We start from the raw sequence: 60541 nt of genomic DNA, 5'->3' as shown, positions 1-60541 counted from the left end.
GAGGGTAAGTAATTAATGACAGAATTTTCATTTTTGGGTGAACTAACCCTTTAATAAGACCGACATGGTATCGTTTTTATTAATTTGTTTGCATATTAATATCAGCTGTCATGTTAAGAAATGTAGCAGTTTTATTGAAGTATTATAATAGTCAGAAGACAATACAACAGTATTATTCACTTACCTCCACAGATAACACCAGCATCTTTTTCATGGCCGCAGTTCTGTTGAACTCTTCCACTTAATACACAGTTCTTCAGTGTAGACTCTGTTCCATTACAGCTCACGTTATTCATCCATATTCTCTCTGATCCTTGTCCAAAATAAGCGCCTCTCTTTGCCTCTATCACATCCCCACAGCCCATCTCTCTACACACCACTGCAGCATCTGTCAGATCCCAGCCATCATCACACACTGTTCCCCACATTCCATTGTGGCGAACCTCCACTCTTCCAGAGCACGAATTACTGCCATTACTCAATAAGACAGGAGCTGAAGCCACAGAAAAAGAAAATAAGTGTATTTTTTTATGTCTGTAAAGATGTTGAATAGACAAAGTCATATTAAAATCATTGTTTAAGGTTTTATGACTCACATTGACAAATTACTCCAGCACCTTTACAATTACTGGAGGCAATTTCATTTGATCTGCAGCTTTTAAAAGTAGATTCACTCCCAGTACATTGTACATTATTCATCCACATTGGTCCTGATCCCTGGCCAAAATAAGCGTAACTTGCATCTACAACACTCCCACAGCCCATCTCTCTACACACCACTGCAGCATCTGACAGATCCCAGCCATCATCACACACTGTTCCCCATGTTCCACTATAGAGAACCTCCACTCGTCCAGAACAAGAGTTGTCTCCGTTCACCAACCTGACAGATACTATCCACACAAATAATATAAAGACACAAGTTAGATTTTTGTGTTTGAAAAAGAACAATGACACCTTTTTTTTGGAAGAAGAAGCTCTCTTGAGTGATTCCTTGAAAAGGAAAACGTACAATATTAACACTACACTTGAGTTCAGTGATTTATTTTTGACTCACCGGTGCAGATGACTCCAGCATCCTTGGAATGTTTGCAGTTGTTTACTCCCCATCCATTTGACTGACAGCTCAGTAGAGTAGACTCAGTCCCATTACACTTTACATCATCCATCCATATCTGTCCTGATCCTTGTCCAAAATAAGCAGCACTCTTTGCCTCTATCACACTCCCACAGCCCATCTCTCTACACACCACTGCAGCATCTGACAGATCCCAGCCATCATCACACACTGTTCCCCATGTTCCACTATAGAGAACCTCCACTCGTCCAGAACAAGAGTCAATGCCATTTACCAGTCGGATTCCATATTCACTAGTGGCAGTTGTATAACCTATACATGCTATAGAGTCAAAGACCCAAATAATTTTTTGAATAGGCTGTTAAATATTTAAAACAACTAATAGTTATGAAAAACAATAGAATAATAGAATTAATAGTTATTTAAGCTTTCACTGTGCTGAAAATGTGACAAAGATTAGTTTCCGTGTGCATCATGAGTTCTCTTACCCAGAAGTAGAAAGATTTGCATGAACCCCATCATAGCGGCTAGAAATATAAGATTTGATATATTATTCATGTTGAATCCTCACACAAAATGTTAATTGTCTTGTCTTATTTTCTACACTGCTTTCTTAATTAATAAGAATATCATTCTACACTGTATTTAGTCTATGGCATTTTAATACAGATTTTACACTGTGTAGACAAGCAACTGAATGCAAATTATGAGCATAATGTGTGTGGTTTATTCAAACAGTCATATACATATGTGACATGATGATTTTAGGTTATACTTTATTTTGTCAATTTTAGACATTCTAATAACTATAAGTAACTTTGCCACTACATGTCAACTAGCAGTCATTAGATTATTAGTAGACTGTCTGCTTAATCTTGTTTTAATGGTCCGTCAACAGACATTCTACTGACAACAAGTAACTTTGCAAGTACATGTCAACTTATTCTACTAACCTGAACCCAACAGTCTTTTACAGTCTACTAATACTCTAATGAGAGTTAGTTGGCATGTAGTTGCAAAGTTACTTTATAGTTAGAATGTTTAAAGTGGACCATCGAAATAAAGTGTAACCTGATTTTATCCTGTATAAATAATGACACTTGATAATGTTAAATATCAGAAAACATAACATATAACAAATGAAAATGTTATAGTAGTGAAATCTATGGCTTACACTCTTAAAAATAAAGGTTCTTTATTGGCATCTATGGTTTCATTAAGAACCTTTAACAAATGTATGTGATAAGCAGTGAATGTACAGACAAAAATTATGTTGTAACATTTCAAATTATTGCTGTTTATTCTAAATATTAATTATGAGACAGTAATTGTAAAATTGTTTCTAATTGTATTGTCATATTGTATTTGAAGTACAGTACAGTTAACTGTATATATTGTCCAAGTAGACAAATTGTATCCCCTCTAATTTATCTATATGAACATAGCTAGCAATATAAAATACCACACAATCAAAAAACAAGTAATTCAATTTACAAACATATAAAATATGATGTTATTAATACCTGCTAAACGGTTGTCTTCTTCATCTTGAATTGAGAAGTGCTGTAGACATGTGGATATATGGTTCATCAACTGCTTTTAAAAAAAATTGTTTAACTAATTTGAATGTGTGTGTGGTTTACCACATAATACCAAGTTAGAGCAGTTGCATGACCTATTTTGTTTAGAAGATAAGATCAAAAAATGAGCCTTTGTCATGGAAGTCTTTTACGTAGCAAAAGTCATTATCATAGCATTATAGGGGAAATTATTCACTTCTAAATTAAACAAACAAAACAAACTGCATTATAATGATACATTTTGTGACCAAAATCAACAAGTAAAAACTTTTGTTTCTATTTGTTGTTTCTATTTTATAAATGAAGTGGTATTGCTGTTTACTTACTTACAGGTTTTTATCATTTATGCCAGTTTTATTTCATCACACAATGAAGTAGGGGAGAGCAGGATCAATGTAAGACTTCTTGGTGTTTATTCAGAAAATGTTTTGTAGAAAGCTTTGAAACGTCAGTTGTATATAAAACACATAGCAAACAGGACAACAAGTTGATTTTGAACATTTATCTTTAAATTAATTATTACAAAAGGGACTAAATTTTAAATGCATACCACTATACAGATTAAATGTAAATGTAATGTTGTCACTACCTGAACTTTTTCAGAATTTAATTTGATTGTCGAATGCCGTGCACTCAAAAAACACTTGGGTTATTTTTAACCCAGCACTTTTTAGAGTGTGTGTACAAAAGAGTAGTTACAACTAAACTGCAATGTGTATGTTGTCAAGGGGAGAATTAGTTGCTTTATAATATATAGATGCTTGTTAATAGTCTTGTTTAAAATACAATGTAGCCTATATATCGTTGTGTATCAATAATGCATTATGAAATGAGCACTGAATTAAATATCCACTCCGTAAATCAAATAAACCGGTTATTTTATTAGATGACGTGTACTCACTTAAACAAATAACAAAAATATAATACAATTCATAAATCAAACATAGGAGCAGAGATGTCAATGAAAACATTAGACAAAAAAATCATTGAGACACATTCTTATTTCAGAATAAATCAATCACTTTAGGCTATACAAATAATGGTGGGGTCAGATTTACTTTTAGTCAAGTAATAGTATTTCACAAGCTAGGATGTACCCTATGTATCAATGTATATAAAATCACATATTAATCCACTTTCAAACAGATAGCAGTAAACAGTATGAGTGTGCTGTACGCACCTATAGCCCAATTTTACTAACCGCTAATACTCTGTACACATGAATTGAACATGCACATTTTGGGCACTATTTTAACGATATAAAGAAGTGCACTTAGGGTGTGTCCGAATCCACTTTTGCTAGTTTAACGACCGGAAAAATGATCGGCGCGCCCGGTGCATGGTCTAAAAGGGTTGTCCCTATTCTCTTAATGAGTAATGGGTGTGTTTTGGGCATAATGTGCAATAAACCAATCAGAGTGTCCTCTCCCATTCCCTTTAAAAGCCAGTTGGGATCACGCCATGGCGGATTTGGTATTTACATGGCGGAATATATGAAGTCCGTTTCAAGTCAGTTTAAAAACGTGTGTATTGCTGCCAAGATTGGTCAAATAATTAGCCAATTTCATTCATCATTATTGAAAATAAGTAATTTTGATACATGCAATGGCTATCCATTATGACATGTAGGCATTTTTATGTTTATGTAAACAATAATAATCTTTTAAATTTAAAAATGTTTGTGTGCTGCTGCGCGTCCCTGTGTGTGTAATAATCAAAGTGTATGCGTGTTGTGGACCCGCCTATAGGAGCATATTACTAACATGCTCTTTAAATAACCAAAAAATATATTGCGCTGTTGACTTTAGACCAGGTTTCAGTTGGTCAATGGCAGTCTGTTGCAACCCATTGCCTCAAAACAACAACACACCTGAACACACCTCGTTTTCAGACCAGCACGCCCGTGGGCGCACAAATGGCCGCAAATGCATTTGCTATTTTAACAACGTGGCGCAGGGCGTGAAACTGATAACTGTGTCAGGCTGAAACTAGCAGAAAACACTTGCGTTGTGCCTGGCGTGATTGGGCCCTTACATTTTTTGCACTAATTAGCTTGTCCACAATGATTCACAATGTAGTCAAAACCATAGATACTGTATGTATATGGTCTGAACTGCATGCTTTATTTAAAGAGACTGATGAGAATCATTATTAGCAGGAAGGCAGTACATAAGCTGATATACAGTGATCCTCAGCCGGCACGACTGACTGCTACTATCTGTCTATCATCATTATAAAGAAGCCTCCTCAAATTCAAATTTATACATATTAATTTCAGGAATGTCTATATCCATATATAGTAACTTCTTAATCTATAAGGTTTTTCTTTAGCTCATGGCTGATCAAAATTGCCTCCTGAAGTCTCATCATCATCCTCAAACCTTGATACTGCATTGATTGATTGGTGATAAAAAGCAATTCAAATTATGAAGCAACAATAGACTTGCTGTCATCCCACATTAAATTATATTATAGGCTACACTCTAAAAAAAAAAAAGGTTCTATATTGCACCAAAAATGGTTCTTGGCTCGTAATCATAGGGGAACCTTTTTTAGTGCTATATAGCACCAATTTTGGTGCTTCAGTGGCTCTTCAGCGGTTCTTCAGAGGTTCTTCAGCGGTTCTTCAGAGGTTCTTCACCGGTTCTTTGACTAAGGTGCTATATAGCACCTCTGAAGAACCGCTGAAGAACCACCGAAGCACCAAAATTGGTGCTATATAGCACTAAAAAAGGTTCCCCTATGATTACGAGCCTTTTTTTTTTTTAGAGTGTATTATTGCTATATATTTATTGATTTATATATTTGCATTTGACTTGTTTATTTTGCGGAATCTGTAAAAATATGCATTTTATTTCCTGATCATGATGCTGTAGTCCTCAGTGTTGTCCACAGCAAAGACATCTGAAGCACTTTCTGTACTGCTGCCTGACCTGGGCAAAGAATGAGAGAAGAGGATCTGAGCGAATTCAATTTAACCAGTTAACCATGTTTAACTGAAAAGTAGAAAAATAATAATGAATCACCTACTTCACTTTAATATATATTAAAATCATGAGAAATAAGAAATGTGCTGACTGCTAGTATGACGTGAATGAACTCATAAACTAAATTGGAATTTGTTTATAATAAGATACTTTTTACTTTTTTTAAAGGGGTCATATGATGCCATTTTAAAAGTTAATTATTATTATCAGACAGACAACAGATAAAAGGTCTATGTTTGTTTCAATTTGAATTTGGAGTTTGAAGACTCTTGGCTCATTTGAACATTCCCGTCAATGTTTTAAATGCCATAGTCCTGCAGAGAAAGAAAAGAGTTAATGTCTCTATTGACTATATATTTATATTTTTTATGGAGTGTTCAAAACTGAACGTTTGATTCTTGGTTTGTTTCATCTGTGAAATGTCAGCGTTCATATTTTTAAGAGTTGAGCTCAGACTGATGATGATCCTCATGAAGAGAATCATGTTCAACTGAAAAGTAGAAGAAAAAAAATGAATCACCTTGTTTTCTCTTTAATATAATATAAAATCATGTAATAAAACATGTGCTTACTGCTAGTATGACACTAACAGGACCCAGAAAACTCCAGATAAAACCTTCATCCCTTTTAATCCAGCAGCTGTTTAGAGGAGAAAACAACATAACTGAATGAATTCAGCTGTTGACTATTGAAATATTAAATATTTGAATTCCACCTGTGATGTTGATACAGCGCATTTAAAAAACATCTTAAAAAATCCTTTTATCAGATAGCAGAAATGTCACAAAAGCACTGAGCTGCTTTATTTCCTTTTAGAAATTACCTTAAAGAAAACAACAACAACTCACTGTTCGCTGCCGTAGCCTTCAGGAACCAGCCCGACAGACACGCTCACTACAACCAGAGCAACCATATATCCAATCACACACAGGAATCCGTTGCTAAGCACCTCCCTCTTTTTGGAGCTTCAGTAGATTCTCCATTTTGTTGTAGCTCAAGAACGCCACAGAAGCTGATCCTGTGTGATAGAAACAGAAGTTCACATGCAATCCTATGCTAAAAAATGTGGTTTAGTAGTGATGGTATGACGTCTCATTCGACTTAAAGGTAGGGTAGGTAAGATTTGGTTAAAAAACTTTTTTTCCAAATTTGTTTCAACTTTCTTTATATATCAATACATAATTAAAATGTAAGTACTCTGAAAAAGAAAGTATAAAAATTTAGTGTTTTTAGACCTCTCATGACTGTTTTAAAGACAGCTCATTATTTCCATTCACTCCACCTTTTCCCTTCTGGGCTCTCTCCAAAGCCACGCCCCCCAAAACACATGAACGCGCTACGCCGAGTCGCCGACCGCTCAGTCTATTTACCTGAGATTAGCGGAGAAGAAGTGCATGTAGTGACATCATGTCAGAATCACATGTAATAAAAAATCTAACTTTATCATTATGAATATAAACAAATAAGATGTCTTTTAGTACTTACTACACTCTAAAAAAAAGGCTCGTAATCATAGGGGAACCTTTTTTAGTGCTATATAGCACCAATTTTGGTGCTTCAGTGGTTCTTCAGCGGTTCTTCAGAGGTGCTATATAGCACCTTAGTCAAAGAACCGGTGAAGAACCTCTGAAGAACCGCTGAAGAACCTCTGAAGAACCGCTGAAGAACCACTGAAGCACCAAAATTGGTGCTATATAGCACTAAAAAAGGTTCCCCTATGATTACGAGCCAAGAACCATTTTTGGTGCAATATAGAACCTTTTTTTTTTTAGAGTGTATCAAGCTAGAATAACGATACTGGTAAAGTTTAAAATATACACACAACACAGTGTCTACGACACACAGATACAAGATAAAAACATCAGTAAACATTGGTAGAGAATATAAAAACAAACCAAGGGCCGAAATAAACGTGCAGGTAAAGTTCCCGGTGAACATGGTAAAAGAGTTTAGACAGAGGGTAGTATATCTAAAGCTAACTTAGTTCTAAAATAAGTTCCTGGATGCGGTGTACTAGCTTTTACACATGCATTTTGTTATCTAAAGTTACATTTTGCGAAATTCAACACGACAGCGATCAACTTGAGCTAAGCATATTGAGTATTTATCATCTCTACTAATGGTTAGCTAAGTGTATAACATTGTAACTTTATGCTAAGTAATGTTATGTTAGCTGTATTAGGCAGCTACGTGTGCTAGTGATACATACTTCATGAAAACATAAACCAAAAAAATGTATAATCAAAATGAAAGATTACCTGTCCAGCAGAAATACAGCCTCTTGAACTCCTCAAATCAAACGGGTGCGCCAGGGTTGCCAGGTTTTCACAACAAAATCCGCCCAATTGCTACTCAAATCTAGCCCAAAACAAGTCTAATCATGTTTCTCTGGTAAAAATCGCATTTGGGGGGTAAAATATGTGTCTTTTTGGTAGGGCTGCCTGCTAAAATTCGCAAATCCCGGGGCAAAATATCACATAATTGGGGTCGCTTCAACCCGGACATGAAAAACAGCCCGCGGCAACAGTGTTTGAAGTAGCCCGACTTGGCAACACTGGGGCGCGCGCATGTGGGCAGATCCTGTAGCAAAAGTGGTGGTAGCCATGGTAGCGAGAGAGAGTGACAGTCGCCCAAGCCAATCACTTGTTTCGTCCCGAACGAAAATAATGAGCGGTGTTTATTGCAGATTAAAAAGTCTAGAGTCACTCGATTTTTATACTCTCTTTTTAAGAGTACTTTTAATTATGTATTGACATATAAAGAAAGTTTAAACAAATTTGGACAAAAGTGTTTTAGATCATTCTTACCTACCCTACCTTTAAAAACATTTTTTATTTAATCAAATCCAAACATTCCACATACTTTCATTGTTGTTCTTGGCGATCCCAATGAGATCGATGTCCACAGAAGATTTTGTGTCAAGTCGAGGGATTTTATCTAAAATTACATTTGGTCCAACCATGAAGACTTGTCCCTCTGATTAAAAACAAACAAGCAGTTATGTGCTATATTAATTTATTTGCAATATTTATCTTTTTTTAATGAAAGACCAATTTAATCACAAATTGACAAATAAATAAAATAAATATTCCATATTGTTGGGTCTTCATCTCTGATGTAGTGTGAACCAAAATGTCCTTAAAATCTACACTATTATTGATTATCATAAACTGCACTGACATAACGTGGTAAATTGGTAAATGTTTTGTGAATTATGATTGTTCTATGCTCAAATCAGCAAATATTTACAAAACACATTTTGGTCACCACAACCCATGAACTTTACTGTAAATGTTGTAATTTCTTTGTTCAAGTTTTTTCATGATTTTACCAAATGATGCATCTACCAAATGATGGATGCATTTGCACCAAAATACTGACCTTTTAAATGGGGTAAAAAAGATACAGCCAGTGTTTTCTGCTCTCAGTTAAAACATTTGTAACTCGTACTACTGTAGCTGCATTTATGAATGTTGCTGTCTGCCACCTGTGATCCACCACTGCTCTCTGCTATTTATACTGTGAAGTCCTTGACATCATATTTAATCTCATTTTCACTATGAAATGCTGGGGTGAAATGCTGTTTCATGCATACTGAGCTTTTTACACTGTTAAAGACTTGGATTCCCATTCTAAACATGGACAAAGTAAAAAAAAAAAAAAGTTGGACGTTTGACGGAGAATTTCTGTGCCAAAAATACTACTTCCGGTTTCAGACAGGTCAGGAATGTCCTTGTACGGGCCATACAGGCTCTTTTCCCGGAAGGGCGCTCGTGCGACTAGAGTGAGAGGGCAAGCGCTTTAGGGAAGCCGGCTGCGCTGCAGTCACAGAACTTCACGAAATCAACTATGTCACTGTAATGATCGGTTTTGGTGCTAAGACAAAAGCTGAGATACACACCCCAGCAATTGAACAATAAAAGTCACTAATCTTGAGAGAAGATCTCACAGAAACTGTGTGACAACCAGTGTTGCCAACTTAGCAATTTTGTTGCTAGATTTAGCAACTTTTCAGACTACCTTAGCAACTTTTTTTTCTAAAAGCACCTAGCAACAATTTTTTTAATTTATTTGGCAACTTTTAGCAACTTCTGGAAAGTGACTAATCCAAACAACACACGTACAAGCTAGCTCAATAGGCCAAGCGGTTCATTCATAATTCCTTAAGATCGCTGTAAAAACTAGAAGATAATTTAGGTAGCATATTTACAGAGCCCTGCATAAGATATGCAGGAAAAAAACTAGTAGTGCACACGATTTATAAATCGAGGGAACAAATGAGTAAATCGTGTGGACGGTTTAGCAAATCGAGGGAACAAATTTGTAAATTTTGCACACAATTAACTTTTTTTATTCTTGCATGTCATGTGTGGGTTCGATCCGTACATATTAACTAACACATTGCTTTAATTTATTTTACAAACAAATCTAAATTAGCATTTCAAATAATATCTACGTGTTACATAATGGCATAGTTTTGCCTTGCGATTACGTAATGACGTCATAGCGCAATGACGTCACAACGTCATTTAGCAACTTTTAGCAACAACTCAATCTGCCTTTAGCAACTTCCCCTAAAAATTTGTTGGCAACAGTGGTGACAACACCCTGACAAACATTTCTCCCCCCTCCCCATTTTGCCCTCTCCTTGCCCTGGTTTCAAGTCACCTAATGCAGATATACCAGTGATGATGTATCTTGTAAATCTATTGTTTTATCCCTTTCATGTTTGATGTCTTTTTAAAGGTCTCGGTGCGAATGGTAAAATGGTCTCAGTTTCACTGCAGTCACTAATAGTATTAGAAAGATTGAAAACTAATGAGAATTCAGTCCTCCTTTTGAGGAATTTCTTCAAAGATATCTGATCCACTCCCCCAAAACCAGGTGGGGGTGTTGCAAATATTTACAACCCTTTTGTTCTAGTTGAAGTATTTAAGGCTGGATAATCTAACTCTCAGGGGGAACATTCTGTAGTCAGAACCCCCCGTGTGGTGCAAACTGCATGTATTGTGCCAGACATGATGACTCTTTTAAATTATTTTCATATTGCTTTGCAATTGTGTTTTATGTTTTTACGCTGATCAGTTGTGTACCATGGATTCTTGTTTACTTATTTACTTTTCCTGTCTGGCTAAAATAAATGTTAATCTTGATTTATCTTGTATGATTTATCTTGCAGAAATCGATATGACTATCACTGGATTGGCAAGTTGTAGTCTGTGAATATTACTAAAATTACACTTTTTGTTGAGTGAGCATGTGCAACCACTTAAAGGTAAAATATTCACTCTGCATCCTCTGACTAATTACAGAAGTATTCATTTTGTGCCCGTGAGCGCGCGTCCGGAAGCGTCTGTCTCTCTGCGATATTGGGTCTCTCGATGAACGAATATGAAAACGAGGAAGATACAAAGAAAATCAACAATCTAAATTAAATCGCAACTAATCATAAAATCAGCTGATAAACTCTAAATGTAGCACACTTTATGGAGTCACTTAGAATTGGAGTCAGATAAAATTATTAATGGAGTCAGATTTAAAATGAGATATCAATAAATTAAGAGAACTTCACCGAAAGGCTGAAAAGGCTTACACGCAGAATTCCTTTTGACCAAGCCATTAGTATCCCGGTTTTTGGGCTAAATGGATGGAAATTTACATCACCAAAGATACATCCCGCTCGTTTTTTTCCGGAAAGACTCGGTACAGCCTATCTTTCTTTTATAAATATAATAAAACTAAAGGCTTTTCGGAGATATGAAGGATGCAATACTACTCTATAGGTACTCAAGATTGACATGAGATTGACTGAAACTGAGTGTTTCACCAAGCCCCCCCCCCCCATATGCAAGATATGCATCCCTTTGTTTTAAACAAAGTTATTTACACTAAATTACTCTGGTACTATTTTCCTACTTCCTATACCCACATACAGTGGTCATTTTACAGGAAACCCTTTGAAGTTACATAAACCACTGCTAAAAGTGATAAAGTATATGTTGTCTAAGCTGTAATAACCCCCCCAAAAAGGAGACGCTTTTTATTTTTTAGGTTATAAATGCATTTTTGAAAGTGTTTAACTCAGGCCCTGTGGGCTCTAGCACCCTGTAGACAGTTTTGGCTGTTTCCACTAGATTCCAGAAAATACTGGAAAAAACATTTTTGTCTGGATCATGTATGCAAGATTTTTTTTAATTAATCTAAATGGAGGAATATGACCTGTTTTATGTAATTTCCGTCTGTCTGGAATTTAGTGGAAACAGCCCAAACTGTCTGCAGGGTGCTAGAGCACTCAGGGCCTGAGTTACACACTTTCAAAACTGACTTTATAAACAAAAAAATCAAAAAGCATCTTTTTTTTTTGGTCGGGGTATTACAGCTTAGACAACATATACTTACATGTTTATCACTTTTAGCAGTGGTTTATGAAACTTCAAAGGGTTTCCTTTAAAATGACACCAAAATTGTGTATTTAGACCACTGTATGTGGGTATGGGAAGCTTTTCAATTTGGGTAGGCCAAATCCAGGTGGAAATCCCAAAAATGGTCCCAGTGTAGGGCTGTAACGATTTGACCAAAAATAAAAACCTCGATTAATTGAACATTTTACCTCGAATTACGATTAATGAAAGATTATTTTAATTAATTATTATTATTTTTTTGCCCTCTTAAGGTTTTTTATTAAGTTCCTGATAAGGTTTGTGTGAGTGTTTTCTACTGTTAAAGGTGGAATTTTTTTTCTAATGAAAATCTTTGTGATTTTAAAACACTTGAAGGAAACGGTTCTCTTTCAGCAGTTATTGCCTTTGGGGCAGATTTCTGTTTGTTGTACATCAGATACAGATAAATTAGCACAGTAGGCCTACATTACTTTCATTTGAATGCATTAATGAGAGCGTGATTGTGTGTGAATTACTCATACCGTCTCTATTCATTATGAAGCTGTGGTTTGTACTTACTTCAAAGGTATTCAAATATATGCTATAATGGTGGCGTTTCTAAGCTACTTTAGGGACTTTACTTTAGTCACAGGACAGCGTTGACACTGCGTTTCTGCGCTGCTTTCTGCGCACGATCTTCACGTGATGTGCGAGCTTCTGTCTGAGTGTTCGTTTGTCACAATATATCAGGCATTAGTTCAACATAATACACATATGATGGTCTAACGCGCGCGTTGTCAGAGGCGCGACACGGCTCGGCTCTCTGTGTCACAGAAAGAAGCTGAGCACTGAACGTTGTTTTTTAATAGTGCACAATCGCTTTAAATGTTGAAACTGGCAAGCCTTTAAACGCATTTACTTGACAAACTTTAAGAGCACGATTAAGTGAAAGCGATCTGGCTTCGGGGCTTGCGCGCGCCATCTGCAATTACTATAGTGATTCTGGGAATCTATAAACACAGATAACCGCTCCTGCATCTCTCTGTGTGCCTGCAAACTGCACTTGATGTGACTGACGGGGCGGAGTCACGTGAAAACCGAAATAACCGACATGGGAAAAATACGTTGGTTAGAGGTTCTGAATGTCGGTTTCGGTTATTTTTCGATTAATCGTACAGCCCTATCCCAGAGCTTAAGAGGTTAAAGATTGTCATGATGCAATTTTGCATTTAAAAGACGTCCAAACACAGCCCTGACTTCTAGGCTAAAACAAGTCAAAATTTGTGCTGTCAGTGAAAATTTAATAGACGTCTAAAACCATTCTCATGAATAGACATCTAGAACATGAACATGGAACATGAACAAAGATAAAATCAAAAACCTTGTAATAACGGTTGACTTTGGTTACATGATGGAAAGTCATACATCTCGCAAGTTATTTTGGCAAAAACGACATGGAACCAAATTCAAGGTTATTTTGGCTAGAAGTGGGATACTCATAGTCATAGACAATAAAATGAAGGCTATTGCTTGCTGGGTTCATTAGGAAGCGGCCCATATAGCAACTACATGTCAGCAAGAATTCAGTGTCTTAAAGGGGCTATATGTAGAATTCAGAAACCTTTGTAATTAGCGACTCCCCTGGCTGTTAAGCGAACTGCAGCCAGCAACTTATTGCTCATGCTTACACTCGTGCACGTGTAACGTACAAGAGACTGAACGTGATTCAAGGCCCCGATATACTCACGAGTCATGACTAAGTTATTTTTTGTTCTTTGCTTAAAACTAAAATGAAGTTGGAAATATCTTTGCAGCGATATTCTTATAACAAACATCCCAAAGCCGTCCACGCTGCGGAGAGCGACGTTAAGATGAATGTAAATATGCGCTGTGCGCTTTCTTCTCAATAACAAAATGAAAACCACAACAGAAATGATAGCTGTGAGAATACAGCAGTTAAGTAAGCATCTAATCATAGCGATGTGGATATGTCTGCACCAGCTCTGTAATTCACTGGCATCATGATAGTTTGATTATAAAGTATATTTGAGACTATATAGATCTGACAATTTCTTTGCATGACACATTGACATTACACTTACAGTTGGCCCAGGGCCGGCTCTGTAAATCTGGGGGCCCTAAGCAGGATAATTTTGGGGCCCAGCCTTGCAGTGAATAATGGAGTATTGCACTGCAAACCAGCAACTGTATACAATCTAACACTTACACATTTCATCTGTATATCTTTTAACATGATTGCCTACAATTATTTTACTGCTTATTAAAGTACACTCACTGAAACAGTAAAAGTAAAGATTACAGATTTGCAAATTTCTTTCATACATAAGGTCAATTTGTTGTAAACAAATAAATAGTAATAATTTAGCATTAACAATATATAGCTAACTTACAACATTAGCCATAGTGGTATGCGGCTCGCTATGCTCTTCTGAAGCAGCAGTAGAGTCACCTCCTCCAGCTGTTGAGATTACAATATAATTAATAATAAATACAGTATGCAGAGTAGATAAAACACATTAATTTTAAATTAATATTAAAGTACAATTAGACAACATAGTGAATTATGATTATAAAACTAAATTTTTTATTGGTAAGAGGAAAATTAGCTATGTTGAAGTTGCGCACAAAACTATTCAAAAGAAAGGCAGTGGGAAATATTTACTTGAGTCATCTCTCAATAAGCGTCTATTGAGACAAAGATTTTTCGTTTTTTTCTTTCCCAGAACTAGTATAGGTCATGTAACGTTAACTGTTAAAAAGAAAATACATTCATAGGAGGTGGGTCTGTCTCTACGCGGTCTGTAGCCCAGAGCTGGGGCCGACGGCTGGACCATAGCGCAAGCAATGTTGATTCAGCATAATCGACGGACAGCTAACGTTATGCTGCGTTCACACCAAACGCAAATAGAGTGTCTGGCGCGAGTGATTTGATTTCAATGTTAAGTCAATGGAAAGGCGCGTTGACGAGCGTCTGGAGGTCCCGCGGCGCGGAAGGTGCTTTTCGCGCTGTGCGAATGACGCAAATTGAGCGTCTTGCGTGATAAACTGCGGCGAAGCTGGCAAGTGCAATCTGTAGTTAGGGGGCCCCCTAGTGGCGGCGGGGCTCTAAGCAGCCGCTTAGTTCGCTTATAGGGAGAGCCGGCTCTGAGTAGGCCACAAATGGCATTATAATGAACATTGCATAAGCATTCGTTTCATGTCATAGAAGGGAAAAGAGGCTCTCGAGAAGTGATCGACCGATATTGATTTTTTTTATTACCGATGCCGATTATTTGCATGTTTATGTGCCCGATAACCAATATAAATAAATATCGGTTCTATATTGTTATTTCTGTTTTTCAGAATTATAGCAACAGCACTGAACTGAACAAACTTTTTTATTTAACACTTTTTAAACACTGTAATATTTGCAATTTCACTTCTTACATATAAAACAAAACACACTTCTACATCAATAAATAGAGTCTGAAAGAAAAAAATACAGTGCACTGTCACTGAAGTGTCTTTTTAACATTAATGCTGTTGCATCTTTTTATTTAAACAACAGCACTCATATATATATATAGTTAGGCCAAGAAGATTTGTCCTGACTCTCCATTTATATATATATATATATATATATATATATATATATATATATATATATATATATATATATATATAGTATAACCCCTATCTGGAGTGGAAGAAAATGGAGAGTCAGGTTTACTTTAAAAATATTTGTCAGGTAACTGTGCATTTAAACATTACCCTTACAGACAAATCTTCCTGGGGCCTATACCATGAAGCCGGTTTAGCTGGTTGGCCAGATATGTTTAAGCTTAGTTTGTGCCAATCCTGGGTTTAAGGTACCATTAAAGTGGTTTGGCTTTTAGCTGTGTTCATCTCCATAGTAACTTACCCTCCACAGCTAACCTGCTCCAGGGCAGGTTATGTTCTGGATAAGAGTTCTCAAACTGAAATTGGACCAATCAGCTGTGAGCAAAGTGACACATATCTGATGCATTAAAGTCACTCCCCCTTTTTCTTCTGCAAATTAAAGGTCACTACATAGCAAATGGCTATTAAAGACTTAAGCCTCTGGCTTTTAACAATGCTTATTTATAATAATAATAATTTTGAATTATTTAAAAATAATTTATGTAATTATTATACCCTTAATCAATTACACATGTATAATTTTAGTAAATCAATCATTAATATGCATTTTGTTAATATTAAAATAAATAGCCTATATAAAGGTCATACAAATAAGCTTTAAATTCAATAACTAAATCTATAAAAAATTACATGTGAGCATAAATGTTCAATTCTCTCTATATATCAACTAAACTAACTTCATAACTTTTACTTGCATTGACGTATAAGATTTTTCTTAAAGTTGTCCTCGACAGCTCTTTTCTTCTGTGTAAATTTGTTTAAATTCTTAATATTTTTCAATCATGTATATTCTGCAGAAGAGTGAAGTGAATCACACTGCTTCTCTCGTGAGAAGTGAATCTCAGTTTTACTGATCCACAGCATGTGATTGGCTGTTCACTGCTGATGTCACAGCTAAACTCCTAAACTCAGTATCAAAGCCTGAGTTGACAGAGAAAGTTGATGATCAGCATCATGGGACCAACAAAGCCTGAATAGATTTGGTTTTGTCAACTCGAAACTAATCCTGTAAACCTGAGTTTGTTAAACTACCATCATGGTACAGGCCCCTGGACTGAACCACCAGGGCTATCTCTATTTTGTTTGACCGTCAGAGCGGATCTACACGGTCCTTCCTCTCACCACCAGGCTATACAGATCTATCCGTCAGAGCAGATCTAAATGGATCGTCCTCTTTAATTTAAAAAAATAGTTATGCTTATTTACATACAAAAAAAAAACTGTTCAAGATTTATTTTGAAATAAAGATTTATTATTCATCTCAATATAAACTCACAAAGATTGAAAAACACCATTTCAATCGAAATTATTCATAATGCAGATTTATTAAAACAGCAAATGCAGACATTTTGTCAAGCAAATAATTTGTTGATAGAGCCAGTCAAAAATCTTTAGAGAACTTTTAAATGGTTATGAATTATGCATGACACTAAAATCTGACTGCAATTAAATACATTTATTTTGGCAATAAAGGGGAAAAACGTGAATAAAAAACTTTTTAAATCGGTTTATTAAACTTTTACAATAACAACAGGATACAGGTACAAGAAAACCGTGAAAAATATTATTCCCACTCCACCCCTAACCCCAAACACAAAGAAAGAAAAAAGGCATAATAAATTTCATGTTAAGCATTTACAAATATTAAGCATACACACAGACAGGTGTTTGAATAAAAATCTTAAAAAAGCACAAGAACCTTAAATAAACCTCAAACTAAAAGCACACAGAACTAACATTTACTTTGATAAGCTTCATTACCCATCATCTCAGTATAAACTATGACAAAACAAAGAAAAAAGATTCACATTGTCATGTGGATTCTAAAATATATTTAATATATAGGCAGCTTTCCATCAGCTGTGCAGAAAGGCTGGTTTTAAAATCATTGCATGCATTATTAAAGATTAAATTAAGAGCTAATACAAACAGAGAAATGTATTATTTTGTGAATGCAAGTACACGCCGCCAAACAGGGCTGCATACTAAACATCTGTTTATCAAAGCATCATGACTCAATTTCTCTGATCATCAGCAACTGACTCCAAACTAGGAAACAGCTCCGCCTAGTGTTTCATCCCTGATAAGACGTGATAAAAAGAGTTATTTTAGGTTACTAATTATTGAGCAATCTGTTAAAGACGGACAAAACAATGAATATGAATACTGTACACACAGCTATTTATGATCAAAAATACAGCAATGCATGGATGCAGTGAATAAAGCCGATAACATACTAACCTGACAAATGAAAGGAAGGCACTCGTGGCAGCAAGCATCCACCCATCTAAACATGTTCTGTTCATCCTTAAGAAGTTTTCCACAAAACTTGCTCCCTGGGTCCGCTGGGAATGTTTGATGCCATGATGCATAGTCCACATATGGCCCACCGGTCCACAGCCAGGGCGAACAAGTGAAGAGCATACTCCGCTCAAGCCCGATCCACACTCCATTGGGGATTTCTTGACCCTGCAGCATCTGTGTGATGAACTGTTGTGCCGTGGCATTTAAAATGTGCACCAAAGTCTGGTGGTGAGCTTTGCAGTATCCTAGTGCGTCAATCCAGCTTTTTGACTCTTTGATAAAGGTAAAGTGATCTGGAATAGACATGAAACTGAATCTCTGTCATTTTGTTATGATATTAAGGAGATATTAATATTTTGTTCTTTGCTAATTATTTAATATATTTGTTTGTTTCTAAAGTAACTGCTTAGTTTAACACACGTCTTAAATATGGTAAAACATGTTATAAGATGTTTAAAAAAGTGTTCAAAAGAGGAACATTTTCTAAAGAGTTGTTTTTTAGAGCAGCAGCAGTTGTAGACTTCACTTTTGTTGTTGGGCTTGTTATTGCAGTTGTTGAAGATGCATTGTCATCTTTCAAAGATAATAATGATTAATGTTACATTAGTTCGATGTTTAAACCAGGTCTAGTAATGTTCCGGATGGTACAGTATAATACTGGGTTCAGACTACACAATATGTTTGTCTGTTACGATAGTCACTTTGTCGGATTATGCGATTTTGACTCGTAAATTCTTGTTGTGTCGTAGACAAATAGCATGTCAGACTACACGTTGCCTCCCGACCAATCATCGTTTGCCGTCTTTAACGATGTGTGTGATGTCATCGAGAAGGCGGAAATAGACTTGACGGAAGCAAACAATGGCCAACGAATGGCCATTTTTTGTAGCCTGCTTTTACCAGGCTCTCGTACATTTCATTTGTACAGAGAGTCTGGCCACTCTCCATTGACAAGCGTTTACTTGCTTGAAGGCGGGTACTCTGTTGAAGATTAAAACTATTGGATCTGCCGTAACCAATCGCTAACGTTTGGTCGTGACGTATGTCATGCCCGTTCGCTCTGTTTCTCACATGGAAATCTGTAAAAATAAATGTGCAGCCACCTCAGTGATAAAACCATGTGCATTCGGATGGTGATTTATTCACAGTGGAGGGGAGGGTTTTGTGATCGGGAACGCGCTGCTCACGTGGTCCGTAACATGATTGTATGCTGTAAATAAAATATCATATGCTTGGTATGATAAGAATAAATGCTGCCGTAAATAACGTCCCAATGCAAATGTTTATGTGCTTTTCTTCTTTTTATTTTTTGAGCGGTGATTAAATATATTGCTCTTGTAAATACTTGCCAGCATTTAAAGAAATACAAGTCTATAAATGCATCCAAATTACAGCGAAGCGCAACCGCACGGTGCTCTGCAGTGGTCAAAAAGGATATAAACAGTGAATTTTGAAGTGATATATTCTTGAAAACTCAGAGATGTGGATTCGGACAGTTAAATTACCACACAACCTTGGTGTTTGTCAAGAACAGTAGGTAATTCGGCTTGGGATTTTTACGCGGGTGGTGGGAGACGGACGGCAATAAAATCACTGACTAGCCCCTGTAAATGATTACAATGCCTTCTGACCGCACGAGAAACAATTACCAGGGCTTCAGCCAACTCCTTCACCACTAACGGAGCAAGCTGGAAAATCTAACTTTTCCTGGGAACAACATCATAGCCACCAACAAAACTCAGCAAAGATTGTTCTTGCTCCGGCTTTAACTTCTGGATATTCGGCAGTGGTGCCACAATGGAATGAATAGCTTCGCTCGCATCTTTCTCCGCCGCCATTACTGAACTACAACTCAAACTGGCGCATGACATCAGCGTCATAGTTCTCAGCCACTCCCTCTGTTTGCTGATTGGACCGGTAAAAAATTGTTAAGAGAAAACCTAAGAATATACCGCAGTACCAGACGGAGTACTGAAGGAAAAGGAAAATTGAGCTGAAGTATGTAGGAAGGCGGAGCCAGGCTACATTTTTGGTAGTCCCTCGAGGAAACATCATAAAGGCTGGAGTATTGTTGCCATAGCTCCATAAACCTTTCCTCCTAGCAGCACCAATACCTCTCTTTCATTTCACCATGTTTGCAAGCTGTGTACGGAAGAGCTTCTGTGGTCTTATTGATCAATGTCACAGATGTGATGGAATCTGTCATGGAGGAGTGAAAAAAATTAAACATGCTAGTCTTTCTGTCGGGACATTGATGCGGTGTCGGCTGTCGCGCACTATATGAAGAAAAAATTATCGCTTCTTGAGTCCTGTTGGCCATTGTTGTTTACGAATCACCCACAACCAAAATCGGGCTGTTATCGTGTAGTCTGATCCCGGCATAAGTGGTCTCATTTATATTCATGTTTTTGACTCACATTGGCAGATGACACCAGCATCTTTATAGTGACTACAGTTCTGTACGTCCCATCCACGTGATTTACATCTCTTTAGAGTAACCTCATTCCCATTACAATTTACATTATTCATCCATATTGGTCCTGATCCGTTCCCAAAATAAGCAGCACGCTTTGGCTCTATCAAACACTGTTCCCCACTTACCATCATGAAGAACCTCCACTCTTCTGGAAAAGGAGTGACTGCCATTCACCAACCTTACAGCTGTTATCCACACAAATAATATAAAGACACAAGTTAGCTGTTTCCCCCGCCGACATATTTGTTTGTCTTCTTTTATTTGAAAAAGAGCAATGACACATGGCATTTGAAAGAACAAGACCTTCTTTAATTCAGGATTTATTCTCTTTAGCTCTTTGGGTCATTCCTTAAAAAGAAATGTAATATTAAATTATTCAGTTATGAATGTTTTTTGACTCACAGTTGCAGATGACTCCAGCATCTTCATAATGTCCACAGTTATGTATTCCCCATCCACGTGTCCTACAGTTCTTTAGTGAAGACTCTGTGCCAGCACAATTTACATCATCCATCCATATCTGTCCTGATCCTTGTCCAAAATAAGCATAACTCTTTGCTTCTATCACACTACCACAGCCCATCTCTCTACACACCACTGCAGCATCTGACAGACCCCAGTAATCATCACACACTGTTCCCCATGTTCCATTATAGAGAACCTCCACTCGTCCAGAACAAGAGTCAATGCCATTCACCAACCTGACAGATACTATCAACACAAATAATATAAAGACACAAGTTGTTATTTTTCTCCAATATATTTGTTTGCCTTCTTCTATTTGAAAAAGAGCAATGACATATGACATTTGAACGAACAAGACCTTCTTTAATTAATGATTTCATATATCTATCTCTCTATGACCATTCCTTACAAAAGAAAATTTACAAAATTATTTTTTTAATTTTAAATTATAAATGTTCTTGACTCACAGTTGCAGATGACTCCAGCATCTTTAGAATGTCCACAGTTATGTGTTCCCCATCCACGTGTCCTACAGTTCTTTAGTGAAGACTCTGTGCCAGTGCAATTTACATCATCCATCCATATCTGTCCTGATCCTTGTCCAAAATAAGCAGCACTCTTTGCCTCTATCACACTCCCACAGCCCATCTCTCTACACACCACTGCAGCATCTGACAGATCCCAGCCATCATCACACACTGTTCCCCATGTTCCATTATAGAGAACCTCCACTCGTCCAGAACAAGAGTTGCTGCCATTAACCAACCTTACAGCTGTTATCCACACAAATAATATAAAGACACAAGTTAGCTGTTTTTTCCACCCGACATATTTGTTTGTCTTCTTTTATTTGGAAAAGAGCAATGACACATGGCATTTGAAAGAACAAGACCTTCTTTAATTCAGGATTTCTTCTATGTAGCTGTCTTGGGTCATTCCTTAAAAATAATTGTTCAATATTAAATGATTCAGTTATGAATGTTTTTTGACTCACAGCTGCAGATGACTCCAGCATCTTCATAATGTCCACAGTTATGTGTTCCCCATCCACTTGTCCTACAGTTCTTTAGTGAAGACTCAGTGCCAGCACAATTTACATCATCCATCCATATCTGTCCTGTTCCTTGTCCAAAATAAGCATAACTCTTTGCCTCTATCACACTCCCACAGCCCATCTCTCTACACACCACTGCAGCATCTGACAGACCCCAGTAATCATCACACACTGTTCCCCATGTTCCATTATAGAGAACCTCCACTCGTCCAGAACAAGAGTCAATGCCATTCACCAACCTGACAGATACTATCCACACAAATAATATAAAGACACAAGTTGTTATTTTTCTCCAATATATTTGTTTGCCTTCTTCTATTTGAAAAAGAGCAATGACATATGACATTTGAACGAACAAGACCTTCTTTAATTCAGGATTTCATATATCTATCTCTCTATGACCATTCCTTACAAAAGAAAATGTACAAAATTATTTATTACATTTTAAATTATAAATGTTCTTGACTCACAGTTGCAGATGACTCCAACATCTTTAGAATGTCCACAGTTATGTGTTCCCCATCCACTTGTACTACAGTTCTTTAGTGAAGACTCGGTGCCAGTGCACTTTACATCATCCATCCATATCTGTCCTGATCCTTGTCCAAAATAAGCAGCACTCTTTGCCTCTATCACACTCCCACAGCCCATCTCTCTACACACCACTGCAGCATCTGACAGATCCCAGCCATCATCACACACTGTTCCCCATGTTCCATTATAGAGAACCTCCACTCGTCCAGAACAAGAGTAAATACCATTTACCAGTCGGATTCCATATTCACTAGTGGCAGTTGTATAACCTTTAAATGCTAAAGAGTCAAAGACCCAAATCATTTTGTTCAAAAGGCTGTTAAATATTTAAAACAACTAATAGTTATTAACAGTTATGAAAAACAATATAATAATAGAATTAATAGTTTTAATTAAGCTTTCACTGTGCTGAAAATGTGACAAAGATTTGTTTCCGTGTGTATCATGAGTTCTCTTACCCAGAAGCAGAAAGATTTGCATGAACTCCATCATAGCAGCTAAAAATATAAGATTTGATATATTATTCATGTTGAATCCTCACACAAAATGTTAATTGTCTTGTCTTATTTTCTACACTGCTTTCTTAATTAATAAGAATATCATTCTACACTGTATTTAGTCTATGGCATTTTAATACAGATTTTACACTGTGTAGACAAGCAACTGAATGCAAATTATGAGCATAATGTGTGTGGTTTATTCAAACAGTCATATACATATGTGACATGATGATTTTAGGTTATACTTTATTTGAATTATCTACTTTAGACAGTCTAATAACTATGAGTAACTTTGCCACTACATGTCAACTAGCAGTCATTAGATTATTAGTAGACTGTCTGCTTAATCTTGTTTTAATGGTCCCCCAACAGACATTCTACTGACAACAAGTAACTTTGCAAGTACATGTCAACTTATTCTACTAACCTGAACCCAACAGTCTTTTACAGTCTACTACAGTACAGTACTACAGTCTACTAATACTCTGAGAGTTAGTTGGCATGTGGTTGCAAAGTTACTTTATAGTTAGAATGTTTAAAGTGGACCATCGGAATAAAGTGTAACCTGATTTTATCCTGTATCAATAATGGAACTTGATAATGTTAAATATCAGAAAACATAACGTATAACAAATTAAAATGTTATAGCAGTGAAATCTATGGCTTACACTCTATGGTTTCATTAAGAACATTTAACAAATGTATGTGATAAGCAGTGAATGTTACAGACAAAAATTATGCTGTAACATTTCAAATTATTGCTGTTTATTCTATATATTTATTATGAGACAGTTGTCTAATTGTATAATTGAGTGTTTTAAATTGTATTGTCATATAAGTACAGTACAGTAAACTCTGTATATTTTCCAAGTAGACAAATTGTATCCCCTCTAATTTATATATGAACATAGCTAGAAATATAAAATACCACACAATCAAAAAACACGTAATTACATTTACAAACATATAAAATATGATGTTATTAATACCTGCTAAATGGTTCTCTTCTTCATCTTGGATTGAGAAGTACTGTAGACATGTGGATATATGGTTCATCAACTGCTTAAAAAAAAATTTGTTAAACAAAATTTTACCTTTGAATGTGTGCGTGGTTTACCTCATAATACCAAGTTAGAGCAGTTGCATGACCTATTTTGTTTAGAAGATAAGATCAAAAAATGAGCCTTTGTCATGGAAGTCTTTTACGTAGCAAAAGTCATTATCATAGCATTATAGGGGAAATTATTCACTTCTAAATTAAACAAACAAAACAAACTGCATTATAATGATGCATTTTGTGACAAAAATCAACAAGTTAAAACTTTTGTTTCTGTTTGTTGTTTCTATTTTACAAATGAAGTGGTATTGCTGTTTACTTACTTACGGGTTTTTATCATTTATTTCATCACACAATGAATTAGGGGAGAGCAGGATCAATGTAAGACTTCTTGGTGTTTATTCAGAAAATATCAGAAAGCTTTGAAACGTCAGTTGTACATAGCAAACAGGACAATAAGTTGATGTTGAACATTTATCTTTAAATGAATTATTAAGAAAGGGACTCAATTTTAAATGCATACCACTATACAGATTAAATGTAAATGTAATGTTGTCACCACCTGGACTTTTTCAGAATTTAATTTGATTGTTGAATGCAGTGTGTAAAAAAGAGGAGTTACAGCTGTTAAAACTGCAATGTGTAAGTTGTCAAGTGAAAAATGAGTTGCTTTATAAAATATAGATGCTTGTTAATGGTCTTGTTTAAACTACAATGTAGCCTATATATGGTTGTGTATCAATAATGCATTTTGAATTGAGCACTGAATTAAATATCCACTCCGTAAATCAAATAAACCGGTTATTTTATTAGATGACGTGTACTCATTTAAACAAAAAACAAAAATATAATACAATGCACAAATCAAACATATAAGCAGAGATGTCAATGAAAACATTAGACAAAAAAATCATTAAGAGACACATTCTTATTTCAGAATAAATCAATCACTTTAGGCTATACAAATAATGGTAGGGTGGGGTCAGATTTACTTTTAGTCAAGTAATAGTATTTCACAAGCTAGGATGTATCCTACGTACCAATGATTATAAAATCACATATTAATCCACATTCATATAGCAGTAAACAGTATGAGTGTGCTGTACGCACCTATAGCCCAATTTTACTAACCGCTAATACTCTGTACACATGAATTGCACTTGCACATTTTGGGCACTATTTTAACGATCTAAAGAAGTGCACTTAGGGCGTGTCTGAATCCACTTTTGCTAGTTTAACGACCGGAAAAATGGTTGGTGTTCCCGGTGCATGGTCTAAAAGGGTTGTCCCTATTCTCTTAATGAGTAATGGGTATGTTTTGGGCATAATGTGCAATAAACCAATCAGAGTGTCCTCTCCCATTCCCTTTAAAAGCCAGTTGGGATCACGCCATGGGGGATTTGGTATTTACATTGCGGAATATACGACCCTCAAGTCAGTTTAAAAACGTGTGTATTGCCACGATTGGTCAAATAATTAGCCAATTTCATTCATCATTATTGAAAATAAGTAATTCTGATACATGCAATGACTATCCATTATGGCATAGGCATTTTTATGTTTATGCACAATAATAATCTTTTACATTTTAATCCTTTAATTTTCTATATTTAAAAATGTTTGTGTGCTGATGCGCGTCCCTGTGTGTGTAATAACCCGTTATGGACCTGCCTATAAGTGCATATTACTAACGCGCTCTTTAAATAACCGATAAATATATTGCGCTGTTGACTTTAGACCAGGTTTCAGTTGGTCAATGGCAGTCTATTTCAGTTTCCTCAAAATAGCAACGCACCTGAACACACCTCGTTTTCAGACCAGCACGCCCGGGGGCGCACAAATGGGCGCAAATGCATTTGCCATTTTAACAACGTGGCGCAGGGCGTGAAATTGATAACTCTGTCAGGCTGAAACTAGCAAAAAACATTTGCATTGTGCCTGGCGTGATAGGGCCCTTACATTTTTTGCACTAATTAGCTTGTCCACAATGATTCACAATGTAGTCAAAACCATAGATATGTATATGGACTGAACTGCATACTTTATTGAAAGAGACTGATGAGAATCATTATTAGCAGAAATACAGTACATAAGCTGTAGGGGTGTAACGATATTCAAACCGAACCGAAAAACCGAGATACACCACCCACGGTTCATGTGGAACCGAACGCGCCCCGCCCCCATCTGCCCCAGCCCATCTCTCACTTCACCTTATGCCACAAAATATTTTTTTCTTCCTTGACATTAGATTAAATAGTAATTAGTACACTTTAAGAGCTGTATTTTTACTAAATATTATTATTATAATAATATTATTTACTAAGTATACACTAACTTTTGTCTATTGTCACGTGACTTGGGCGATCGCTCAAGCTTCATGGAAGGGTAAAGAGAACCAGTTTCCCCATTTAGCCAGGTAGGCAAAATGCTACCTTGGAGTCCCAGCAACATCATAATTTTCGTAGCTTGTTACAAAATAAAAAAATCTCTCTCACCTCAGAAAACGCGGCGGCGCGCGCCCTATCACGCCGTACATTATAAGCACAAGAGAAACTACGAGCGTGCAACGTTACGATGTCAATTTGTAATTCATGAAATAAAAGTAAAGTACCAATAAATCACGCAACTGGTTTGACTTGTGTTAGCTGGGAAGGCATGCAGGTATGATATGCATTTATTTATCATGAGCAGTTTTCATGTTTCGTTAACAGTTCATGAAGTATTGTGTATTCGCCATGGTAACGTTAGCTGTTGTTTCCATAATCACAAAATGCATTTTCACTTTGTTATTTAGTTTATTTTTAAATTAGTGTGGTGGCTTAGGCTACTTTAGTATTAACAAAAACTGCCTATTTAATATCTTTAACTTATAGGCCTATTTAATCATTAGTATTAGTCATATTCATACAATGAATGTGTTTGTTAAGTAGGCTACAGTGGGACATTACTTGTGTGTGTGTCATCAATTTTTATGAAATAAATGCTTAAAAAAATGCTTTTTAAAAAAAAAAACATTATGGTAGGCTAAATGGTAGAATGAGTAGATTATTTCTGACTAGTCTACAGTGCAGACATTTATTCCATTTGTGTTTACTCTGGTATGCTAACTGCTCTAAAGGAAACGTGAAGCTAATGTATAAAGTTAAATTATTGTTGTTGTTATTATTAAGTAAAAAGTTAATCTAGTGTTATTATTGCTGGTGCCCGCCATGAACCATGACTCCACAGCAAACAGAACCGAACCGAACCGTGGCTCCAAAACCGTGACATGAACCGAACCGTGGCACAGGTGAATCGTTACACCCCTAATAAGCTGATATACAGTGATCCTCAGCCAGCACGACTGACTGCTACTATCTGTCTATCATCATTATAAAGAAACCTCCTCAAATTCAAATTTATACATATTAATTTCAGGAATGTCTATATCCATATCGTAACTTCCCACTCTATAAGGTTTTCCTTTTAACCTAAGGGCTTAAAGCTGCTAACTGATTAGGTTCTTCTTTAGCTCATGGCTGATCAAAATTGCCTCCTGAAGTCTCATCATCATCCTCAAACCTTGATACTGCCATGATTGATTGGTGATAAAAAGCAATTCAAATAATGAAGCAACAGTAGACTTGCTGTCATCCCACATGAAATTATATTTAGCTATATATTTATTGATTTATATATTTGCATTTCACTTGTTTATTTTGCGTAATCTGTAAAAATATGCACTTTATTTCCTGATCATGATGCTGTAGTCCTCAGTGTTGTCCACAGCAAAGACATCTGAAGCACTTTCTGTACTGCTGCCTGACCTGGGCAAAGAATGAGAGAAGAGGATCTGAGCGAGTTCATGATGAGATCAATTTAACCAGTTAACCATGTTTAACTGAAAAGTAGAAAAATAATAATGAATCACCTACTTCACTTTAATATAAATTAAAATCATGAGAAATAAGAAATGTGCTGACTGCTAGTATGACGTGAATGAACTCATAAACTAAATTGGAATTTGTTTGTAATAAGATACATTTTTTTTAAAGGGGTCATATGATGCCATTTTAAAAGTTAATTATTATTATCAGACAGACAACAGATAAAAGGTCTATGTTTGTTTCAATTTGAATTTGGAGTTTGAAGATTCTTGGCTCATTTGATCATTCCATCACAGGAAGGAAATGGAAAAGTCTTTCCATTGAAAAATGGAAAATGGAAACGTCTCAGGTTACTGGTGTAACCTATGTTCTCTGTAAGAGGGAACAAGACGCTGCGTAACTTATGACGCAATGGGAAGGCCCTCTGGGTGTGCAGATTGTCTGAAGCCCTTATAGAATCACGGCAATTCATTGGCTGATGGCGGGGGCGCCGCCCCGATGCTCTTACGTCGCCACACTATACTGGCGCACGCGCCATCTGCTCCTCAGATTTCTCTGCCAAAAAGGAAGGCCTGTTAGCAGCGCGAGGAGCTTGGCAGCGGACGCAGCGTCTCGTTCCCTATTCAGAGAACATAGGTTACACCAGTAACCTGAGACGTTCTCTTTCATAGGTTCACTCAATGCTGTGTAACTTATGAGGCAATAGGAATGATATACCACACAGCCTCGGATGTGAGCCGGCGCTCTCCTTTTTCTGACCAGAGGGTCAGGAGCGACTCGAAGTGGCCCGAGCAGAGGGTTTGCTGGGCCACTTCGGGTCGATGCGCCTGTGAGGTCGTTGGCGAGGAAACGGGCGACCAGGGTCATCCCCAACCCAACACGATCTGGGGAGCTCGTGGTCCTCCTCGTGCTCCTCCTACTGGGTAACTCCCTTCTGTGAGAAGGGCGTTCTCTAGACTGAGAGGGAGAGGGGTTAGGAGAGTCCCTCGCCCTCCTGGGCATAAACTGCTTAAAGGCGCAGACTGGGACTTAGCGGCTCGAAACTTTTCAACCACCGTGTTGACCACCTCCCCAAACAAACCAGACTGTGAGACTGGGGCGTCCAGTAGGAAAACCTTTTCCTTAACACGGATTTCCGTGAGGTTGAGACACAGGTGGGCGGGGCCCGCGCACGTGCTTGGGGGAGAGAGGGAGAGAAAAGGCAAGGCCTGTCTGCTCGCACTCCACATCCTCGAGCTCTATATCCGAACCCCAGTTCGTGGATCCCAGAGAGGCCTGTGTGGCTTCGGGAGCACGACGGGGAAAATCAGATGACTCCCTTTCAAAAACCGCAAGCCTCGAGCGGAGAGTTTTGAGAAGGAGGTTATCACAAAATTTAAATTTTGAAGACCCCTGAACCGCCTTGCGCGCGTGTTTGGAAAACCCCAAACATTTAACATGCTTACTGTGAGGGTTGTCATTCATGATGAAGCGAGTGCACGGCGGCAGGCAACAACGAAAATCCATGACACTTCACCGCAAGGAGAACAATGTTCCACTATCCGCAGTCACTGAAGTGCTGGTGATAAAAGTTGAACGAAATCCGAGATATTTGGGCCAGAAAAAACGAAACCGAAGGGCTAGAAATGGCCGCTTCGTGAAGGCAGAGAAATCTGAGGAGCAGATGGCGCGCGCGCCAGTATAGTGTGGCAACGTAAGAGCGTCAGGGCGGTGCCCAACACCCTCAGCCAATGAACTGCCGTGATTCTATAAGGGCTTTAGACAATCGGCACACCCAGAGGGCGTTCCCATTGCGTCATAAGTTACGCAGCGTTGAGTGAACCTATGAAAGAGAACTGTAATAGTCTTTCATATTCAGTTTTGACATGGAATATGATGATAAATTGAGTGATGTCTCACCTCATTATTGAAGACACAATAGATCAGGAAGATGAAGGTTCCCTGCTGGGAGTTCAAGATCAGGAAGAGGATCTCCAGCTCTTCTCTGCCATAAGTGAAGAAACCCAGAATCCAGGAGCAACCAAGAACCACAAACTGAGCCAGTGTTTTAAATGCCATAGTCCTGCAGAGAAAGAAAAGAGTTAATGTCTCTATTGACTAAATATTTATAATTTTTATGGAGTGTTCAAAACTGAACGTTTGATACTTGGTTTGTTTCATCTGTGAAATTTCAGCGTTCAGATTTTTAAGAGTTGAGCTCAGACTGATGATGATCCTCATGAAGAGAATCATGTTCAACTGAAAAGTAGAAAAAAAAGTAATCACCATGTTTTCTCTTTAATATAATATAAAATCATGTAATAAAACATGTGCTTACTGCTAGTATGACACTAACAGGACCCAGAAAACTCCAGATAAAACCTTCATCCCTTTTAATCCAGCAGCTGTTTAGAGGAGAAAACAACATAATAACTGAATGAATTCAGCTGTTGACTATTGAAATATTACATATTTGAATTCCACCCGTGATGTTGTGCATGTAAAAGTCAGCTGTAAAAAATCATTTTATCAGATAGCAGAAATGTCATAAAAGCACTGAGCTGCTTTATTTTCTTAATAAACAAATGAACTTAAAGAAAACAACAATAACTCACTGTTCGCTGCCGTAGCCTTCAGGAACCAGCCCGATAGACACGCTCACTACAACCAGAGGAACCATATATCCAATCACACACAGGAATCCATTGCTAAGCACCTCCCTCTTTTTGGAGCTGATCCGTGATAGGTTCGTCACACAGATGAAGAGCAGCACAGCTTCAATGAACATCCACACAAAGCCGGAGAGAAAGAGGAAGTGCAGAACACCTGATATCACGGCACACAACCCCTGGAGACCATGAGAGATGGTTATGATGATTCTTAGTGAGGGTTTGCAGAGCTATAGGGCATCATTCTCACCTTCTGTTGGCGTATAAAGCACAGGAACTGTTGTGTGAGCAGGAACAGAAGGTGAGCAGACAGCAGACTTATGCAGAGGTTGATTCGAGCCACATTATTGACTCCAGAACTCCACTGACAAAGGGCAAAGGTCAACAGGGCCAAACTGAAGAACACCAGCCCCACAATCACAGACACCAAATTCAACCACTCCAGCAGTGAGTCGCTCTGAAAAAACATGCAAGAGTATATGTGTGCCAAATCTGTGCTGTTCTTGAATGGTCATTATAAATGTTGACCATCTACTATAGATTGCATTTGAATTCTGCTAGTGTGTTCAGTGTTTCAATCTTTTGAGGAGGTTTTGCTTGTTCTCTTTTGTACCTCTGATGGGGAACACAGCGATGAGATCGGGTTTGATTGGGTTTGCATGATGAGAGCGAATGTCGACAGATGAACACAGGAACACACGGTGAAGCTGCTGTTGGTCTTTAAGACAGAACAACCATCTACAACCCACTCACTGACATTCCAGTACACACAGGACAGAGAACCATTGGGGTCGAGCTCCTGCACAAAGAAGAAAGAACATGCAGTAAATGTTACAACACTGAATATTAGATGTTGTCAACACATTTCAGTCTCTCACTCTGATGTGTTTGAGGGTGAAGTTGACTGGTTTGGTGAGTTCAGTGTTGGTGATTTTGGGAAGAGTAGCTAAGATCACAGTGGACATCATGGTTTTATTTGAGTTATTTGGTGTTTTGAAGAAGTCGGGCTTCAGTAGATTCTCCAATGTGGTGTAGCTCAAGAATGCCACAGAAGCTGATCCTGTGTGATAGAAACAGAAGTTCGCATGCAATCCTATGTTAAAAAATGTGGTTTAGTAGTGATGGTATGACATCTCATTCGACAAAAATATATTTAATCAAATTCAAACATTCCACATACCATTGTTGTTCTTGGCGATCCCAATGAGATCGATGTCCACAGAAGAATTTATTGTGTCAAGTCGAGGGATTTTATCAAAGGTGACATTTGGTCCAACCATGAAGACATGTCCCACTGATTAAAACAAACAAGCAGTTATGTGCTATATTAATTTATTTGCAATATTTATCTTTTTTTAATGAAAGACCAATTTAATCACAAATTGACAAATAAATAAAATGAATATTCCATATTGTTGATCTCATATCTTCATCTCTGATGTAGTGTGAACCAAAATGTCCTTAAAATCTACACTATTATTGATTATCATAAACCGCACTGACATAATGTGGTAAATTGGTAAATGTTTTTTGAATTTTGATTGTTCTATGCTCAAATCAGAAAAAAATATTTACAAAACACATTTTGGTCACCACAACCCATGAACTTTACTGTAAATGTTGTAATTTCTTTTTTCAAGTTTTTTTCATGATTAGGGTTTTTCAGGACATTTCTACCAAGTGACAGATGCATTTGCACCAAAATACTGACTTTTTAAATCGGGAAAAAAGATACAGCCAGTGTTTTCTGCTCTCAGTTAAAACCTTTGTAACTCGTATAGCTGCATTTATGAATGTTGCTGTCTGCCACCTGTGATCCACCACTGCTCTCTGCTATTTATACTGTGAAGTCCTTGACATCATATTTAATCTCATTTTCATCATCAATAATAACTGTTTCTCCACTCACCTACTGTGGCAAGAGTAATAGGGACACTGTCACTTGTGTTTGTTGGCTTCACCAATATAGATATGAGTTTCTCGCTGGTTTTTAACATGCGGTTTCCATAGGAGGCTAGTTCAGTTGGGTTGGCTGATGATGATGAGTTTGTCTCAAAAATCTTCTCTGAAGCATTGAAGGCCATAGTCAAAATCCTGGTCACATCCTAATTCATTGATCAAATAAATACAGTTACTATAAATGTCAAGAGAGTCAATAAGACACAACTACTGTATGTCAATCAGCCGACACAGATTTGATTATTTTGTTCTCTTGAAGACTTACAGCCACAGAAAACTGTTGAACTGGAGTGTTCTCTATCTGATCAAGAACATTTTGTAAACAGGTCTGATCCTGAAATCACAATTGAGCTTTAAATGGTAAGTAAGAAAGTTTTGCAACATTAGCAAACAAAATAGTAGTTTGTAAATAGAATATCACATTCATATTTCAAATATATCTACAATGCAGAAACTCAACTTACGCATACTTCCGGCAGCGTTATATTTACTGCAATGACAGAAATCAGCATGATGAAGACAATAATAAAACAGAATTGCAAATGAAAAATCAGCAGAGTCAGACAAAACTGATGGAAAATAACCAATATCAGAAAGTCCACATATCAATTTATTATGTGTTTTATTAATTTTGAACATTCTGAAAGTCAGTGCTTTCTCTCACTTAAACTCTGCGGACCCTGTACAGGAATGACATCATCATGTATATACTTTCAATTTTAAATGTCTGTGGAGGAGCTCGGACCTCATATGTGATGCCATTTGAAAGCTTAGAGTCTCTACTTTCTGGAGATATGAGAAACATCACTTTGTTTTACTCAAAGTTTTTTACACTAAATTACTCTGGTACCATTTCCACCTGGATTTGGCCAACCCAAATTGAAAAGCTTCCTACACCCACATACAGTGGTCTAAATTCCAAATTTTGGTGTCATTTTACAGGAAACTCAAGATTTATTCAAAGTAATCTAAATGGAGGAATATGACCTTTTTTTAATGTAACCCCCCCCCCATGCCCATATACAGTGGTATAAATGCAATATCCCAGTGTCTTTTTTTTTTTTTTTTTACAAAAAAATCAGTTTACAGGCTTTTTTTTTATTTGACAACCTAGAAAGTTGAGCAAGGTCTCAAGTTTTGTTACAAGCTGTTCACACATTGGCAATAAAACAATGAATAGTATACATATTCTTACATATAGCATATTTAAATTCAGTATAGAATTGTAGCAATCAGAATGAAAAAAAACAGACGAATGCGTTCATGAGTGTGGTTGGCAGTGGAAGAGCCAGAGGGATCGACTACTTTACCAGCTGAGGTTGTCTCTGGTCTGACTGTTGTGCTGCTGATGTCAGTAACAGCTGAGAAAAATAATGACTGATGAATAACAATGAATCAACAAACACAAAGGGCACATGTAAATATATTTACCAGCACAGTATGTGAAATAATGGCCACTGTGCCTTACACATAAAACCTGCCTAGTCAGTAAATACAGTAGGGCTCTAACAAATCTACTGCTTGGATACATAATAATTTTGACAAAATTAAAAAGCCAGTTCCAATACTTCATGCTTGAACCCCATAACGTAACGTAGCTTGATAAATGCTGATGAGTTATTTAAATAAAATGATAAATGCTATAGCCTAAATGGATATGTACAGTAAGGCTTCTCAATCTTTTGCTGTTTACTATCTCTGTGAGGAACTATTTTTCTGGCAGAAGGATGGACTTCAAAAATGAACATATTAAAGCCACAATATGTAATTTTTGGCCGCTAGAAGTCGCTTATTCAAAACAAAGGCATAGCTTGATGACGCCTGGATTTCATTGAGGGTAAAAGTGCCCTAGATTATGAAATACCTGCTATTCATCTATGCATTTACAGAACGTCTCTCACGGAGATAGGCATTATATTTCATTTCCACAGAGCTGTAATTATTTAGATGTTTATTATATAAATGTTATGTAGCAAACGTTAAAATAATTTAAGGAGTTTTAAACGAGTGGATCTTGTTAAAAGTTACATACAGTGACTATGCTGCTGGAGCATAAAGTTGAACAGCTGAATGCGACTTCACGAGATGCGCATTTCTCTCTCTAAATAAATTCAGTGCTTTTATTTCCAACATGCTCTCATTCATGGCTGTTTTATTTCATTCATGTAAAGTTACGTCTTTATTGGGACATGATAGATTACGCGAGTTGGTCTCTATTTTTAGCGCCAAGTTTAATCTACATAACATGCATATCTCATTTGTGCATTACTGGCTGTTATGTTAAATAAAGTTTATTAATTAAGGGATGCAAGTTATTTTACCTTTGAACACCGTTGTTGACTCATCTCCCCTCAGACGCAGGGCTTTAATGGCGGGTTTGCGCACAAATTTCAAAACGTCCACAAGATGGCGCCATTTATTGGTGAATCCGATATTACAAAACCGATACCCGATTATGGGAAAATGCTTAAATATCGGGAAACCAATATACCGGTAAATCACTACTCTCAAGAGCGTGCATAAAACACACATTTTGATTTTCTCGGCAGTAACGTCCCGAATCCTTCACATAAAAACAATTTTACAGACTTTTATTCATTTTTTTCATTTGACAACCTAGAAAGTTGAGGAAGGTCTCGAATACTTTACCAGCTGAGGTTGTCTCTGGTCTGACTGTTGAGCTGCTGATGTTAGTAACAGCTGAAAAAAAGAATGACTGATGAATAACAATGAATCAACAAACACAAAGGGCACATGTAAATATTTTTACCAGAACAGTATGTGAAATAATGGCCACTGTGCCTTACACATAAAACCTGCCTAGTCAGTAAATCCAGTAGGGCTCTAACAAATCTACTGCTTGGACACCAAATAATTTTGACAAAATGAAAACGCCAGTTCCAATACTTCATGCTTGAACCCCATAACGTAACGTAGCTTGATAAATGCAGATGAGTTATTTAAATAAAATGATTAATGCTATCTAGCCTAAATTGATATGTTCTAAGTTTAAACTATATAACATACATATCTTATTTGTGCATATCTCACTTGTGCATTACTGGCTGTTATGTTAAATAAAGTTTATTAATTAAGGAATTGAAGTTATTTTACCGTTGAACACCGGTGCATGCATTTTTCAAAACGTCCACAAGATGGCACCATTTATCTGTGAATCCGATATTACAAAACCGATACCCGATTATGGGAAAATGCTTAAATATCGGGAAAAATATCAGGAAACCGATAAATCGGTCGATCACTACTCTGGAGAGCGTGCATAAAACCCACATTTTGATTTTCTCGGCAGTAACGTCCCGAATACTTCACATAAAAATCAGTTTACAGGCTTTTTTTCATTTGACAAACTAGAAAGTTGAGGACGGTCTCGTTTTTAAAGTTTTGTTACAAGCTGTTCACACATTGGCAATGAAAAAGTGAATAATACATACATATTCTTACATATAGCATCTTTAAATGCAGTATAGATTAGTAGCAATCAGAATGAAACAAACAGACGAATGCATTCATGAGTGTGGTTGGCAGTGGAAGAGCCAGAGGGATCGACTACTTTACCAGCTGAGGTTGTCTCTGGTCTGACTGTTGAGCTGCTGATGTTAGTAACAGCTGAAAAAAATAATGACTGATTAATAACAATGAATCAACAAACACAAAGGGCACATGTAAATATTTTTACCAGCACAGTATGTGAAATAATGGCCACTGTGTCTTACACATAAAACCTGCCTAGTCAGTAAATACAGTAGGGCTCTAACAAATCTACTGCTTGGACACCAAATAATTCTAACAAAACGAAAAAGCCAGTTTCAATACTTCAAGCTTGAACCCCATAATGTAACGTAGGTTGATAAATGTAGATGAGTTATTTAAATAAAATGATAAATGCTATAGCCTAAATGGATATGTACGGTAAAGCTGCTCAATCTCTTGCTGTTTACAATCTCTGTCAGGAACTATTTTTCTGGCAGAAGGATGGACTTCAAAAATGAACATATTAAAGCCACACGTAATTTTTCACAGCTAGAGGTCGCTTATTCAAAACAAAGGCATAGCTTGATGACGCCTGGATTTCATGGAACTTTTATTATGCTGCAGACGACCACTTGCCCTTCTTTCGCTCATGCTGTGCTGTTTTATCATATATATATTATTTGAGTGTGTTGAAAGTTATTTAATAATGCTTCTCTTTACATGCGCTCGGCGTCTTTAGTGTTTCCATGGTTTCTATAAAATAAAACCGGAAAACGAGGGAAAAGCGGGTATGATGTCATTGATAGGTAACACGGTCCGTGTCCTGGTTAAATTTGCTTCTTTATCTGGAATTAAACATTCTTGGAAACATTTGGAATAATGTAAGTACACAAGTCAACAAAATATATAACATTGTTCTAGTGGTTTTTGGATATTTTAATCCAAAAATCTTACATATTGTGCCTTTAATAGATACATTTTCGCTGAGTGCTTTCTTGACCCCTTCAGCCATGACTGTATTCACAATACAGCACGGCCTCTTGTACCTTATTGCTTACATGAAACATAATTTAGAGGTAAAGTATGTAGTTTCTGCAACACTAGTGGCACCAGTGGAATTAGAAAAATAAACCATCAAACAACATTTGCGCCTCTCCCAACCCAAACATCACAATCACAGCTCTTACGGGTGCTTGTGAATTAATGTCACAACAGGTAAATAGAGGCTACATTCAATAAAAGGTCCAACATATTAGAAATACTTTTAGCTGTGTTGCTTGCTGTGTCATGACTTATGAGTGAGCAATTGAGAAGGATAGCGCTCTTTCTACTGAAAACGTGAACATCTTGCTTATAATAAACCTATCATCCGGGAGTATTTTTTGACATGATGTGGCATAACTGTTTGAGGCTACATCAAAGTAAACCTTATAAACTGTTACATTTGTCGTTCTGGTGCAGTGTAGTGTCCATTGTAGCTCTTAATCTCTGAAGGTCATAATGCAGCGAAATTTGGCTTTGAAATTCGTGTACCCGAAGCTGAATGTCTTTTTCCATGTAACCGTCAGCCATGGTCCCACCCTCTGTCTTATCCTGTTACAGTAGCCACACCCCAAACTCTCGCTATAGGTAGAGCTGGAAAGTTATTGACCGATCTGCTCTTAATGTTTTGATGGTGCCCAGGGGACTCAATGTTTATACTTTTGGGGGAGATGAACCTATTATTGGCAAACTAATAGTAGTCAATGAACAATTCGGAATCAAACCAGGTTAGTATTTTAATATAAAAAAATCTTACATACTTACTACATCACTTATTACATTACTTACATCACCTTTAAAGGGGTGGTAAACCACATTCTTTTGAAGGCTTGACTGTGTTTGTGGGGTGCACTGTAACATGTGTTCATGCTTTGTTTTAAAAAAAAGTGCCTTATTTTTCATATATTTGACCTTTATTCTACACTGCTCTGTCCCTCCTTGTAAAACGGTCTGATGCTTTCCGGGTTGTATGAAGCCAGTCCCTCAAAAATACGCAGTGGGCTCTGATTGGTTAGCTGGCCCAGTGTGTTGTGATTCGCAAAACGCCTAGTGCACGTATGTCGGAAACGTCACGCCCCTTCCCTTCACCGGTAGACTGTGCTTTGGTCAGTGTTAGAAACAACGGCGTCAATAAAACCATACCAATCTGAGCCTGAATCAGACCCAGAACATTTGAGTGAAGATGATCGAGCAGAACCTGTTCAGTCCTCAAGAGTAAAGACTGCGGATCTATAATGATCGCTACTGAATGGCACTTTAACTTTTGTATTTTTAGAACGATTATAGCCAAATATCTGTCGCAAGAACTAACCCAAAACGAACACTAAGCACTGGCTTTAACTAGTAAGTTAGCCAAATCACACACAGAAGCATGTTTAGCATGCCTGAAGATAAACAATACATAAAAGCTCTAATCAAAGAATCATTTACACTAATGCCACGTTAGCTGTTGAGATTTAAACGTTAGTGTTTGTAACGTTAGGTGTTCGTCGGATAACGTTAAGTATGAATAAGCATTTAACAGACTGGTTTGCAGAACAGTGTTGTCATCTGTTTACTTCCTTGCTACAACCTATTACAGGAAAACACATCGATGAAAAATAAATCAGACTTACAGGTTGTGGCCCGTAAACAGCTTCTGTTTGTAAATCCAGCTTTCAGGACAAGCCGTTGTGCATATCCTGTATTGAACTCGCGAAGTTTGTGGAAGTTTGTGTTGTCCTCCGTGAAATGTGCAGCGCGCGCGTCGTGCATCCACGCACCGGCAGTGTTTTTTTCACGCAGCTGACGTTGTGCAAATCCAGCATTGAAATCGCGAAGACGGTGGATGTTTTCCTTTGTTAGATGTGCTGCAGGGAGCCCCTGCGCGCGCCTGATTCCCCGCTGACTCAAACACACGTGCATATAACATGCTGTGTGTTAAACGCTCTGCAACGCACCCCCGTCCCACAAGGAAGGCTGAACAGAGCAAGTACCCCAGACCTGCAATCCGGATGAATATAACAGCGTTTCCTTGGCATCGCGGCAACAACACTCCAGCCTAACTAACTTATACCACAACAGCGCCGCGATACAAAATGGCCTCACCCTCCCTTATTTAATATTCTCGGAGGAGGGGTTTATGTAAATATTGAGCCTGGTGATGTCAGCAAGCCCTGGAGGAATGTGTGTAGTCGCCTGCTGGCCGTTTGCTGTAGTCCTTAGAAACTGATTTCTTTAAAAGCAAATATCTCCCTTTGCTTTAAACTTTGAATGTTGTAACTTTGCAGATGTTGTTTATGCTCAAGCAGCAACATTACACGCTAGCCAAAGTTAGAATAGTGAAATCGTGGTTTACCACCCCTTTAAATTCTTTGAATATTTTGATTCATTGGCAGATGACTCCAACATCTTGTTGATGGTTATAGTTGTTACAAAATAAATTGGACAATATTACATTAGTAATTTTAAATTATAAATGTTTTTGACTCACAGTTGCAGATGACTCCAGCATCTTCAGAATGTCCACAGTTATGTGTTCCCCATCCACTTGTACTACAGTTCTTTAGTGAAGACTCGGTGCCAGTGCAATTTACATCATCCATCCATATCTGTCCTGATCCTTGTCCAAAATAAGCAGCACTCTTTGCCTCTATCACATCCCCACAGCCCATCTCTCTACACACCACTGCAGCATCTGACAGATCCCAGCCATCATCACACACTGTTCCCCATGTTCCATTATAGAGAAGCTCCACTCGTCCAGAACAAGAGTCAATGCCATTCACCAACCTGACAGATACTATCAACACAAATAATATAAACACACAAGTTGTTATTTTTCTCCCATATATTTGTTTGCCTTCTTCTATTTGAAAAAGAGCAATGACACATGGCATTTGAATGAACAAGACCTTCTTTAATTAATTAATGATTTCTTATATCTATCTCTCTATGACCATTCCTTACCAAAGAAAATGTACAATATAACATTTTAAATTTTAAATTATAAATGTTTTTGACTCACAGTTGCAGATGACTCCAGCATCTTCATAATGTCCACAGTCATGTATTCCCCATCCACGTGTCCTACAGTTCTTTAGTGACGACTCAGTGCCAAAGCAATTTACATCATCCATCCATATCTTTTCTGATCCTTGTCCAAAATAAGCAACACTCTTTGCCTCTATCACACTCCCACAGCCCATCTCTCTACACACCACTGCAGCATCTGACCGATCCCAGCCATCATCACACACTGTTCCCCATGTTCCATTATAGAGAACCTCCACTCGTCCAGAACAAGAGTTGTCTCCATTCACCAACCTGACAGATACTATCAACACAAATAATATAAACACACAAGTTGTTATTTTTCTCCCATATATTTGTTTGCCTTCTTCTATTTGAAAAAGAGCAATGACACATGGCATTTGAACGAACAAGACCTTCTTTAATGAATGATTTCTTATATCTATCTCTCTATGACCATTCCTTACCAAAAAAAGTACAATATTACATTAGTAATTTAAATTATAAATGTTATTGACTCACAGTTGCAGATGACTCCAGCATCTTCATAATGTCCACAGTTATGTGTTCCCCATCCACTTGTCCTACAGTTCTTTAGTGAAGACTCAGTACCAGTGCAATTTACATCATCCATCCATATCTGTCCTGATCCTTGTCCAAAATAAGCATCTCTCTTTGCCTCTATCACATCCCCACAGCCCATCTCTCTACACACCACTGCAGCATCTGACAGACCCCAGCCATCATCACACACTGTTCCCCATGTTCCACTATAGAGAACCTCCACTCTTCCAGAACAAGAGTTGCTGCCATTTACCAGTCGGATTCCATATTCACTAGTGGCAGTTGTATAACCTATACATGCTATACAGTCAAAGGCCCAAATATTTTTTTGAATAGGCTGTTAAATATTTAAAACAACTAATAGTTATTAATAGTTATGAAAAATAATAGAATAATAGAATGAATAATTATTTAAGCTTTCACTGTGCTGAAAATGTGACAAAGATTTGTTTTTACAAACCTCTTACCTAGAAGCAGAAAGATTTGCATGAAACCCATCATAGCGGCTAGAAATATAAGATTTGATATATTATTAATGTTGAATCCTCACACAAAATGTTAATTGTCTTATTTTCTACACTGCTTTCTTAATTAATAAGAATATCAATCTACACTGTATTTAGTCTATAGCATTTAATACAGATTTTACACTGTGTATACAAGCAACTGAATGCAAATTATGAACATAATGTGTGCGGTTTATTCAAACAGTCATATACATATGCAACATGATGATTTTAGGTTATACTTTATTTCAATGATGTACTTTAGACATTCTAATAACTATAAGTAACTTTGCCACTACATGTCAACTAGCAGTCATTAGATTATTAGTAGACTGTCTGCTTAATCTTGTTTTAATGGTCCGTCAACAGACATTCTACTGACAACAAGTAACTTTGCAAGTACATGTCAACTTATTCTACTAACCTGAACCCAACAGTCTTTTACAGTCTACTTATACTCTGAGAGTTAGTTGGCATGTAGTTGCAAAGTACTTTATAGTTAGAATGTTTAAAGGGGGCCATCGAAATAAAGTGTAACCTGATTTTATCCTGTAGCAATAATGGAACTTGATAATGTTAAATATCAGAAAACATAATGTACAACAAATGAAAATGTTATAGTAGTGAAATCTATGGCTTACACTCAAAAATACACAAAAAAAATAAAGGTTCTTTATTGGCATCTGTGGTTTCAATAAAAACCTTTAACACATGTGATAAGCAGAGAATGTTACAGACAAAAATGATGCTGAAACATTTCAAATTATTGCTGTTTATTCTAAATATTTATTATGAGACAGTTGTCTAATTGTATAATTGAGTGTTTCTAATTGTATTGTCATATAAGTACAGTACAGTACACTGTGTATACTATCCAAGTAGACACATTGTATCCCCTCTAATTTATCTATATGAACATAGCTAGCAATATAAAATACCACACAATCAAAAAACAAGTAATTCAATTTACAAACATATAAAATATGATGTTAATAATACCTGGTAAAAGGTGCTCTTCTTCATCTTGGATTGAGAAGTGCTGTAGACATGTGGATATATGTTTCATCAACTGCTTAGAAAAAAAAATTTGTTAAACAAAATTTTACCTTTGAATGTATGCGTGGTTTACCACATAATACCAAGTTAGAGCAGTTGCATGACCTATTTTGTTTAGAAGATAAGATCAAAAAATGAGCCTTTGTCATGGAAGTCTTTTACGTAGCAAAAGTCATTATCATAGCATTATAGGGGAAATTATTCACTTCTAAATTAAACAAACAAAACAAACTGCATTATAATGATGTCAAAACTTTTGTTTCTATTTGTTGTTTCTATTTTACAAATGAAGTGGTATTGCTGTTTACTTACTTACAGGTTTGAATAATTTATGCCAGTTTTATTTCATCACACAATGAAGTAGGGGAGAGCAGGATCAATGTAAGATCAGTTTTGCAGAAAGCTTTGAAACGTCAGTTGTATTTAAAACATGGCAAACAGGACAACAAGTCGATGTTGAACATTTATCTTTAAATGAATTATTAAGAAAGGGACTCAATTTTAAATGCATACCACTATACAGATTAAATGTAAATGTAATTTTGTCACTACCGGAACTTTTTCAGAATTTAATTTGATTGTCGAATGCAGTGTGTACAAAAGAGGATTTACAACTGTTAAAACTGCAATGTGTAGGTTGTCAAGGGGAGAATGAACTTTATCATATATAGATGCTTGTTAATGAAAATATTGCAAAAGTTTTGCACAAATCTTTAATGGAAACGTGGCTACTGTGACACATGAGTCCAGGTTTTCCTTCCCTGACACAACACTGCAGTTGCTGTAATCAACATCACTTGATGTGGTCCGTGCCAATTAGGCTCTAACGGCTTGTTTCTGAATGACTTTATCATCACCCACTGACCTGGGATGATCGTGTGTCCACCTTTTGGTGGCATCTGCCAACACGACTCAACTCTCTCTCTCTCTGGCACTCTGTACTGCCTTTGTGAGGCTTTCACAGTAATCAGGGCATCTGAGGCAATGTGTACATCAGCATTTCTGAGATCAATCAATCATACCAGGCATCTGCATTGGGCGTCCTGTAATAATCTTAATGAGGGCTCAGTCCTACGAACCCTTAAATGCATACCTCGGGTCTTTAGCGACCCGAGACGTCATTCACTACCCTCCTCCTCATTCATTTTTTAAAGTTAGACATCAACCTGAAAAAAATAAAATAACTATTATTCTACACTCATTGGCAACCAACAACATCAACCTAAACAGCTTTTTTCCACTATCAACCGCCTACTCTGCCCACTTGACAACCCTTTGCCATCTGACGTTCCTGGCTTATGCTCCAGATTCCAGGATTACTTTCAGGAAAAGGTTGAATCTATCCACCAGCAACTGCAGCAGTCCAGCTCCTCTCATTCAACGACCCTCCCGCTGCTTGACACAAATTGCACAAATGTCTTCACACCGGAGGACTCCCTTTCCTCTTACTCCATGCTCAACACAGTTCAAGTTGTGGAGCTAGTGTCAAAGGCAAAGGCTACGACCTGCAAACAGGATCCAAAGCCGACTGCACTGGTTAAGGCATGTCTTCCAACTCTGGCTCCCACCCTTGTCAACATCATCAACACCTCATTGTCTTCTGGGGTGGTCCCCACCAGCTTTAAAATTGCTGCGGTGATCCCTACACTTAAACAGCCTGGTTTGAACCACGATGATCCAAGCCACTACCGCCCAATCTCCAACTTACCATTCATCTGCAAGTTATTGGAAAGGGGTGTGGCTTCCCAACTTAACCATCATATGCTACAGCACATCCTCTATGAGCCATTTCAATCTGGTTTCAGGACACAGCACAGTACTGAAACTGCCCAAAACAAAATCACAAATTATCTTCTCATGGCAGCTGATTCTGGGCATGTCAGCATCTTAATACTTCTTGACCTCTCTGCTGCCTTCGATACGGTATCCCAATCCATTCTTCTCACTCGCCTCTCAAATCTCATTGGCCTCACTGGTACTGTGTACTCCTGGTTTAAATCCTATCTCACCAACAGGCAACAATACATCACCCTCAAGGATATTTGCTCTGGATTGGCGCCAGTCTTACACGGTGTGCCACAAGGATCGGTACTTGGCCCTCTACTGTTTAATATCTATTTCTTGCCTCTTGGGATGATCATCCGGAAACATGGATTACATTTCCATTGCTACGCTGATGATACCCAGCTCTACATCAGTACTAAGCCTTCCACTCCTCTTCCACCACTGACACTTATCAACTGCCTGAAGGACATAAAGCTCTGGCTGGACAGTAACCTTCTTAAACTCAATAAAGACAAAACAGAACTCAGACTGTTTGCTCCACAGTCACTTCTTAAAAAAGTTGATGACTTCATACTGGATGTGGATGGCTGTTCAATATCAGCATCTCCTCAAGTACGCAACATGGGCGTCATCATGGACTCTACTCTCTCCTTCCAGCAACACATTAAACACACTACTAAAACGGCATTTTACCATCTCAAGAACATCTCTAGACTCCGGCTGTGCCTCTCTGACTCTGTAGCCGAGACCCTAATCCACTCCTTCATCACCTCCCGACTCAATTACTGTAATGGTATCCTGTTTGGTCTGCCCAGCAAAGCTACTGAAAGACTCCAACATGTACAGAACTCTGCGGCTAGGATGCTTACTTACACAAAACTTGGATCTCATATTATTCCAATCCTAAAGAAGCTTCATTGTCTGCCAGTTAAATCACGGATCAAATATAAATTCCTCCTCCTGACGTACAAATCTCTAAATGGACTTGCACCGCAGTATCTGACTGATCTACTCCATTCTTACAACCAAGCTCGGTCCCTGCGGTCCTCAGACAAGGACCTGCTCTCTGTCCCTAAGTCCAGGCTACGGACGTTTGGTGATAGAGCCTTCTGTGTGGGTGCACCTTCACTCTGGAACAAGCTTCCTCATGCCATCTAATCAGGTCGCTAAAGACCAGAATATGTAAGAATGTTTGGCAAAACAGTCATGCATTTAGGGGTTAAGTGACGCTCTCATACTACACAGTACCGCTGGCAGCGCCTCAACCCATGATACTCCTTCCTGATGCATTTTGCTTAGCCTAGTTTTGATTGTTCTGTTCGCTCATTCAACCTGTCCTGATGCTTGTGGCCTGTAGGAGCAGTGAAGATTCCACTTAATTTTCAACGTTTTAGACACTTCCTTGACTACTTGTCCTGGTAGTCCTCCAGTCAATGGAATCTGGTAATCCCCACCTGGAAATGAAATCAGTGACAAGACGTTTAGCAGTATATGCAGCTGTAGCACGCCCTGTTGGATAAGCTTCTATCCATCTCGAGAACTTGTCTATCACTACCAAAACGTCAGTTTTTCCCTTGCAAGGAGGCAACGATATGTAATCAACTTGCAGGTTACGAAATGGTCCTGGTGGAGGTGGGGTATGTGTTGCTGCTGTAGTTGCTTCTGGCACATCATTATTTTTCTGACATGTAAAGCATCTTTTGACTGTTTTGGTGGCTTCATTTCTGAATTTTGGATTCCATCATTGATTTGAGAACCTGTGATTCATTGTTGGACCACTGTGACCCAAATTGTGTATTTGTTAAGCCAAATATGGCAGCAGTCATTCTGGGGCGACATACTTCCCCTCTTTTGTCCAGCAACCGGATAAATTTACTGTGGCTCCTTTGTCTAACCATGTCCATGCTTCATATAGGGGACCGTATTTGTACAGATCAATGATTGTTTAACAGCTACATCAGCAAGACCATTACCATTAGCTTCCATAGTATTAGTTGTGAGATGTAATTTCATTTTGATCACCGCCAATTTCTTTGGAAGTTTCATGTCAAACATTAGATCTTTTACTAATCCAGCATGCTTAATGGGGGATCCAGGAGAAGTTAGAAACTGTCTACTTTGCCAAAGGATACCAAAATCATGAATTACCCCAAAAGCATACCTGGAATCAGTGTAGATATTTGCAACCGATCCTGAAGCTAGCGTGCATGCCCTAGTTAAGGCTACTAGTTCTGCAGCTTGAGCTGAAAAATGATCTGGAAGACGACCTGAAGCTACCACTTCAGTGGTTGAAGTGACTGTTACCTTCAATCACTTGAGCTGAACCATCAACAAACAACTCCAATTCTGCATTCTCAATGGGAGTTTCTGCTATTTCACTCGTAGCTGTGTATGTAAGCGTAACACAATCGTGAGTCATCCTCTAACACAACTTCAGTCATTGCAGACATCATACATGAGGATGGGTTCGTGACTGGCGCACACTGTAAAATAATGTTCGGGGCTGTGAGGGTTGTTAACCAATTTCCCCAACGAGAGGAGGTGACAGAAGTGACTTTTGCTTGATTCATTAGTGCGTACACTGCATGAGGGCATCTTACGTTTACAGTCTGTCCTAACACCATTCCTTATGAAGCCTGAAGAGCTAGATGAACTGCCTGCACTGCTCTAAGACAAGGGCCTATCCCTTGAGCGACTGTCAAATTTACCAGAATAGTAATGAATTGGGCGTGAATGAAGCCTTAGTGTTCATGGACATAAAGTACAAAGGGCCTATCAGATTGTGCAATTCCTAGTGCTGGTGCTTGACATAGTGCTCTCTTCAAATCATTGAAAGCTTTGAGCTTTCTTGCATACAAACAGTATCAGAATCTTTAACTTGGCCTTTCAACAAGTCATAGAGAAGCTGTGTAATCGAGGCATATTCTTCAATCCAAGGTCTACAGTAACCTGCTGTTCCTAAAAATGATCGGAGAGTTTTAATTGTATTAGGCGGAGGTATAGCTTTGACAGAAGCGTCTCGATCCTGTGTAATAGTATGGGATCAGATCAATGCATTTCCTTGCAGATATAGTGATAGAGAACGCGTTATACTCGTAGCTCAACAGTGGCTGGCTGAACTGCGGCATGAGTTGCATTGGAGTGACATCAACTTCCCTCTTCGATTGATTGGCTAGAGGATGAGCTGTCAATCTAGAACTAGTGAACCAATGGTGATGCTAAGATGGAAACGCAAGCGCAGAATGTGGAAACGAGCAAAGGAGAAAAGAGCAATATAGAGCATACAAAAAAATGAAAATAAGAGCAGAAAACATGATTTTGTGAGTGATTCAGATCATTTTGAATTCATGATTCAGTTTTGAGCAATATAATTTTAAACTAGTTTAAATATTTGATTTACGCTTATTATTTTTATTTCCGTGACTGCGTTGTTTGTGTTTCTGGTTTACTTTGCATTGATTTTTCAGTTTTGTGTGTTATATTGTCACATGTGTTTTTAAAATTTAAAATAATTTTTTGATGTGTGACAGCAATACATTAGGCGGGAATCTGATCCCATATAATAGATCTATTTCCTGCACCTGTATCAAGCAAAAAGTCAATCTCTTTCTCTTGTATGCTACCTTTCAAAAAAAAAATTACCTTGTCATTGTGATGGATTACAGGGGAAAGGTAACGTCTCGGTTACGTATGGTAACCCACGTTCCCTGAAGGAGGGAACGGAGACGTACGTCGGACGTACCGACGAATTGTGATCACTTCAGGGAGCCCCTGAATCAGCTTCGAGATATAGAGAACAGACCAATGGGCCATTGGCGTGCGAGATTTGCATCTCGCGCTCCGCCCCGCGCCGCGGGTATAAACAGGAAGCGAGAGCGAATGCACACTGTTTTTCACTGAGGAGCCGAACTTAGTGGCTCAACCTGCAGTGATGGTACAGCAACTGTGGCGACGGGACGTACGTCTCCGTTCCCTCCTTCAGGGAATGTGGGTTACCATATGTAACCGAGACGTTCCCATTCAGTCGGTCACGTTCGACATACGTCGGACGTACCGACGAATTGGGATCCCTTATGGAAAACACCATAGTTACTACCACTTCCAGCGCCCAGCGATGAGCCCCTCAGACCCCGATCTGATGCGGGCGAGGAATTCACGGAGGGAGAGTCCAAGCTGCTGTTCCGCAAAAGCCCATTCAGCTGACTGTATTGGATAACGCTGGGAAGGCGTGCCTGTGAAGGCCGCTGCGGAAGCCACATCATGCCCAGAGGGAGTTACCATGTGGAGAATACACGTATGGGCTGGCCGTGGGCAGCACAACATACGGAAGTCCCAGGGGTGGCCCCGGCCAATTAGTGGAGGGGACAACATGTACCTGGGACGGCAGAGGAGACTCTGCCGAGGGAAAGACACGGGCTCGCCGTAGGGAGCCGTACCGTGGAAGAATACACATATGGGACCGCCGTGGGGGTCACTACATATGTAACCCAGCCTAACACAAGTTCCACCAATGCATACGAGTGTTAGACCTGGCGTCGAACGCTCCGCCACGTCCGACTGCCGTGGGTTGCGGAGGACTCAACAGGGTTCGCCGATCCGGGGAACTCGACTGGAGCAGAATAAGCGCACGCATCCGTCTACCATAGGGGAGGGAATGGCGCAGCAAGCCGACACTAGAACAGGCATTTCGGTGTTACTGACTATGGGAAGTGAGCACACAGGAAGATACCGGCTCTACACGGAGGCTATAGAATCTAGCGAACGTGTTAGGTGTCGCCCAGCCCGCAGCTCTACAAATATCTGTCAGCGAGGCACCACGAGCCAGCGCCCAGGAAGAGCCAACACCCCTAGTGGAGTGGGCTCTTAACCCGAGCGGGCAGGGCACGTCTTGGGACTCATAAGCCAAGACGATGGCATCCACTATCCAGTGGGCCATCCTCTGCTTGGAGACAGCCTTTTCCTTCCGCTGTCCTCCGTAACAGACGAAGAGCTGCTCTGAGGTCCTGAAGCTTTGCGTTCTGTCCATGTAAGTCCGGAGAGCACGGACGGGACAGAGAAAAGCTAGGGCTGGGTCTGCCTCCTCTGAAGGCAGCGCTTGCAGGCTCACCACTTGGTCCCGGAAGGGAGTAGTCGAACATCTTCGGGGGTCTTCTCGGCGAGAAGAGCACCAATCGACGAACAGGTTCCACTTCAACGCATAGAGGCGCCTCGTATAGGGGGCTCTAGCGGAAGTGATGGTGTCAACTACCGCTTGCGGTAGGTCACCTAGAACCTCCGCGTCCCGTCCAGGGACCAGACATGGAGTTTCCAGAGGTCTGGACGCGGGTGCCATAGGGTGCCCCGTCTCTGAGTCAGGAGGTCCTTCCTCAGAGGAATGGGCCAGGGAGGTGCTGTCGCAAGGAGCACTAGTTCCGGGAACCAAGTCCGGTTGGGCCAATATAGAGCGACCAACAGGACTTGCTCCTCGTCCTCCCTGACTTTGCACAGTGTCTGCGCAAGAAGGCTCACTGGGGGAAACGCATACTTGCGTTCTTCCCGGGGCCAGCTGTGGGCCAGGGAATCCGACCCGAGGGTTCCCTCGGTCAAGGAATAAAACCACTGACAGTGGGTCGTCTCTGGGGAGGCAAACAGGTCTACCTGTGCGGCCCCGAAACGACTCCAGATTAGCTGGACCGCTTGGGGATGGAGTCGCCATTCTCCCGGAAGCACCGGCTGACGTGACAGCTCGTCGGCTGCACGATTGAGCAGGCCCGGAATGTGAATGGCACGAAGCGACCTCAGATGCTTCTGACTCCATAAGGGGAGATGGCGGGCGAGTTGTGACATGCGACGAGAGCGTAGACCACCCTGTTTTTTGACGTACGCAATGGTCGCAGTGTTGTCCGTACGGACCAGAACGTGCTTGCCTCTGAGCGGAACTTTGAAGCGGCTGAGTGCAAGACGAACTGCTAACAACTCGAGGCAATTGATATGCCATTGCAGTTGAGGCCCCGTCCACAGACCCGAAACTGCAAGCCCGTTGTACGTGGCACCCCAACCCGTGGATGAGGCATCCGTGGAGACAACGGAGTGCCTGGACACTTGTTCTAGGGGAACTCCCGCCCGTAGAAGCAAAGGGTCCGACCATCGGCCGAAGGTTTGGCGGCACCTCGGAGTCACTTGGACACGGAGGGAAACGCTGTGCCACGCCCATCTCGGGACTCGATCGTGTAGCCAGCGTTGAAGCGGTCTCATATGAAGCAATCCGAGCGGCGTTACTGCGGCTGCGGATGCCAAATGCCCCAGGAGCCTCTGAAAATGTTTCAGTGGTACCGCTGTCCTGCCTTTGAACGAATTCAAGCAGTTCAACACTGACTGGACTCGCTCCTCGGTGAGGCGCGCTGTCATGGCGACCGAGTCTATCTCCATACCGAGAAAAGAGATCCTCTGTGTGGGACAGAGTTTGCTCTTCTCCCAGTTGACCCGAAGTCCCAACTGGCTGAGGTGACTGAGCACCTTGTCCCTGTGTTCGCACAACTGCTCTCACGACTGGGCAAGGATCAGCCAGTCGTCGAGGTAGTTGAGAATGCGAACACCATGCTCTCTCATGGGGGCAATGGCCACCTCCGCAACCTTCGTAAAGACGCGGGCGACAGGGACAGGCCGAAGGGCAAGACGTGGTACTGACATGCCCGTCCCTCGAACGCGAAGTGCAGAAAGGGCCGGTCGAGGGGAATCGAGAATGAAAGTAAGCGTCCTTCAGGTCGATCGCTGCAAATTAATCTTGGGGACGGACGCACCTGAAGATGCGCTTCTGCATTAGCATTCTGAACGGCAGCCTGTGAAGGGACCGGTTCAAGAATCGCAGGTCCAAGACCGGCCATAACCCGCCGCCTTTCTTGGGTACAATGAAGTACGGGCTGTAGAACCCGGACCTCATATCGGCTGGAGGGACCGGCTCCATCGCGTCCTTCGCCAGTAGGACTGCGATCTCCGCCCGGAGCACGGGGGCGTTCTCCTTCGCTACTGGGAAGTGAACGCCCCCAAACTTAGGGGGACGCCTGGCGAACTGAATCGCATAGCCGAGTCTGATGGTACGGCCCAGAGATGGGCTGGGAAGCTCTAGCCAGGCTTCCAGACACCGAGCAAGGGGATTAACCACAGACGTACCCGCAGCGGGGCAGCGACGCGGAATGAGTTGCATTGGAGTGACATCAACTTCCCTCTTCGATTGATTGGCTAGAGGATGAGCTGTCAATCTAGAACTAGTGAACCAATGGTGATGCTAAGATGGAAACGCAAGCGCAGAATGTGGAAACGAGCAAAGGAGAAAAGAGCAATATAGAGCATACAAAAAAATGAAAATAAGAGCAGAAAACATGATTTTGTGAGTGATTCAGATCATTTTGAATTCATGATTCAGTTTTGAGCAATATAATTTTAAACTAGTTTAAATATTTGATTTACGCTTATTATTTTTATTTCCGTGACTGCGTTGTTTGTGTTTCTGGTTTACTTTGCATTGATTTTTCAGTTTTGTGTGTTATATTGTCACATGTGTTTTTAAAATTTAAAATAATTTTTTGATGTGTGACAGCAATACATTAGGCGGGAATCTGATCCCATATAATAGATCTATTTCCTGCACCTGTATCAAGCAAAAAGTCAATCTCTTTCTCTTGTATGCTACCTTTCAAAAAAAAAATTACCTTGTCATTGTGATGGATTACAGGGGAAAGGTAACGTCTCGGTTACGTATGGTAACCCACGTTCCCTGAAGGAGGGAACGGAGACGTACGTCGGACGTACCGACGAATTGTGATCACTTCAGGGAGCCCCTGAATCAGCTTCGAGATATAGAGAACAGACCAATGGGCCATTGGCGTGCGAGATTTGCATCTCGCGCTCCGCCCCGCGCCGCGGGTATAAACAGGAAGCGAGAGCGAATGCACACTGTTTTTCACTGAGGAGCCGAACTTAGTGGCTCAACCTGCAGTGATGGTACAGCAACTGTGGCGACGGGACGTACGTCTCCGTTCCCTCCTTCAGGGAATGTGGGTTACCATATGTAACCGAGACGTTCCCATTCAGTCGGTCACGTTCGACATACGTCGGACGTACCGACGAATTGGGATCCCTTATGGAAAACACCATAGTTACTACCACTTCCAGCGCCCAGCGATGAGCCCCTCAGACCCCGATCTGATGCGGGCGAGGAATTCACGGAGGGAGAGTCCAAGCTGCTGTTCCGCAAAAGCCCATTCAGCTGACTGTATTGGATAACGCTGGGAAGGCGTGCCTGTGAAGGCCGCTGCGGAAGCCACATCATGCCCAGAGGGAGTTACCATGTGGAGAATACACGTATGGGCTGGCCGTGGGCAGCACAACATACGGAAGTCCCAGGGGTGGCCCCGGCCAATTAGTGGAGGGGACAACATGTACCTGGGACGGCAGAGGAGACTCTGCCGAGGGAAAGACACGGGCTCGCCGTAGGGAGCCGTACCGTGGAAGAATACACATATGGGACCGCCGTGGGGGTCACTACATATGTAACCCAGCCTAACACAAGTTCCACCAATGCATACGAGTGTTAGACCTGGCGTCGAACGCTCCGCCACGTCCGACTGCCGTGGGTTGCGGAGGACTCAACAGGGTTCGCCGATCCGGGGAACTCGACTGGAGCAGAATAAGCGCACGCATCCGTCTACCATAGGGGAGGGAATGGCGCAGCAAGCCGACACTAGAACAGGCATTTCGGTGTTACTGACTATGGGAAGTGAGCACACAGGAAGATACCGGCTCTACACGGAGGCTATAGAATCTAGCGAACGTGTTAGGTGTCGCCCAGCCCGCAGCTCTACAAATATCTGTCAGCGAGGCACCACGAGCCAGCGCCCAGGAAGAGCCAACACCCCTAGTGGAGTGGGCTCTTAACCCGAGCGGGCAGGGCACGTCTTGGGACTCATAAGCCAAGACGATGGCATCCACTATCCAGTGGGCCATCCTCTGCTTGGAGACAGCCTTTTCCTTCCGCTGTCCTCCGTAACAGACGAAGAGCTGCTCTGAGGTCCTGAAGCTTTGCGTTCTGTCCATGTAAGTCCGGAGAGCACGGACGGGACAGAGAAAAGCTAGGGCTGGGTCTGCCTCCTCTGAAGGCAGCGCTTGCAGGCTCACCACTTGGTCCCGGAAGGGAGTAGTCGAACATCTTCGGGGGTCTTCTCGGCGAGAAGAGCACCAATCGACGAACAGGTTCCACTTCAACGCATAGAGGCGCCTCGTATAGGGGGCTCTAGCGGAAGTGATGGTGTCAACTACCGCTTGCGGTAGGTCACCTAGAACCTCCGCGTCCCGTCCAGGGACCAGACATGGAGTTTCCAGAGGTCTGGACGCGGGTGCCATAGGGTGCCCCGTCTCTGAGTCAGGAGGTCCTTCCTCAGAGGAATGGGCCAGGGAGGTGCTGTCGCAAGGAGCACTAGTTCCGGGAACCAAGTCCGGTTGGGCCAATATAGAGCGACCAACAGGACTTGCTCCTCGTCCTCCCTGACTTTGCACAGTGTCTGCGCAAGAAGGCTCACTGGGGGAAACGCATACTTGCGTTCTTCCCGGGGCCAGCTGTGGGCCAGGGAATCCGACCCGAGGGTTCCCTCGGTCAAGGAATAAAACCACTGACAGTGGGTCGTCTCTGGGGAGGCAAACAGGTCTACCTGTGCGGCCCCGAAACGACTCCAGATTAGCTGGACCGCTTGGGGATGGAGTCGCCATTCTCCCGGAAGCACCGGCTGACGTGACAGCTCGTCGGCTGCACGATTGAGCAGGCCCGGAATGTGAATGGCACGAAGCGACCTCAGATGCTTCTGACTCCATAAGGGGAGATGGCGGGCGAGTTGTGACATGCGACGAGAGCGTAGACCACCCTGTTTTTTGACGTACGCAATGGTCGCAGTGTTGTCCGTACGGACCAGAACGTGCTTGCCTCTGAGCGGAACTTTGAAGCGGCTGAGTGCAAGACGAACTGCTAACAACTCGAGGCAATTGATATGCCATTGCAGTTGAGGCCCCGTCCACAGACCCGAAACTGCAAGCCCGTTGTACGTGGCACCCCAACCCGTGGATGAGGCATCCGTGGAGACAACGGAGTGCCTGGACACTTGTTCTAGGGGAACTCCCGCCCGTAGAAGCAAAGGGTCCGACCATCGGCCGAAGGTTTGGCGGCACCTCGGAGTCACTTGGACACGGAGGGAAACGCTGTGCCACGCCCATCTCGGGACTCGATCGTGTAGCCAGCGTTGAAGCGGTCTCATATGAAGCAATCCGAGCGGCGTTACTGCGGCTGCGGATGCCAAATGCCCCAGGAGCCTCTGAAAATGTTTCAGTGGTACCGCTGTCCTGCCTTTGAACGAATTCAAGCAGTTCAACACTGACTGGACTCGCTCCTCGGTGAGGCGCGCTGTCATGGCGACCGAGTCTATCTCCATACCGAGAAAAGAGATCCTCTGTGTGGGACAGAGTTTGCTCTTCTCCCAGTTGACCCGAAGTCCCAACTGGCTGAGGTGACTGAGCACCTTGTCCCTGTGTTCGCACAACTGCTCTCACGACTGGGCAAGGATCAGCCAGTCGTCGAGGTAGTTGAGAATGCGAACACCATGCTCTCTCATGGGGGCAATGGCCACCTCCGCAACCTTCGTAAAGACGCGGGCGACAGGGACAGGCCGAAGGGCAAGACGTGGTACTGACATGCCCGTCCCTCGAACGCGAAGTGCAGAAAGGGCCGGTCGAGGGGAATCGAGAATGAAAGTAAGCGTCCTTCAGGTCGATCGCTGCAAATTAATCTTGGGGACGGACGCACCTGAAGATGCGCTTCTGCATTAGCATTCTGAACGGCAGCCTGTGAAGGGACCGGTTCAAGAATCGCAGGTCCAAGACCGGCCATAACCCGCCGCCTTTCTTGGGTACAATGAAGTACGGGCTGTAGAACCCGGACCTCATATCGGCTGGAGGGACCGGCTCCATCGCGTCCTTCGCCAGTAGGACTGCGATCTCCGCCCGGAGCACGGGGGCGTTCTCCTTCGCTACTGGGAAGTGAACGCCCCCAAACTTAGGGGGACGCCTGGCGAACTGAATCGCATAGCCGAGTCTGATGGTACGGCCCAGAGATGGGCTGGGAAGCTCTAGCCAGGCTTCCAGACACCGAGCAAGGGGATTAACCACAGACGTACCCGCAGCGGGGCAGCGACGCGGAATGCAGGGATCCGACTCGGACGGCATGGAGCGGCCCGAAGTGGGATCTGAGTGTGCTGTGCAACACTTACCTGCGTCCGCGGAGGGGGCGTGCGAGTGTGGGGAGGCCGCTTGAGTGCGTTCCCACAGCCGGCGCCCCCTGCTGGCGAAGGGAGAGGCGTCTGAGGGTGGCGAGGCATGGGAGCATCGACCACCGCCAAGCGCGCTCCCAAATGAAGGAGGGGCTGAGCGTGGCAAGGCTTTGTGGCGTTGCGCACAATCTGCCTCACCTCCTTCCTCAGCGGGGAACAAGAGTGGCGAGGCATAGCGTCGCGCACTGTTGTCCACGCACCACTGAGAAGAGGGGAATGAGAGTGGCGAGGCTTTGTAGCGTCACACACTGCCATTCTCGCCCTCTTGTGGGGAGGGGAATGAAAGCGGCGAGGCTTTGTAGCGTCACACGCTGCCATTCCTGAACTCCCGAGACCCAGAGGTATTGGAACTGCTCTTTTTTTTTATTTGGGTACCACTGGCTGTTTTTAACATCAGTGGCGGAACAGAATTACTAATGGTTTTCCACCCGGCCCTCCTCCGGGGAAGAACAGTTCCAGACCAAATCCGGGTCAATGGTGTTTCTGGACCAGGGTGGACATCGTCTAGCCAAGGGCCAGCGCTGTGAGCAGCTCAACCTCGGCTCAGAACTACCCTCGTGCACTAAGCAGGGCGGAGGTGGCCTGCCAGTGGCACTGCCACCCCACCGATGAGGGTAGTGAGAGAGAGGAAAACTTTAAACAGATTACGGCCCTATTGGTGCTCCATATTTTGGCACCAATAGTTCCACAATGCCAAAGCCTTCCAATGCACATCCGAAAAAAGGCAAGGGGCAGGCAAGGCGATTTACGCGTTGCACTATGCCTCAGCCATCCGGGAAAGCATGGCTGTCAAGTATGAATCTGATTCAGCACGAGCGCCCACTATTACGGTGGGAATCTCAGCATCATCTTCATTTTCAACACATAACAGCCCTCTCTCCGATGCAGCGATTGACATCTGTCAATCCAGGGGGAATCCAGGGGCACCCAGGGGAAGACCGCGGCAACACACAGGTGGTAAGTGCAGTCCTGTGTTTGCGCTCACTGAAACAAACGCCCTCACCAAACCGACAGTTGCTGTGAGAACAGCAGTTTGTTATGCTGATGCAGCGGTGAACATGCGGTCGCGCTGATTGTGCCTTTTCGCCAACACAGAGCGTCCTTTTCGTTCTCTGGAGCATCTCTCTTGCAGATAGGCTCTCTTTTAGAAAAGCAGTCTTGCTTCATCAACGCCGTTCGGCTCCGAAGTGAATGACAGCGTGCATTCGCTCTCGCTTCCTGTTTATACCCGCGGCGCGGGGCGGAGCGCGAGATGCAAATCTCGCACGCCAATGGCCCATTGGCCTGTTCTCTATATCTCGAAGCTGATAGGGGCTCCCTGAAGTGATCCCAATTCGTCGGTACGTCCCACGTACGTCGAACGTGACCGACTGAATGGGAACTACTCACAGCCCCAACAATCAGTTTTTTTGTGAGCTGTCCTAAAGTTTCAGTGTACCCTGGCGGAACTACTTCAGAGTTGTAGGTGGGCTGAGAAGGAACCGAGTTATGCATAGTATTTATTTTACTATCTTTCAACTTCTTCCTACACTCTTTTCCTAGTGACCTGATTTTTCCACAGTTGTTGCATTTGCCTTCTTTCTTAGGTCATCTGTTGTCTCGATTCCTTGTGCTAAACGTAGCTGCTGCTACTCTCACTTTTGCCTTAAAATCAGCATCTTTTTCCCATGCAGCTAACCTTTCTAGGTTACTTCTGAAGGTTTTGTTAGACTAGGAATGGCAATGCTTTTCTGTACTCGGCTAAAAGGCCATCTGACCAGACGCAGACTAAGGGTCCCTTGTCATCTAGCACACATTCAGAATCATGAACTGACGGTAGTGTTGTTGACGCTTGCGCAGCCTCATGAGGAGAAAAGGAAACAATCAGCGCTGCTCACACAGAGAAACTCAGTCATATACTGCAGTGACAATTCAAAATGTGGAGTTTTTATATTTATAACATATACATATACATATACAGTTAAAAACATCAAACGACCAAGAATGCTGTTTTCCTGAATACCATCACGACCGAAAATATGACACTGACAGTTCCATAAACAATTCATTAACAAAAAGTCATTTTAGATGCAATATTGACAGTTTTTGTTCTATTTCAGCAGCGAAAATAGTTCCAAAACAAAGATCACTGCAGAACCACAGCGCATCTCACAGCAACAGTGTGTTACTGAATGATTCAGCGTTTTGAATGAATCGGTTGAATCAAGGATTCAATTACCTATTCGTAAATGACTGCAGCCCACGTTTGTTTTTGTTGCAGTTTGTGGAGCTTTGGCGGACAACAGAGACCGCGTTTTTTTACAGTGTGTTCAAGGGACAGGCAGCTAGCGGGTAGCGAGGAGGTGTTTGCGGTATGTGACAAAAAATCTTTTGGCCTAAAAAACATCGCTTAGAGCACCTTTAAGTAGTGTTGTCATCACTTCTACTTTTACTAAAAAAGTAGCCTCATGAGGAGAAATGGAAACAAATCAGCGCCGCTCACAGAGAAACTCAGTCACATACTGCAGTTATTGCAGTAAAATGTGGAGTTTTTATATTTATAACATATAATACAGTTAAAAACATCAGTACTACTTTTTACGTAAGTAGGGTTGTCATTGTGGTTCTTCTACTTTTATTAAAGTAAATATATCTCTGGTTATTTGTACTTTTACTTAAGTACTGAGATTCAGTACTTCCTACACCACTGGTAAAGGAGGAGAAAATCTAAACAAAAGAATGCAAATGTTGTATATGTAAAGAGACCTGCATCAGACTCCAATCCTAATCCATTAAGCCTAACGATTACAGGGGCTCCAAGAGCCGTTAAAGACAAAAGGTTTTAATCTCAGTAATCTGGCTCATTTGACTTACAACGAAGAGAACAGGAACTGGCAGGCATATCTTTTTGGAAACTTTGCATAACAGACTAATGTCATCATCTTTACCTTAAATCCTAACATAATTTATAAATTTGTAATCCCACAGTTTCTACACCACATGTTTGTTTCAGTGTACTCTTGAAATATTTAAATTATTGTTAAGAAGTATGTTATGGGTGTGTGTTACATGACATATTTTATAATTCATTCAGATTTCGGAAATGGACCTCCAGTTGAAGCTTTTCTGAGGCCTTTGTTTTTTTAGTTGAGTGGAGGTTCTCTATAATGGAACACGGGGAACAGTGTGTGATGATGGCTGGGATCTGACAGATGCTGCAGTGGTGTGTAAAGAATTGGACTGTGGGGATGTGATAGAGGCAAAGAGTGAAGCTTATTTTGGACCAGGTTTAGGACCAGTATGGATGGACAAATGCACAGTGTAATGGAAGTGAAGCGTCATTGATGAACTGTACATCAACCAAATGGGGAATACAGAGCTGTGAACATTTAAAAGATGCTGGAGCCACATGTTACATTGAGTTCACAAGTTTCTGATGCGTTTTTGCATATTGCTTTGGAGCCAGAGTTCAAAGAAAATGTAATTATTACTCATTATTTACTCATTCATTCTGAAACAATATGCTGGTGTTTTTTATGTTGAGCATAAATTAGTCTTTTCCAACTGCAGAGAAAAAAGGCAGGCACTTTTATCCAAATGCATTTCATTTATAAAACTTTACAATAATGTTCCATTTGTTAACGTATAAGTTAACAACTACTGCACCCGTTCCCTGATTGAAATAAGCATTGTAGTATAAAGCCACTGGATTTCTCAAAATGGTTTTGCATCTCTTTGAAACACCCGTCTGAAACACGCAGATAGTCACCACAGAAAACTGGAATACGGTTACAAGTACTGCTATAATCAAACAGATTTTCCATCAATGACAGGACAAATTATATGGATTTAAATACTGTGAATTGCAGAGAAAAGTCTCAATATAGGCACAGTAAGCGGTGCGTGAAAATAAATGCAAAACAGCCTGAATAGAACTCGAAAGTGCATTTAATTTGGAGCTATTGAAGAAGTAAAGCCAGCAGACACAACATTAAATATCATCTGAAGAATGTTTTGCTTTTTACCTGACATGATGCATAAAACGGCATAACATTAGTTTTATTCTTGTGCACGCAAAACACAGACAGTTCCGTTCGTTGGTGGAAGAATGTGAACATGCAGAACTGCGTGTGTTTCAATGCATGCCTCACATTTCCTTTGGTTTACACAAAATGAAAGCCTCATTTAAAATAATAATAAAATAATTTCATCATTCTCAGATTTGAAATACATGGTGAAACTTGTGTTTAGCTGCAGTGAGTTTCTAGACTCTAAAGGTTTCTTTCTAACAAATGTGCCAAATCTGCAACATTCCCAATAGTGTGCGCTCTAACGAGTTTGGTTATTTAGCAAAACCAGTTGTTGGCAAGTGTGATGGCATTGGCTTTATGGCATGTTCGAAACACAGATCAAGCGTAGCGGTCTGAAATGTCAACTTCTGGTTCAACCAATGGTAGGACGTTTGGGCAGGCCAAAGGGGGTCAAGGTTTAGCTTCGGCAGTTACAGTGTTTTCAAGTCATGTCAGAAAGAATGTATTTATTAGTTAAAATGCACATGAACATCAGCACAACTCGCAATTATGAGTTTTGGTAACTTTGGATTTTATTAAGACTTTCCGAGTTAGGTGCGTGACCTGAGAAAACATGTCAGAGGCAATGGATGCAGAGTCTGCCCTAGTGCAAAAAAACTATGCAAATAAGTATTTAAAATAGGCCTACTTTTATTTCATACTACCTATACTACAAACCCATTAATATATTTACTGACATATTGCTTGAAACTGATACTGATATAAATATTATAATTAAACTTTATTTGACGACCCAAAAAAATCTGTCCACAGTTATGTGTTCCCCATCCACTTGTATTACAGTTCTTTAGTGAAGACTTGGTGCCAGTGCAATTTACATCATCCATCCATATCTGTCCTGATCCTCACTGTTAGACATTTATAAGAGATTTTACAGCAACTTACTGGCAACACTGTTGCCAGTAAGTTACTGTATTTGAGATTTACAGTACAATAACCACATTTCAGTTTACAGTAACTACATGTTACTGTAATTTTGTAATACAGTACCTTTACTGTAAACCTTGGTTAACAGTGCATTAATCCTAATCCTATTCAATCATTAATACTTACTGAATTACATGAATTCTTACATTAATCTATCCTACAGAAGTAATC

The 60541-nt window shown here is 40.3% G+C and overlaps 2 protein-coding genes across 2 annotated transcripts; both read right to left on the bottom strand.

Annotated features, from left to right (window-relative positions):
• Window positions 1-16944: 16944 nt before the first annotated feature.
• LOC307126035 (scavenger receptor cysteine-rich domain-containing protein DMBT1-like) lies at window positions 16945-24094 on the bottom strand. The gene is made up of 9 exons (XM_079816369.1): window positions 24029-24094; window positions 22998-23036; window positions 22476-22817; window positions 21946-22254; window positions 21419-21724; window positions 20889-21197; window positions 20612-20671; window positions 17948-18303; window positions 16945-17786 (listed from the first exon to the last, which is right to left on the bottom strand). The coding sequence occupies exons 2-9, from the start codon at window positions 23029-23031 to the stop codon at window positions 17781-17783; spliced, it is 1722 nt and encodes a 573-aa protein (XP_079672495.1). The 5' UTR covers window positions 23032-23036; window positions 24029-24094; the 3' UTR covers window positions 16945-17780.
• Window positions 24095-27804: 3710 nt separating this feature from the next.
• On the bottom strand, window positions 27805-43275 carry LOC307126016 (adhesion G protein-coupled receptor E3-like; the record flags this gene model as incomplete). Its single annotated transcript, XM_079816345.1, has 15 exons — window positions 27805-27902; window positions 29862-30024; window positions 30109-30200; window positions 30280-30346; window positions 30557-30789; window positions 30861-31067; window positions 31224-31409; window positions 31489-31670; window positions 31791-31904; window positions 32520-32675; window positions 33880-33930; window positions 39576-39884; window positions 40110-40418; window positions 43106-43216; window positions 43263-43275. 15 exons carry the CDS (start codon window positions 43273-43275, stop codon window positions 27849-27851), a joined length of 2247 nt encoding a protein of 748 aa, XP_079672471.1. The 3' UTR covers window positions 27805-27848.
• Window positions 43276-60541: the final 17266 nt, after the last annotated feature.

This window comes from Gobio gobio (genome assembly GCF_949357685.1).
Source record: "Gobio gobio genome assembly, chromosome: 5".
NCBI classification, from domain to species: domain Eukaryota; kingdom Metazoa; phylum Chordata; class Actinopteri; order Cypriniformes; family Gobionidae; genus Gobio; species Gobio gobio.
Note: the sequence above shows the minus strand (reverse complement) of the source record. Positions and strands in the feature narration are given on the sequence as shown.

Excerpts from the sequence above, each read along its gene's own strand:
- LOC307126035 (XM_079816369.1), bottom strand. The coding sequence starts at position 23,031 with ATGATGGAGTTCATGCAAATCTTTCTGCTTCTGG. Across the intron at positions 22,818-22,997 it reads GCAAATCTTTCTGCTTCTGG|CATTTAAAGGTTATACAACT; the intron begins GTAAGAGAACTC and ends TTGACTCTTTAG. Across the intron at positions 20,672-20,888 it reads TGCTGGAGTCATCTGCAACT|CTGTAAGGTTGGTGAATGGC; the intron begins GTGAGTCAAAAA and ends TGTGGATAACAG.